Below are 72,089 nucleotides of genomic sequence, written 5' to 3'. Positions count from 1 at the left end.
TGCTTTCTCATTTTATCTCTATTAGGCTCCCTTTGGAGAAAGTGAAAATGCTGGTTCAGTTTTGTTGGTTTTTGGTATGAATGCATTTATGGACTTGAGCTGATCAGTCCATAGTGAGTACCAACCATGGCGCCTGCTGCCAGCTTGATCCAGGGGCTTGTTTGCTTATCCTACTCATTAATTAGATAGCCAAAATCCTTATTTGTTACCTAATTTTATTAATCTTTTACAAATTTCAGCAATTCAAAATTATTTGAGATGAAGCTTATGCTTAACAGTTAGCAGAGGGACCTTCAGGTTCTTTATCTTCTTGGTGTAGTTTACTGATGTTGAAGTTCAAACTTATCAATCTCACATCCATAACACAAAACTTATATGACCTGAATTAACTTTGTTCTTGTTGGTTTAATAAGAAACATATAATCGAACCTGATAGTGGATTCTCTGTATCTTTAGGTGAACTTGTAAGAATTCATAAATTGATTTGGCTAAACGTTCATGAGAGAACCTTCTATGCATAAAAACTCATGTTATTTGTTATCACACTATCTGCCGTGTAATTCAGTACCTAATATTACAAAAAAAAAAAAATGGTGACACAGATAGATCATGAAGTAATAGAAAAGACCTCTATACAGTAAATCATGAAGTAATAAAAAATCAATTACTGCCAATACTTTTAAGACCCCTCCTACTCCAAGTTAGGATTGAATGTAGATGCTGATGTCCAAGTCAGACAAATGGAGAGAGGAGAAGGAGACTTGTTTGAATGGTTCCAAGGAGGGAATGCACGGAACTGGGTACCTTAGCTGAATACTGAGGTCAAGAAAGAAAGATTTGTGCTACAGGTGGCTTGCCACATTAGCAACACAATAGAAGATTGTATTGTTTGAGACTGAGAGTTGGTTATCGGTTCAAGAAAAATTGGTGCAGCATGCAGAGCACATATCCCAATATTGTGTATAATATGGGCAAAATCACCTTGATAAAGTGAATCGAATGAATTCACTCATTCAGACAGGGACAGGGACAGGGTGATCATGCTCACACATTACTCATCAGGGTGGTTATTCTTGGCTCTCAGCCAAGCTGGTGCCTGTAGGTTTGTCTTTCTAGTGATCAATCATATAATTATAATTTATCACTTATCTGACTAGGGCAAAAAGATTTATCGGAAAAGTTTTTATCCACCCTATTCTAGATCAGGATGCTTCTGTTTTGAATATATATACGGAAACTGGGTTTTTGTGTTGATAGGGTTTCACAAAGGAGATTGATTTGGACAAAGAGATGACAAGGGTCTGGTTCTCATGCCAATTTGGTAGAATTTCAAGCTTTATCAAATCATTTGTTTTCTATTTGAATTTACATGTTTCCTATTATTCTTATTATTATTTATAAATTTTCTTTCTTGTAAATTGTTTTATTCAGGTTTGTTTACAATTGCTTTCATCCTTTGTGTAGGACGTACTGGTTTATGCTTAATCCCAATTTCCATTTCCAATAGCAGTAAAAATCCCAATTTCCATTTCCAATCCACAATTAATCTGAAAACAACCCTAAATTGCTTGCAGAAGCACTTATGCCACCATCAATGGTTTGGAACACCGAAAGGAATTAAAACTTGGTCTTACAAACAAGAAAAAAATGAAGAGAAAACGAAACCTTAAGGTTATGTTTGGTTTGAAGGAAAAAATAGGAAAAGGAAGGAAAAAGAGGAGAAACATATATAAATATTGTATAGGCCGGTTTCCTCACTTTTCCTTTCCTTTCCCTATATTTTCCTTCAAATCAAACATAGCCTCAGTGTAAAGTTAGATCAGCGGGTTTAAAACCATTCTCAGTCACCTCAAGGATTAATTTAGATGAGAAAAATGATGAAAAAGAGTGATAATCAGATATTGAACTTTGAAGTTTGAAGTTTGAAGAAAACGGCCATTGACTAACGTAACGATCGTTTCTGCACAGTGTTATAGGTCAGCTGCAGACCCAGTTTTTACTATTTAGTATTAATTTATTTTTATTTAGTGGTGTTTTTATAGTTCTGATTTGAGTACAGAACCCTACGTCTGTCAAGGAGAGAGGAGAGATAAAACGAAAGAAAACAACGGAGAAAGATCCACAGATCTGAAATCATCTCTCTCTGCCTCTCTCTCCCACTGTTTTCTTACGGTTTATGGGGAGTGTTTTATTTGGGTATCTGAAATCATCTCTCTGCAAATCCAGAGAGATAACTTCTGAAGAGTTGCAGGGACCTAGGTGCTAGGTTTGCAAACCCAGAGAGATAACTTCTGGAGCCTCCGGCACGCGGGGTAGACTGTCGGAATACCTTGACCTATTAAAATGGCCGGCATGAACCCTTTTTTGATATTTTTCTAAAAAAAATTATCTTATTTTAGTTATTTTATAAAAACATTATTTCTTATTAATATTTAGGGCAAAATTGCCCTTATCTACTAAATAAACCATGGGAGTGTGGCAGCACCAACATTCTTATAGTTACTCAAGTTACTACAGAACTTATCAAATCTCTGTTACTTATATAACAAAAATCGTGTACTTTCTGCAGTCATTATTGGTCTCTCTCTCTATATATATAATTCTTGATTTCCACAGTAGTAACAAATTTCACATGTGGGTACCAATCTTTCTTACTACTGGTTTGGAGAATTGACGACAGAGTAAAGTTGCACCCTTTATCTTTTCAAAGAGTCCGTTTTTTATAGATGATATCGAAAGAGTACTTGTAGAGAGAGGGAGAGAGACTATAAATTTATTTATGCTATCTGATTATCGCATAGAGTAAAACCCAAAAAATCAGTGTAGCACTCCATCATTATTTTAAACATTATTACTATTGAGGATGGGTTGATAGCGATGAGGAAAGAAAAAAAATGAGAAAAGCTTAATTATCATGGAAATGCCTGATCCTTAAGGGAAGGCGGAGGGCAGATGTTGATACATTCTTGTTTATTGGTCCAACATGGCCCATGGGGAATTGATATGCAGCACCAACATTTTACATTATTAGGTTTACATTGGTATGGAAGACATGGCGGAATGTATAGCTTCACACCACCCTTCATCTCCATAGGATCCATTCTCGAAATTTGCTCCATATTTCCATCTTTTCTACCTGTTTTCCGTTCACCACACAATAAAATTAACAAGAACAGAAATGTAACAATGATGTTGAACATTAATAAGAACTCAACTAAGAAAAAAAAACGAACATATGCAAGAGCTTGGACTTACATTCATAGAGCGCAGAAAGACTAAGGAGAATGAAGAAAATGAAGTACACAGCATTGAACTTGGGAGTTGCCATGGATGAATTTGTAGTGGAAAGTGTGATCTAGGATGCGCTTTATATAGTGAGGCAAGGCCAATTTAACTTAGGCTCAGTTTGGAAGGACTACAATACAAATATGTAGAGTGCAAAACCTTATCCTTAATTTATGTGTGGAATGCAATTAAAACTGAACCTGGAACCAAATTTGTATTTAGTTCAGGTTTGCATTGCAAACCAATTAAACTGGTCTGAACCGATCCAAAATAGCTGGTTTTTAAAGTTTTGGGTTGGTTTCAGTTCATCAATTTGTATAAATCAAATGGTCGATTTGGTTTTCAGTTTGTATATTTATAAACCGAAAATAACCCAACCCGAACCAGTTATGCCTTATTATGTTTAGTTTTTAACATCTCAATGTATTCAGTCATTTTATAGTTTTATTCATTAATTCTTTTTCACTCTTTTCGAGGCTACTAGCTAACTTGTGAAACGCTCAAATGTTATATAATTAATGTTATTTTAGTAACTAATGCTATTTAACAAAATTATAAACCTTTCTCTCTTTTTCTTTTCATTAATTATTTTTCATTTCTTTTGAAAATGCTTACTTTCTAGCTTGATGTGTGAAAGACTCCATTGACAGTTAACCAATGTTATTTTAGGATGTTTTATCTTGACGTTTTCCACTTTTACAATTACATTTAGTTTTCTAGGTTAAAGCTGCATAAATTACACATGTAAAAGCTCTACTTTTTAGGTCAAACATACTTTTTATTGGGACTGAAATGTTATAATCAAGAGTGTCATTAGTTGTTGGACTAAAAACGACTAAACCAAGAAACCGGCTCTCAACTCGAGTGATCAATTTGGTTCAAACTAACCGATCCAAACAGACCCGTGTATAATCTTAATATATAGATTTAGATAACATTTATTATGTATATAAATTAATAAATACAAAACTTAATTTTAAATAAATCAATATAACTTTATTAATTTTTATTATTATAAAAATTTTAATAATCAATTTTAACATTTATTGAGAAACTTCACCAAGAGAAGAAAGGTTACTAAAAAGTCAAAATATATATTATTAAGCCAAGCAATAAAGGTATGGCATATTGTTGGAAATTTCTCACCTTCAATTTATGGTAACAAACTATTTGACTTAATTAGTATTTAATGATGTGTTGAATGCCTTAATTAAAGGTGAATATGAGTATTTAATGAAATAATATTAGCCTTTACTGATATCTCAAATTGGCTTAATTAAAAATGATATAAATGAGGGAGGACAGACAATTTGAATTAAATTTGAATAGTAAAAAGAGAGGGAATTAAATTCATATTGTAACGGCTGATACAATTTCGAAACGGACCGATATATGGCCAGCCAATACAAACCTGTACCAGTCTGATACGAATGAAAAAACACAAAATTGTCTAATTCTATACATTTTGTGTATCATACCCATCCCGAAATGGTATCAACCTATACGTTGTGAAATTTTCAACCTTGGTCTCAAATGATAAATATTGAGGAACCCAAACCATTCACAACAATGGTACAATCCTTCTCCTACTGGCCTTTTTTTTATAATAATCTTTTTACTTGTCAATCGCTTCGGAAATATGAACCCGTCAAAATTAGAATTATACAAAACTAATTAGCATGGTTTTCAAAACTGGATTAGACTGGACTGTCAGACCAGAAAAATCGGGAACCGGTCAGGTCCGTTATCCCATAACCGTTATTTCATCAAAAACCTTTGATTTAGTCAACAAAGTGCTGACCCAGGCAGTTGAACCATTTGAACCGTCTAACGGTTTTGACCATTTTTTATTTTTTATTTTTTGTCAGAATGAGCCATCCGTTCGATTCAAAGATTAGACCATTTGACCCAAAAACCGGACCCCTAACCAGTTCGATTTTAAAAACCTTACTAACTAGTATTAATTAGTTCACTGTTGGGGGTGTTTTTGAAATAAAAATAATGGACATTGCCCTTTTACATTTTTCACTCAGTTCAAAGAGGTCAGGTGATCACTTTTAGACGGAATCGCAGAAGTTGGCTAATGGACGATGAATTAAGTAAAGCAGGTGCAAACTATGAGAGATATCTTAATAACATACAAACGATTGGAGTGTTTGAGAAATTATGTGAAATTATATAGGGTGTTTAATTAAGTAACCCCCAAAATAACTGTCTCTTTTATTCTAACCCCAAAATAACAGTCTGAAAGCCAAAGATACGAAGCCAGATTTCCTGAATTAGGCCCTCTTTGGCAAATCTTTTTGAATGATCTTTTGGGATTTTAGAAGCCCGGTAGATCAAAAATGATCTTTTTTATTTGGCTAATTAAAGCCTGTTAGACTGAAAGTCTGGATCTAAGAATCCCCGAGCCATTAACAATTTTCAAGAGAAACTCTCTACTCGAAGGTTTCTTCTTCTTCTTCTTCTCACAAATACAAATCAAGGCTTGTTATTTCAGGTGGTTGGATTCAAACCAGATGCAGTGTCGAGTTACTACGGCCAGAGTTGTAGATGATTTACAACCGCTGCTGGAGGAAGTGATAAAAACAAAGGGGGAGAGAGAGGGAGAAATAACGAGAGATAGAAGGAGAGAGAGAGGGAGAGAGAACGAAATAAATAGAATGGAGTGGATAGATCACCATTGCTGTGATTTGCAGTGGCTGTTGGAAAAAAATAGAGGTGGTGGAAATCGGTAAAAAAAGAAGAATAAAAAGAAGTAAAAAGAAGGGGAAAGATAGGAAGAGAGAGAGATGGAATCGAATGATGAGAGAGCTCGAATGGAGTCGTCGTTGCTACGTTGTCAGAACTGTGTTCATTGCCGGTGTGAAGAAGATGAAAAGGCATTTCGGGTCATTATTCCTATACTCTCCTATAATCCGTGGAAGAGAGAAAGGAGAGTGGGGATCGATAAAAGAGGGGGAGAGATATAAAAAAAAAATAAAAGAGAAAAACTGGAGAGGAGAGATCGGTGGCACACCATACCACCGATATGTCGAGAGGGAGGGGAAGATGAACAATAGATTAATTGAAATGAAAAAAGGTTGGTTATATTTATATTAAGGCATTGGTAATTTTAGTAAAGTTTAGGGGGTATTAGGAAAGTTGGGTCAAACTGAGTTTCTAATCCAATAGTGGGGTTTAAATTTGTTCAAAGGTCGGGTTTGGGCCAGGCTTTGCCTCTTTATCAATAGTAAATGTCATGGCCCAAGCCCAAGCTTGGCCCGCCCATCGAGCCAAGATCTTGAGCCCGAGCCCAAAGCTCGATTTATAGGAGTGAGCAAAAAAAATCCAAAAACCAAACCAACCAAAACCGAACCAAAAAATTGGTTTTGGTTTGGTTTCGGTTAACCAATATAAAAAACCGGCAATTAACAGAACCGACCAGTATACATATATTTTTGTATTATATATATATGTATGTATATTATATACATTTTATACTTTTATGTATTATAAATTAATAAATATGCATTATATATATATATATATATTTATAATATATTATATATTATTTATTATACAAAATATAATATTTTGTATATATTAATACTTTTTTATCATATGTTTATATATTTTTTTATAATATATATTGTAAAAACTAAAAAATCGATGAACCGAACTGGCGGTTAACCGATTAACCGACTGGTTTTAGTTCGATTCCAGTTACCGGTTTGCCAAAAACCGGTACTACCGGTTTGGTTTAAGAAAATACCCACGGTTCAGTTAACCAAACAGTGAGCACCCCTACCGATCTGCACATAAAATATCATATTTTTTGTGGAATTTTATAAACTAGTATTATATTAATTTATTAATAATTTAATAAATTAATAAACTAATTTGTATTTCCTAAGTAGTATATTAATATTTGATAATAATTTAATAAAAAATATATTACATATATTTATTATATATAACATAAGTATTTTTTATTATATGTAATAGTGTCGACTGGGCTTATTTGAGGAAGCCTGAGATTAGCCCAAAATATAGTCGGGTTTGGTATTTAAATCCCAAGCCTAAGCTCGTGGGCCTAAAATTATGTCCAAGCCCAAAAAATAACGGGTTGGGCCGAACCGGCAAGTATACTTGCCAAATGGTCTTTAGGTCTTTCTAGCTTTTAAGAAGATCTTTGAAAGAAATTGAAACCAAATGGTCTTTGGTTTCGAAGATCTATCTATAAAAACTCATCAGTCTTTTGAGGTCTTGAGCTTTTAGAAAATCTTCCTAAAAAGATTTGCCATACGCCTCCTTGGTATAGTGTGAGATGGGATGCACTCCCATTCAAATTTTAACATGTCATTCATATAGGATCCCGAATATAACATGTAAGAATGAACTAAACGGCATAATTGTACCTCTCCGTTATTTTTTTCATTTTGAAATAAGATAAAAATAAAAGTAGAAAATAAATAACATTTAACCGCTCAATTCGATGGAGAGGAGAAATAAAATAGGAAAAATCATCCAAGAAAAAACCCTTATTCTTCCTAAGTCCAAGCTCATTTTCTTTTTGTATCTCTGATATTTTTTCTTAATTAGTTGGGTTGTTCAACATCATTGTTACCTTAACTTACTGTTCTTCTTGTTACTTTTATTGTGTGGGGAATTGAAACAGGTAAAGAAGATGGCCATAAGGAGCAAATTTCAAGGTTGGATCATCTTATTGAGATTGAGAAGAAGGGTGTAAAGCTACACATTCTGCAATGTGCTCCGCTCACTTGTACCGCTGGTAAATGTTGGTGTTGCTTATCAGATCCCAACGGCAAAGCTCTATGTTTCTACAATAAAGAATATTGTGTTAAAATTTGTTCTGATTTTCCTCCACCTCAGGCCCAGGCATTTCCAGGCTTAATGAGTCTTTCTCATGTCTTTTATCCGTTGAATCATCTTGATGCTTACCAATCCTCTATCTATCTATATCTATCAATACTATTTATAAAAGTGTGAATAGATGTCCTTGGCTTCTAGAATTTTTATTGAACAATAAATGCCCCTTCTAAAGTTTAAATTGAAAAACATGTAAAGATAAAATTGTTATTTTATATCTCCATTTATTATTGTTTATTTGATAAAACACACAAAAGTACTTCTTTTGCTCAACAATTAGAAAACAAATTATAGCAAAAATGTCATTTTATATTTTTCATTTAATGCTTATTTATACTATTATTAAAAGTGTGAATAATTGTGTGGAACTTTTGTTTGACTAAATTACCCTAATTATTGAATTTTATCATTGTCTAATTCAAGGGTGGAAACGTAATTTGAAATGCCACATTTCTCCCCATTTAAATCCTTCTCATTAAGTCTCATATTTAAAGTATTAATTTCCATTAACATTCACTAAATCCTTTTCTTGACTAAAATACCCCTATTTTTGAATTTGTCCCATTCTAATATTGAGGGCATAAAATGTAATTTGAATTATTACATTTCTCCTCATTCAATTCCCTCTCATTAAGTCTTATCTTAGGGTATTAACTCCTGTTCTTTTATTCAATCCTATATTTAAGATATTATTTTCAAAAAATAAAAACAAATAAACTATATCATAGACTCAAATTTACAGCTAATATTTTAATCATATAAGATAGATGTTTTTTAAAATTTACCTAAAAATGGAACCGTTTTCCATCATGGTGGTGAGTAAGCAATTTAACCATCCAGGTCAAGGTCAAGTGGGCTAATCCATGATGTCATAATTAAAAGAAAAGTATTAAAATATAAATAAATAACAAATATAGAAAAAGTAGACACATCTCTAATGTAATATATATATATATATAATGTGTAATAAATAATAATCATTCTTATAATAACACAAAAACATTATATAATTAATACAAAATTTTGTAAATAACATTTATGAACCTATATAATATTTTATATTAATCATATTAAAATAATTAAGTGTGATAAATAATAATTGATTTATTAATGTTGGAAATAAAATATAAAATTTAATATTAACCCAAAAATGAAATTGTTTTCAAGGTGGCAAGTAAACAGTTCAACCTTTCAAGTCATATATGTCAACCATTGATTTCATAATTAAATAATGAAAGTTAAAAAAATAAAAAATATAAAAATATGGAAAAGATAGATAGTAAAAAACATTTGGACACATCTCTAATATTTTATATTAATCATATTAAACAAGAATTGTTTTTAACTTTTTCTTGATGGTATAAATAAAATAAAAAAATCAAAACTAACCTAAAAGTGAAATTGTTTTCCTGTTTGGTAGTAGATGAATTCAAAATTCCAGGCCAAATGTGTCAACTTGTGAAGTTATAATTTAAAAATAAAATGTTAAACAGATAGAAACACAAAATTATACAAGAAATGTATAAATTATGTAAAAAATTTGGGCATATAGACATAAAAATATGAAAAAAATGTAGAGAATTTTGAAAACATTTTATATACAATCATCATCATCAACACAAAATTTGTCACTTGCAAGCACTTACATATATACTAGTTTATCTTAAATTATACTTTGGTTTTCCATTTTTATTTCCTTATAAAATAATGGGGCAAAATCTATGGTTCATATACCTTACCATGCGGCAAAACCCTTGGACCAATGATTTTTTTGATTCATTTCTTATTAAATAGAATAGTATTCTCTGTTAAGTGAACAAGTGAAGAGCAAGATGGCTTTATTGTGATTGGTTTAGATATGGATTTAACATGCATGTGAGTGTATACATCTTAGCTAAAACTCTAACAACTTAATGTAACAAGAAATTAAATAAATGATGTCTGGCAAGTTTGAGATTATACACCCACGCTCTTAGTTTTTTGCAGTCTAATCAAGGGAGGCAATAATAGCTCTAGATGATTGATCCTCCTTTCGACCTCTCCATAGAATACAAACACAACAACTTTTGAAAGAGATTCATGTGAAGTTTCTAAAAGTTTAGGGGTTTCAATTGATTCCCCCGCATCATAAATTTTTATTGGTTTCTACGATTGGGATTAGTGACAAGTGGGAAAACCGAAACATTATGAGGTAGCACAAACCAAGGTTCAGGACCGGGCATAGAAACAGAGGGAGTGGTTCACGGGCCAAAGGTTTAATTGGCATTGAACCGAAGTTCAAACCCTGATTACAAATGACAATGGGGCAGGGATCATATTCCCCATCCCTGACCCCAATTTTAAGATAAATCACCATTCCTGAGCATGATTTTTATTGTGGATAAAAGTTATCCTCCATCTTTGGTCCCCACAGAGGTAGGTTCCCCGCGGGAATCCGACACCCCAAAATTTTTAATTAACAGTACTGTTTGAAAAACAAATTTACTTAAAATAAAGGAAAATTTTAAAAAACAAATAGTATTTCAATATATTTTGATATATAATATAAACAATATCATATATATAATATATTGAATATTAATAATATTTAAAATATAAATAATATGATCAAATAATAATATACAATTGGGATTGGGGCAGGCGGGGGCTACATACCCCATCCCCATCCTTGACCCCAAGTAGGGATCCATGTTAATCCCCATCTCCGTCCCCGACCCGCCAAAGAAATTCCCATCCCCAAACCTATCAGGTCAAGGAGGTTATCTATTCAATGGGGATGGAGAAAATTGTCATTCCTAATAATGATTATGTGGCATATATGTATATACTACTGATTTTCTAAATAATATATAATTATTTTACAACTTTTAATACAATTAAATATAGTTGATGGCTGGCAATTCCTTAATTTTTAAAGCAAATGACTAGGGTTCAAGTCTCTTAATTTACAGATGGGAGAAGTCGTGCCAACTTAGGGACATATAGAACAAATGATAAAGAAAGAGAAGTTATGTCAACATTACCAATACCACAAATGGGAGAAGAGGAACCGTTGGCAAGGGTAACAGTTTGAGATGTGGAAGTTTCAGAGAGGGAAGAAAATACACTTGGAGTCCCGGCCATATGATCAGAGGCTCCAGAGTCAATAATCTAGGGAGAGGGTTTGGATGAGAAACAATCTATACCTGAGTGGGCAAGGGTGGCAGTAGTATGCTGTGAAGTAGTCTAGAGGAACCGCTCATACTCATCACGCAGTACACTCACCATCTCCTTCCTAGAAATAGATGTAGATGTGGAAGGAGTTAGACCTGCCTGTTGGTTATCACTGACATCAACCCCACCAGCTACTGCATGATTGGCCCATGTAGAAGGAGGGCCACAAAGACCATAACAGAAATTCACCAAATGTCCGTCCCTGCCACAATGGGTACACTTCCTTGTAGAGTTACTTTTTCCTTTACCACAGCCTCCCCCTGAGTCACGACCACCACCACGGCCAAATACGGATCCACCACGACCTCCTCGGGAGGCATGTCCTCCCCCTTTAGTACCACATCCACCTCCTCTAGCTATCACAAATGTTGATCTGTCAGACTGTGTGGGATTCTCTATAGGCCCCAAAGAAATCCTACGAACCCGTGCAAACACTTCCTCAAGTGTAGGAAGAGTAGAGCCCCCTAATATTTGGGCCCTAACTGGTTCATATTCTGATTTGAACCCCACTAAGAACCTCATGACATTTAGTTGTTCCCTCTATTGTTGCTGAACCTTAACATCTGGAGTGAGGGGATGATAGACATTGAGTTCATTTATGAGGTTTTTCATACTGGCATAGTACTCTTCTAGGGTTTTATTCCCTTGCTGCAAATCGAAATACTCCTGATAGAGCTGATATACCCTTGTAGTATTATCCTGCCCAGAATAAAGCTTCTTGGCATGTTCCTATATGTCCTTAGCTGTATCAACATAAAGTTGGCACTTATTTTGGGTTCCATACTATTCCATAACCATGTCATGATTTAGGCATCTTCCTATTCCCAATCATCAAACCCTGAAGAGTCAACAGGTGGTTTATCTTCCTTCACATGCTTCACTTTCCTCTTTGCCTTGAGAAAAACTTCCATTGACTTGGCCCATGGTACATAGTTCTCATTATTAATTGAAGTCATTTGCACACCCAGATAGTCAGAGGGAATCACCACACTAGGTTTCTGATCACTACAACCATCTCCAGTTGCTGGCATGATGCTCTTCCAATGCTACTTCTAATCTGAATTCCCGGTAGCCAACAAGTACTATTGTTCGGAGTTTGATGTTCCAAACACTACAGTAGTCCCCAAACACAGTTGATAGGTACACAAACTTTTGTTATTGTTCACACCACTACTGATTTCACAAAATCATGAATCACACTAACATTAATTCAGCAACTCATTGACTACATACAAGTCCTCTTGAAGCTACTCAATAGAGATTGAGCATCACAAGCACCACCACACAACCATAGCTGTCACACATGGTACAGATCTTTTTGACCTTTTCAGAGGGCACTATAAGTCCAAAGAAAACAGCAACTACTGCCACTACAGTAACTTGTCATTCAATTCAGGTCACTTGTGACCAACAAGGGCTTCAAAACAATTACAGACCAATGGAAAAAGGTTCAAAAATACCCTTAAACCATTCGGCCACTGTAAACACAGCCTGTTCTTGGACCTTTTTCCAAGAACCAAGGCTACAAACAACCTAGTTCTCTAGGTTCTGATCAGACCCCGTAGATTTTGAAGGCTTTCAACCCAAAAATACCATCAACACAAAAAAAAAGGAGGTAACCAACCTTCGATGGAGAGCTTCAGTGGACCATCCACTTCTGAAGTTGTTTTCTTGAAAAAAAATAGTCAGGTTCTATGTAGAGAAAGAAGAACTGAGGTGTTCTTAGACCTAGGTCGAATCTGTGTTCTCCATTCTCCAGCCCAGAAAGAAGAAAAAAAATGAGGTCACGAACAGGAAAGGAGCAGGTCACGAATCTGTGAGGAGATTTAGAGAGCAACGTCCTCCTCTGATACCATGTTAGTTCTATAGCTACAGTAGTCCGAACCAGGAGAAGAGAAGAAGAAGAAGAAGAAGAAGAAGAAGAAGATGAAGAGAATAGTCAAACTTGAAAGCTTAAACCCTATCAGTCGACCCTTAATATGGATTAGCCTCTAATTAGTAGTATAAAGATTAAACTGCCCCCACTGAAGTATGGGACAGGAAGTCTCTATAAGACTGCCACATAAGCACATGACTTAATAGAAATAAAATGACTAATCTACCCTTATTCGGCTAGCTCTAACACGTATGTATTATGAAATGAAATGTCATGGATTCAAATTTTTGTAAAACATGTTTGAAAATTCCAATTAATTAATAGCCTGGACAATTTCATGAAATCGGGAGCAATTCATTGGTTTTCTAGTTAAACTAGCCAATCAGCTGATTTTCATTGGATTTTTAGTAAATATAGTTATTGGGCTGTGACCGAATCAGCCAGGATCTCGGGTTACAATTTAATTGGTCTGACCAGTTGGTCCTGTCTGGTTTCCTAAACACACTAATCAAACTATAAATTTCCCAATTATTTATTGCTTTGGCTAACATATTCATGTTTTATTCGATCAGATCTGTTGTAAACTCCTGAGTGCAATCGTTGTAGTATATCCATCCAATTGGGGGAATCTTAAATCATCTTCTCCAATCATGTGTGAATTTCTTCTTGCATGTGAATATTTAAACTTGAGATAAATAGTCCATCCAATTGAGGTAAGAGATGTTATTAAAGTGCTACCTAAATCCAATGCTTTTATGCATAAATCCCAACTTGATGTTGAGGCAAAATGTGATAAAACTAAAGCTCAACTTGTTCCAATGAGTTGAGCAAATTGGGTTCAGCGTAAGAATCCTACCCTTCCTAATTATGGCATTTATTCAAATTTGATAGAATTGTCCCTACCCACCCCTTCTATTTAACTAAGGTTTTATAAACCAACCCAAAAATAGAACCATTTTGATCACCGGTTTCCCAGTTATCAGTTTGATTGTCTAGGTCAAATGACTTAGGCAGTTTGACCTTTAGCATATTAGGGTTCTATATTTATTTTTTCATGAGAAAAGAGAGAGAGAGAGAGAGAGAGAGAGAGATTAATAGAGAGGTGGGTGTCGGCTGAAAAGAGAAGAGAAAAAAAAAGAATAGAAAGGAAAAAAAAGGAAAGGAAGGAAGAAAGGAAAGAAAGAAAGAAAAAAAGAGAGGGATTAAAGAAGGAAGGAAAGGAGGAGGAGGAGGCGATGCTTACCTGTGACAGTGATGGCTACAGCGACAGCGATGATGACATCGGCAATGGAAACCTCTTTCTCTGATCTCATATTTGAGTTCTGAGATCTCATTTCTTTCATTCTCTTCTCTAATCTTGACCTCATATCAGATCTGAGATCTCACCTCTTTCTCTCTAATCTCTCTATCTCTCTCTCTCTGTTTCTCTCTCTCTCAGATCTTATATCTAAGAACGTGTCTCAATGCTTTCCCCATCTCTTATTTTCTTCTTCATTGAGAATAATCTAAAAAAATTAAATAATTTTGGATAAATTTCTTATACTACCCTTATGGTTAAGCTAATTGACTATGTGTACTCTTATTGTTTGAAAATTGACTAACACTACCCCGACTGTTTCTGACAATTGACTAATACTTCCTTTACCATTAGTGCCTGTTAACAGAAAGACAAAAAGACTATTTTACCCTTTATTCTTTTTCAAATTTTTAAAATAAAACAATGAAAAGGGAAAAGAAACGCTAGTTCATCAAAACCCTAACCACATTTATGGAGACACCATTGGTTTTAAATGACAAGAATCCTGAACTCTGTAATAAGAGAAGAGCATGTTTCCCATTTCACCCAATAACAGCTGCTGTCAAGAGAAGAAAATAGTTTGCCTTTGACAACGTTATCCAACGTGAGAAGAAGCTGAAACTGGTGTTAAAAATAAGAAAAATTTTGGTTAGTCAACCTGATAGAATAATGTCGCTTAGAGACTTGGGCAGGTACTAAAGGGAATTGAGCCTCGGTCAGAAACGTCATTTTATTGCTTTATTGAAGCAGTTTCCTGTTGTTTTTGAAATAGTGGAAGAAGGGGCTTATTCTCTTAAGTTCAAATTGACCCCTCAGGCTGAAAGGTTATATTTGGAGGAATTGAAAATGAGGAATGAAATGGTAGATTTGCTCGTTGTCAAGTTAAGGAAATTATTGATGATGTCCTTAGAGAAGCGGATTCTATTAGAGAAGGTTGCTCATTTGAGGACTAACCTTGGGCTTCCTTTAGAATTCAGGGACACAATTTATCATAGATATCCTCAATATTTTAAGGTTGATCGTATTGAGTGGGGCAACATGGTTTTTTACTTTAGGAATATCGCCGCCGCTGAAATGCAATAGGGTTTTTGACGGCGAGAGGAAAGAGGCTGCCAGTGGCGGTCTAACCGGAGTGGTAGACAGGAAAGAGAGAGAGAGAGAGGGAGGGAGAGGAGTTGTAGCGGTGGGGCGGTCATTGCAAGACAAAGAGCTTTAACAATGTTGCAGTGGTCACTGGCGTTTGGAACTTCAGATAGCTTTAGCAAGATGAAGAGCACGGTGAAACCCCTCCTCATATTGGTGAAACCCCTTCTTTCAGCATGAGTTGATTCTCATGTCCTATTACTCTATGCCTGAACCCAATAGGAAAAAGAAGGGGAGAGAGAGAAAGAGGGGGAGGGAGGTGGAGGCTAAAATTGGGTTTTAAAAAAAAGTATATATCACGTGCAAATGAGTTTTGACAGAATATTAATGGACCTTAACAGTAAGGGTAGAGTTAGTCAATTGTTAGAAACAGTAAGGGTAGCGTTAGCCAATTTTCAAACAGTAATGATACACTTAGTCAATTAGCTAAACCACAAGGGTAGTTTAAGAAATTTATCCAATAATTTTTTATTAAACCACAAATCATTGTTTCGGTTGAATGGTTTAGTGATTCAATGTACCGTTTGGGTCAACGGTTCTCTAACCAATTAAACATTTTTTCCACAAAGCGGTCTAATCTAAAAATGGACCCAGATACATGATCGGTTCCTAGGTCAAATGGTTCGACCATCTGGTCTGATTTGGTTTTTAAAATAGTGATTTTAATTAATTTATTACCCAATTTAATTATACACTAGCAGGTACCCTTGCCGTACATGGGAAAATCTAAAAGATTTAATAATTTTATTTATTATTAATTAATATTAAATTAATAATCAAAATTTATTGTTAATTAACTAAAAGTATTCAAAGTTATTGTTAATATATAAAATTTTAATAATTGTAATTTTGATTTAATGCTGATTTACAAAAAATAATTATTGTTAATTCAATATGAATAAATATTTTTTTAATAAATTTAGTTTTATTAATAATTTGTAGTAGTTTTAATAATATTTATTATTTTTATTATTTTAAATGAAATTTTGATTAACTTTAAATAAATAAAAGTAATTGCAAAAGCTAACATTTTTGTTAATTTCACTAATAGTTAACAATTATACAGGAATGACAACGGGGTGGGTTCACGGCAGGGCACCCCATCCCAGTCCCTACTTCATAGTCAAGACACTGTACCCCATCCCCGCCCTATCCCTAATGTCAAGTGGGTTTAGGGCAAGGCAACCACACCTCAATGTCAGGAGAGTTTAGGGACAAGTTACCCCACTCCTCATCAAAGGATAGGGAATCCTCAAATTTCCCTGCCCCGTCCCCAGTATTGGGTGGGTTCAAGTAGAGGTCTAAATCGGGTCATGTTGGGCTAGCACGACACGACCCACATATAGCCCGCACTTTGTGTGAGCCGTGCCTCCCTCCCTTGGGATAATTTGGGGGGGGGGGGGGGGGTCAGTTCGACACGGCCCATGGCCCGAGCCCGCACTGGTTCATGCCAAGCTGTGGGCTAGGCTGATCCATGGGCCAAGCCTAGGGCCAGGCCAGGCCGTGGACCGGGCCAAGCTATGAGAGGTCCATTTAAAAAAATTTGAAAAAGATGTTTAAAATTTTATTTCATATGATTTTTGATGTATACAATTGTTTATATACACAATTAGACCTATTCATGGGTCGGGTAGCCTGATGGCCTGGCTCGACTTGACCTATTATTTTTTAGGCTTGGACAAAATTTTAGGCTTGTCGGCTCAAGCTCGTGCTTTCTCAAATAAGCCCGACCCCGACCCCGACCCAATACTATTACATATACAAAAAAGTACTTATGTTATGTAATATATATATGTATATGCTTCTTAATTTATTAATAAATTTCAATTTACTACATATTATGAAATATAAATTAGTTTAATAATTTATTAAATTATTACTAAGTTAATCTAATATTAGTTTATAAAAGTATATTGAAAATAAGATATTTTGTGTATAGATTGACCTTCGGACTCGGGCTTGAGCTTTGGGCTTGCATATTTTTTGTTGATAAATAGGCCCATGTGAATTATAAAACTATGATTTTTTACAAATTAAAATTTTTATTTAATTCTTGTCTAATATAAAAAAATAAATAACATTTCTATATATATTAATATAAGATTTGTTGTTTAAATATTATATAATAATATATCACTGCAAGAAAACTGACTTTTGGCAACAGTCAAAAATTGTTTCCGATATAGGAAAAACTGTTGTCAAATGTTTTACTTACAATTGAAAGATCTATTACTAGTGAAGCCATTGTTAAAAGTGTTTTGCAACAATCAAATGTTTCAAAAACAGCTGGTCCAATTGATGGCAAAAGTAGTGTTTTGCAACAACCATTTATCCGTCACTAAACAAATTGTTTTAGCAACAATGCATAAAAACTGTTAGCCATATAGTTTTTTAGCAACAACCGATTACTTGTTGCCTAATGGTACCACCCTAACAATCATGTTAGTTGTTGCTAATTGTAAATTTGCAACAGTTGAATAGTTGTATCTAACAATCATCTTATGTAACAACCTGTATAAATTGTTGTTGAATGGGCAATAATCAAACAATTGTTGCCCCAAAGTTTCTTATATAATGATCAAGTTAATTGTTGCCAATTGTAAATTAGCAACAACTGAACAATTGTTTCTTACAAATATTTATGGCAATTATTTCTATACACAACAATCAAGTAAATTGTTGCTAATTGTAAAGTGCCCACAATTGAATAAATGTTTCTCATAAATATTTTAAGCAACAAACCTTGTAAATTGTTTGTAAATCATATCTCAATTGTATTCACATACAAATGTATTAAAAATATATTATAATTTCCAAATTGCTATCATAAATTATACAATTAACACATTGAAATTTGGTCCAATGTATCCACCGATATATCTAAAGTTGTGTCTTGGGCTAAGTAACCATGGTAACGAATTGGTTGAAAATGATGAATAGCTCATGAGAGGTTGATTTCACATCTTGAAGAGTTCCAACTTTGCTTTACATGTAGTTGGCTTGTAATGGAATAATTAGAGCATATCCAATTCCTTCAAAAAATAAAATATAATAAGTTAAAAAACAAAACAAAACGAATCAAGCATCAAGTATAGAAAATTTAAAGTTACATGAATCATGCATCAAGCCTCATCATTGTTTTATATTGTGAAGGTATTTCCATCAAATCTGCTAGAACAAACTCTCTACCTCTTTTTTGTAAGTTTGTATATTCCTCGACATGATTTCTATAAAATTTACAAACTGAATAAGGGAAAGCAATCATCTCCAATCAAATAACTTATAAAACTATTAACTTGAGTATGACAAATTAACAAAGGATAAAAGTTTAAATTCTATAAACCATATGTACCACATCCCTAGAAATTATCAAAGGCCCGAGCAGGGATGTTGTCATCAAATTCCCTCATCATGTTCCAAGGGCCATCTCCAATTCCAATTAGGATAATGAACAAGGGTTATTTGTTGTAAGAAAAAAAAAAGCATAAGGGAATGTAAATTTCCAAAGAATATGACTAAAGGAAATATGCTATTACCTTGCTTCTACAATTGCTTCTAGGGTTTTTTGCTCTTGTGGGCTTAGCTACCCTTCTTCTGTATCAACACTTCTTGTGACCTATGAACAAAAGGACATTGTGGGCTTAGCTGCTTTTCTCCTTTATCGGGCTGAAATATTTGAGACATTTCTTCAACTTTTATGATTAAAACCTTGTTCTCCTTGTTATTAAAATGCAAAATAAAGTTTTTTTCTATAAAAAAGGTAGAAATATAAAAAAAAAGAGATTTATGTCCATTTTACTACAAAAAAGAATACATCCATAAGGGAAAATTTTTCAATCACACATTACTATTTAATTTTTTATTATTCATGTAGGTTGCAAAACTATGGCTGAGTTTGAGCCAGGCAAGCATCCATAGTGTAATGGCTTACTTATTAACAAGGCCATTACCCATTGGTTGTCCTAGCCATCTAGGGTTTTGGGAGGAGTGGACCAGATACAGTCCTAGCCTTCAAAATTTTTCCACAAGTCGCCGCTCTAAGACTCAAACCTGTGTTCTCACACTTAACAAACTGAGATTTTTCCATTACACCAAGTAATGGCTTAGTTGTAGAACATTAAACAGATCATGAGCTACCAAATTAGGTGTTTATCCCATAAGTCATGCAAAATGAGTTTACATTAACAGATTATTGAACCTAAAAAGAATCACTTGTCCATCAGCAATTATCATCAATAAAACATGGTATTGGCTGTAGGTGGAGTAAAGGCTAGGTTGGGGGAGCAGTCTCTTTGAAAGACAGAGAAAGACCGAGAGTTAGAGGGGATTGAGTTTCAAGCTAGGGTGTCAAGCTCGGGTAGTAGAGCTAGGAGTCAAGGGAAAGGGTACTTGATTGCTGAATGAATTCCATTATGAGGAGGTTCTCTATTTATGGGGGAGATCCCGAGATCCTAAAAGGAAGGAGGTAAAGGTGCTCTTCTCCTATTAGGAGAGGGAATATTGGATTCGCTATTAATCATTAAGGGCACCATTGGGGTTTCACCACGTGTCTCTATGGGGATCTTTCTGAGGATCGGCTTTCCTTTCACTCGAGGATCCTCATGATTCGCATGTGCTACTACTACCTCTTGCGTGCCTTACTTAACTGACGTGGCACTAGTGACGTCACCATCAGGCAGATGCTGTCTTGTTAGCCTTACATGGCGCCTTGCCGTGTTTGTACCCATCAACATTACGTGTGTAGGTAGCATCTGGATGCGGTTCCTTAGTAGGCCGTGGCACGGTAGTGGTTGAGGGTTTATCATGGGTCCGGGTGTGTGTGAACCTCATTGCATTTTTAGCCCAGGTTTGCCTTGGCTCGAGCTACGAATGGGCTCATCGAGAGCATGCGATGAATTGCGGGTTTATCGCAGTTTTATGATGCGTGTTGTGGGTTCATCGCAGGCCTGTGATGCATCGCAGAGGGAAAGTTAATTGTAAGCTGATCGCAGGCATCCATGTGGTATCAATATAGTGTTTGTTGTGCTCTGAGGGACTAAATTAGCACTTTTGCTCATCCGTAAGTGGGAGCTTATCGATAAGTACTTTTGCTTTCACATTTATTTTTAGGTCTTGCAATGGATTCATTTCCATGCGAGTGTAGGGTCTGGGAATTTACCCCCTTTTTGTAATTTAGTGTAGATGATGTGCACCTCGCATCTGTGGTGGGGGTTTTTTGCATTCCATGGTTTAGCCCCCCTATCTTTTAGTGATTTCCTTTCTGTCAATGGGTAGTGCTGTGCCTTATTTGTACGGTTCAACCCCCTTGACTGTTGATAGGAAGGGAATTAGCAAATAACATTAGGAATTGTCTTGTATGTTGCCCCTTTCTGGCAATGGGCAAGTTCGTGTTGAGTTTTTTTTTTCTTTTTTGTATTTCAGCCCCCCTGACCATTGGTAGGAAGGGGATTAGCAAAAGGTGGTGTCATTAGTGCTTTAGTGGGGGCGTCACCCCCCTTGTTTGGCAGTTTGAGAGTCTTTGTTTGGTGCATGGTGTAAGTAGGATCAGTGATTCAACGACGTATCATATTCTACTATTGGTGGGAATCAAGAAAGCCACTAGGTGATGGCCGCATGGCGGTTATGATTAATGTTTTTCACTTGTCATTCTGTAATAAGTGTGGCCTGTTCATTCGTGTGGCTTGATTTCAATGCCTAATATTTAGAGTGGCAACTGCTGATGTGGCGCTCCATTTAAATTAATGCACCATTTTGTCCCGCCTATGGGAGGGTATATCGGTAATTTTCTTTTGGTTGCTTTTTCATTAAGCTTCGGTTGGAGTTCCGTGCTCGTGCTCATTCATCTTCCTCGTCGTCGTTTGTCACTCCCGACACACAAAGAGTACTTATAAAAGAATAGTGAGCCATATGAATCCCCACTATCTTCTTTGTCCCACCAGCTTGTTGTTTTGTTTTTACTTTCTATGTTTCCACCTGTTTGGCATTCCTTTCTTTGTTAACTTTCATGGTGTCCTTTGTGCCCCTTTCTGTTCATCATGGCTCCTTGTTAGAAGAAAGGGTGGAAAGGGGTGGAATTTCCTTTCATGGATTTCGTTAGGGAGGTAGACACAGCAGAACTGTTGCTAGAGAGGGAGGTGGCTTTAGCAGTCGAAGGGGAACAGGGTTTTTGGCCTCCGGTACTAGTTTTGAGGGGTGTGGAGGGTATATTTGACCCCATTCGTGGTACGGAGTTGCTATGTTTGTGTAGATGGCCAAATTATAACTCTGCATTTTGATGCCTTAAGGGCATCAATTCAGGGTTATTTTTGGCCTTAGAATAGTCAAGATGTGCCATTTTCCCAGTTAAATGCAATGTAGTGGCCTCTAAGGGTCTCTATGCAAATTTTGGGGAAAACTGAGAAGTTTTCATGGCTGAAATGCAGATTTTGGGAAGTTGGTGTGAAGTCCAACTGAGAGAGGGGGTGTTTTTTTGAAAACTAAAAGCAGGAGGGTGCCTCCTAGCTACTAAACCCAGTTTGGCGCCCCTTCTATTATATTAGCATGCTCCCCACGCCTTAGCAAACCCTAGGGCGCCTTTTAACCCATTCTTTTAACTCTTAACAGGCCCTAGCATGCTCCTCACCTTTCATCCCTTCTAATCTCCACCATCCATTCTAGGGCACTCTCTTTTTGGAATTCTAACCCTAGGATCCACCTAACTTCTAATCTTCACCATTTAGCCTTTGTTAGGTGCCTTTTCCTTTTCTTCTCAGCCTTAAGATCACCCTAGAACCATCCTATACACAGTCCCAACAGTATCATCATCCATCTAACTCCATGGCACAACAATTTCAGAAGCCACAAGTATAGAACAAATTTCAGCAGATGTACCCTAGGAATCAACCAACTCAAGCTTATCAAGCTTACCCACAACCTCCTCAAGCCTATATAGTAGATGACCAATTCATGCAGCTTCAACAACTGATCATAAATCAGTAACAATCCATCGACAAACTAGAAAGCCAAATAGGACAACTAGCGAAAGCCAAGGCGAGGAGAGAAGTAGGGCAACTATCGAGTTAACCGGTTGCAAACCCTAGAAATCAGCCACCGGGTTTTTCTCCACAACAGATTCAACCACCTCCTAGGAATGCTGAGCTTGAAAATACCAAGGCTATTATAACCATAAGGAGTGGAAGGATTTTAGAGGACCCGTGTGAGGAAAAGAGAATTAATGAAGAAGAAAATGAGCAAGAAAACCATAAGTTGGGGGGGAGGGAGAAAAAGGAAAGGAAAATCTAGAGCCTACAGTGAACCAACCCATAGTTCCCTTTCCAACTACACTCACAGTCGGGCCGTTCGAAAGAACAAAGAAACTTACAATGAGGAGAGCAAGGAAGTCCATATTAACTTCCCTCTCCTCGATGCGATCCAACATATCCCGGCCTATGCCAAGTTCTTGAAAGAGCTATGTACTCAAATGATGGAGCCACGACCGGCCCCATAAAAAGTGATGCTCTCAGCAAATATTAGTGCGGCTCTCCTAAACCAACTTCTCCAGAAACTAAAAGACCTTGAATGCTCCTCTCATAAACTTTGTCATCTCTGGAATCACCTTCGAGTGGGCCCTATTGGATCTTGGGGCCAGTATAAATCTTCTTTTGTATATTTATCACAGGTTCAGGATTAGCGAGTTAAAACCTACTTCGGTAATTCTGAAATTCGTTGATTGGTTGATCAAGACTCCTCAAGTTAAAACCTACTTCGGTAATTCTGAAATTCGTTGATTGGTTTATCATCCTAGACATGCCCCCAACTGAGGAACTGAACCATATCCCGATAATCTTAAGATGTCCATTTTTAGCAGCGGCCAATACAAACACCAACTGTAAATCGGGAGAAATAGACATTTCAATTGGGGAGTAGAAAGCCTCGTTAAATGCTTTTAGTGCCTCTAAGAATCCAAACCTAGGGGAAGATGAGTGCAAGATAGATGTAGTTGATGAATTAGTTAATTAGTTAAACCATAAGAGTAGTTTAAGAAATTTGCCCAAATAGATATGACAAACAAGAATTGTTTTTAACCTTTTATTGATGATGAAAATAATAAAAATACAAAATTTAAAACTAATTAAAAATGAAGTTGTTTTCCTATTTGGTGGTAGCTCAACAATTCAGCCTTTCAAGTCGAATGTGTCAACCCATGATGTCACAATTTAATAATAAAAATTAGAAAAACATAGAAGCATAAAATATAAATAAATTATGTAAAAAACATGTGTATATATCTATAATATTTTATATTATTCATATGAAAATAGATATCATAAACGAGAATTGTTTTTAACTTTTTATTGATGATGGAAATAATTAAAATACAAAATTTAAAACTAATTTAAAAATGAAATTGTTTTCCTATTTGGTGGTAGCTCAACATTCAACCTTTCAAGTCAAATGTGGCAACTCATGATGTCGCAATTAAATAATACAAATTAAAAAACATAAAAACATAAAAAATATAAGAATTATGTAGAAAACATTTGATCATGTCTCTAATATTTGATATTAATTAACCATATTAAATAAAAAGAATGTGACAAAAAAGAATTATTTTTATTGATCATGGAAATAAAATAAAAATTTAAAACCAACCAAAAAATGGAGTTGTTTTCTTGCTTGGTGTTGAGTCAAAAATTCAACCTTTTAGGTAAAATGTGTCAACCTTTGATATCATAGTTAAATAATAAAAATTAAAAGAATAAAAACACAAAAAAGTATTAAAAATACAAAAGAATGGTAGAAAATATTTGGGCACATCTTGAATATTTATGTTCTTCATATTAAACAAAAATAAGTGTTACAAATGAGAATAATTTTTGTAGACATAAAAATATAAAATAATTGCATAAAATTTTGGAAGCATATTATTTATTATCATCATCATCAAAAATTGTCACGTATCATCATATTAAAAAAAATAAGTATTACAAATGAGAATAATTTTTGTAGCCATAAAAATATAAAATAATTGTAAAAAATTTTGGAAACATACTATTTATTATCATCATCATCAAAAATTGCCACATGCAAAGCATGTGTGCGCTTACTAGTATTATTACAAAGTGTGAATGAGAGTGAAACTTTTGTTTGACTATAATACCCCAAATTTTGAATTTGGTCTATCTCTAATTGTAAGAATAAAAATGTAGTTTGATCAACTACTTTTCTCCTAATTCAAATACCTCTCATTAGGTCTTATATTTAAGGTATTTACTCTCATCAACATTCATTGAATCCTATTCTTGAATAGAATACCCCTATTTTTAAATTTGATCCCTCTCTAACTGAAGGGCACAAAATGTAATTTGAATTACTATGTTTTTCTTCTTTCAATTCTCTTTAATTAAGTTTTTTATTTAGGGTGTTGACCTCATTCTTTCATAACTCTTATTACTTAACCATATTAAAGAAAAATAAGTGCAACAAAGAATAATTGTTTTTATAGATGATAAGAATAAAATAATTTTTTTTTATCTTTGGTTCATTGAGCTACATCAATTGGTATACAAATTTAAAACCAACCCAAAAATTAGAACTTTGGGTAACTACCCAAAAACAGATTATTTTCCCATTTGGTGGGAATTTCTAACACCCATCACAACTACTAAGTTTACGTAATGTGTGCGAATGTCTCAACACCCCCCTCAAGTGAATCTAAGGCATAAAATGGCTTGGTGAAGATGTCAATAATTTGATCAACTAGAGTAGGGAGGTATTGAACATCTAGTTGCTTTTCATTTAACTTTGTTCCAAAACAAAGTGATAATCGAGTTCTAGTACCTGCTACAAGAATGTCGAATGGGATGTAAAGCAAGACATATGTTTCCGATATTGTCACACCATAAAATGGGGAGGAGGAAAGGGCAATAGGCTAATAAAATTATTAAAATGGGCATTATCCAATAGACTAATAATAAATAAACTAATATTAATCAAACGGTATTGTGATGTAGACTAATAATAAATAAAGTTATTAAAACTATTATTTAAAATAAGATAATGTAATTAATAAATGTTCAATCTAATTTTCTGTCCTATACTTATACAACAATAAGCGTTATGAAGTCTGATTTCTCTTTTCTTATGAAATGCCTATTCCTTTGTGCTTAGAAGATATGACTGAAGCTATAGCATTCTTTGAAGTTTGTGTTTTGCAAACAACTTTCAGCTTTCGTCTTGTATCATGCAAGGTGATGGTAAAATCATTGCTGGGTTTAATATAGCCTTGTAGGGATGGCAATTTTTCTTTTTCCCATTGGGTATATATCCAACCTTCCCCATCTGATAGAGTTGGAGATGGTGAGTACTCTAGAAGGGATCAAGGCACTAGGAATAATTGGAATATCAATTCATAGACAAGTACTAGGAATAATTGGAATATCAAAATCCCCATCCAGCCCCAACCCCGCATATATAAATTTCAATTTCTATGATATATATCTTAGTGATTCATGATGTTAACAAATTGCTAAACAATTTAGAGTAATGATTTTTTTTCTTTTTTTCAAGTAAATATTTTCTCAGAGAGCTTTTAGTTAAAAAACGGAAGTCAAGCATTAGGGTCCCTAATGGGGAACCTATCTTCGTCAAGATAAACAAGAGACTGAGTCGAACTTCAATGATTTCATTAGATCCAATTGTACTATATATATATATATAGTGTTTGACAGTATAAATTACAAGATTAATCTAATCTCCAAGAGGAGATAACAACAATAGGTGGTTATTGAGATTATCGTATCACTTGAGATGCGCATGTTGGTTGTTGGATGTGTATTAGTTATGTCACTAACACCCCTCACAAGCGACTTTTGTACTTTCTCATGAACAAAATAGAAGTCCAACTCAATGTGCTTTGTGCAGATGTGTTGAATGGGATTAGATGAAGATAAGTTGCTCCTATGTTATCACACCACAATATAGAAGGTGAGAGAGGAAGATAAATTTCACGAAGGAGCATTTCACTACAAGAAAAAAGATTTCTAGCGGCAGTTTTCGACCTGGTTGTTTGACGACTGCCGCAAGAAAGATTGATTTAGCGGCAATCATTTAAAACTGCTACCTCCCGCCCTCTTTCTCTCTCTCTCAGCCTCTCTTGCGACTCGCGCTCTCTCTATCTCTTACTCAGTCGCCTGCTTCTCCCTCTCTCAGTCGTCTTTCTGCCTCTCTCTCTCTCACTCAATCCTCCCTCTCTCTCTCAGCCTCTCTCACGACTCGCGCGCGTTCTCTCTATTACTCAGCGTTTGCTTCTCTCTCAGTCGTCTCTCTGCCTCTCTCTCTCTCACTCAGTCCGCCCTCTCTCTCTCTCAGCCTCTCTCGCGACTCGCACTCTTTCTCTCTCTCTTACTCAGTCATTCGTCTCTCTGCCTCTCTCTTTCGCTCAGTCCGCCCTCTCTCTCTCTCTCAGCCTCTCTCGCGACTCGCGTTCTCTCTCTTTCTCTCACTCAGTTGTCGATCTGCTTCTCTCTCTCTCAGTCGTCTCTCTGCCTCTCTCTCACTCAGCCGTCCCTCTCTTGATCTCCCTTTCTCTTAGTCATCCCTCTCTCGCTCTGCCTCGCTCTCTCTCTGATCTGATCTCTCCACCAGCTTTGATTTGATCTCTCTCTGATTTGATCCCTCCACCAACTTAGAGTGCAGTAAGAAGTGGGAGATGGATCTGAAGCTCGAGTTAATTTCTTGAGGCAGCATTGTTCGTTCATCACCGGTAGAAGGTAAGATTGAAAGCCTACATGACCTAGGATAGCTATCCTCCTTTCGTTGGTTTAGTTTAATACTAAAATTGTGTTAGTATTAATTTTAGTATTGTGTTCGCTCTTTCTCAGTCATCTCTTTCGCTCTCTCTCTCTCTCTCTATTTGATTTAAAAAAGAGGAAAAAACTGAAACTCTAACTGTAAAGGAAGATCGATAGGTAAATCTCTCTCTCTCTCTCACATTGGCATTTGATCCTAATATAGTTCGTAAATATTTTTAAATGTTTAAATTTTGCTGAAATCTCATCAATAAATAGAAAACCTAGGTTATAACTTGGTAAAATTGCTTGGAATCATTAAGAGTTTGACACTATACTTGCTGGCTGAGATGATGATGAGCTTGACTAATTAGATGGCTAGTTCTGTTGTTTACTTGGTTGTTAATATTTGGATTTTGGTATTTGGGTTTGGATATGATGATGAGCTTGACTTAGATGCTCTTATAGTGAATTTGATGAGTTTGCAAACTATGAGTTCACCATTTGGAGATCAGCCTTCTAATATCTAATTATGTATTGGTTCAATTTATAGTGCTACAATCTAATGCAACCTTGTCGTTTTAGTATTATCCAAACACCTGTTTCTGTTTGTATTTTGTATTTTGCCTTTAATTTGTTGCTCATCAGAATCTCTTTAACCGTTACTGATCAAAAACATTAGAATCTATTTCTAAGACATTCAAAAACCCATCAGAAGTTAATTTCAAGCTTTAGTTTTCAAAACAAATTTGCATCATAATCATGGAATATGGTAAATAATGCAAACAAGAACTCTGCACAATGCCATACATTCGCATGGTGACCATCAGAGCATTTCATGATGCAAGCAACAGGACAAGTTCTAGAAAGAAATGCCACCATGTAAAAATTAGTTCAAAGCCCAAATAAGTCCTTTTATTGGGGATGGACATTTTTTATGAATAAAGAATAAGAATGTGATTTGAATCTAGAATCAGGATGCAGGATCCAAAAACTCCTTTCTCCTGCCATTACTGCCTAGCCATGGAGTTTCTTTTTGATGTATATTAGGCTCCTCAGCATTTGAATAGGCATCCAAGGCTTGCCTCATGGTGAGGGGCAAGAAAAATGTCACAAGGTGCACCATTAGAAATTCATGCCCCTTGTGTGAAGTTTGGTGAAGTGCACATGAAAGAGGCCTTCATGTCAGGATTTTCTTTTCTGACATTTATTTCTCTAGTATTTTTCCTTGATAGACAATGTACTTCTATTACATAATGAAATAAGATCGACGAAAATCCCATTTACAAGGCCTACATGGACCACACAGCCCATAGAGTATCTTTAGATTGGAACTTAATACCTTGTCAATCCTTATAAAGGTTTGAGAGACATCTTCAAAGAGACAAAGACCTGGTTTGGAACTTAAAACTTTTCTTGAGTAATCCAGGACTTTCAAGAGTAGGTGGTGTTTTCAGGACTATGAAGAAAGGTTTTACAGGTTTATCTTGGTCCTGCTGGTAATGGTGATTCCATTAAAGTTGAGTGGATGTCAATTTTAGTGGTTCACATCTCCATTTTCTTGGGTTTTATAGTGTCTAGGGGGAGGGAGAGAGATCTACAAGTGGTTGCAAGTTGGTTGAGGAGTACAATTGGCTGGTGGGAACACCTCATTCTGCTTGATCTTGAGATCAGCCAATCAGCTAGCTGATGGTCTGTTAGCTAGGAAGGAGCACATTGGGACTCATCCTTATTGCAGTTTTTTTTTTTTTTTTTTTTATCAATACCATCCATATTGCAGTTTGGGGGCTAAGTATTTCAGTGAAGAGTTTTTCTTTCTTTTCGTGAGTATTTTCTATTCAAATTTTTCCTCTCTTTTTCTTACTTGTTTGAATTACTTGAATTGTCATGAATAAAAACAAAAAGTTTGACTCTTTTAGACTGCGTTTTACCTTATTTCAAGGCCTTGAAGCTGAAGAGTTACTGATCTGCTATATGGTTTTCTATGGCTTTTCCACAGCAATTTGTTTATAATTTATATTTTCTTTTGTAAAAGGTAATGTAACTTTATTCAAACAAATGTAAATTTGTTTATAATTCTTCAAAATTTTCTACAATGTCCTTTTTAAATAAATATTTACATTGGAAAACAAGGAAGAAATGCATCGCCTTGATGCATTTCTTCAAGCATGTACAAAGAAATATATGTAATAGAATATTTCAGTAACTTCTTCAAGCTTTCTCTATGCCTTTTTAGCTTATCCCATTGGAATAAAATGTTTATTATGATAATTGATATATGAGGAAATGATGCATCCAGTTTTATTCTTGATGTTGGTTCTAATGCCTTTGCCTTTTAATACACTAGTAGGAGTGTTTATATCGTACCTTCGAACGGCTGAACATTGCAGCTGAGTTGCTCCATGTACCATCTATAAGCACAAAGTTTAAAGGCTCATCTTCTTTCATCTGTGCTTGGAACCAACATGAAAGTTACTACGCCATGGAACTGAAAGAAGTAAGAGATTTCAAAGTAAGAAAAGGCAAAGGCACTTGCACAAAGAGATTTCATGATTTCAAAACAAAGGTTCATTTCACTTTTTATTTATGTTGTTAAGGTGACCTAATAAAGTTAACTCTGTTACAGACACTATTGCTTTATGTTCCTTCAGATCCTGGCAGGAACAACAAATCATTGTATCCTAGGCCAAGGACCCATTGTCGGCCCTATTAATTTATGTCCATATCAACCAAAGCAGAAAGAATTTTATGCAGGACGAAGGGTCTAAAAGAGATAGAGGCATGCCCAAAGAACATGGGTTGAGGTTGTAAGAAATGATTTCAGGGCTGACAATTTAACAACAGATATGGCCCTAGAAAAAGTGTGATGGTAAAACAGGATCAATGTCGCTAACCCCATATGGTTGGGATTAGGTTTTATTTAGTTAAGTTGAGCATCAGAAGAAATGCCATCATACATTACTTCCCAAACACCTTCTGTTAAGATAAAATGTGCATATTCAAGCAATCACATCAAAGAGTCAAGTTTCTAATTACTTAATCAATGGCTTTGAAATTTTGGGTACAATTAAACTAATATAATAATAGATAAAGTTCAAACTGAGAGAGACCAATACAATAATGCATAAAGTTCCAACTAATAGGCTGAAATCCACATTACTATGTAAAATAACTGAAATAGCCCTAATATCAAAAGACTCCATATCTGAATTCTTAGCACCTGTGTGTGTCTCTCTTTCTCCTCATTTTTAGATGATCCACTAATTATGTGGTTATACTGCTAAACATTTTATTGTGATATTTTTAATAGTTGGGAATAAATGTCTAATCTTATATACTATATGCTTAGCTTGATATTATGAAATCTACATAGTTAAAGTGCTCATAGACTTCTTCTCACAAAGCCCCACGTAATCTGTACCAGAAAATTGAGTTGGTTTCAACTTTCAATTATTGAACCTGGTCCTTGGTTTCTGCTTTCCATAGCAGATGACCTCCCTCTATTTTAGTACCCTTATTAGAACAGGGATACTTACCAAGTACCAACGTTCTGGTGCCTCTCTCTCTCCCTCTCTCTCTCTCTCTCATGTGTGCATGTAAAAAACTGGAGATAGGTTTAGCATAACCCATTCCCCCTAACAATCCTTTACCCCTGTTTGTGAGATGGTTTTATTAGCTAACTATTTCATAAAATCTTGGGGTTTTTACTGTTCAGTCAACCTCAGAAATCCTAGCTCCACCGTACAGTTGGAGATAGATGCCAGCTCGTATGAATGTTATAGGTGGAGGTGTTTCTAAATTTGAATTGTTGTAGGTGTATAGTTTAAATCAGAATTCTGAGGTGGAGTACAATCTAAAAATCCCTAAAATCTTTAGTCTTTCTAGGCTTTTTTAATGGTGAAGTCAATAGAAAAGAATTGATGGATTTGATTCCCAAATCTTGCTTGGTGATAGCCTTGTCCATTGAATGATATTTTTATATACTAACAGAGGTTAATGATTTGAATTTTCTTGGGATAATCAAGATATTGCTTAAATTTAACAAAAGAAAAGTGATAGTGATTCATTTTCAAATTTATATTTTATGCTTTTTAAATTTTTCCACATATTTATCAATTAAATGGCATTTGGGACATGACTTCCTGAGTCCACTACCTGACTCCCGGAGTCCTGGGTTGACTTCACTTTCAGGCTTTCTGAATTAAATGTAAGAGCCAGCCTGTTAGTGAGTGGTACTTTAACTACTTTAGTTTAGTAAGTGCTTATAGGTCAGTGATATTTGAAGCTTTTGTTTGGGTGCAAAATTCTGAGTTGAGCTACTCCCTTGTCCTATGATTTTCCAGGAGGAGAAAAGGACACTAGAGAGGGAACTAGCAAGAATTAAAGTTTCAGCTAATCGAGTTGCAGCTGTGGTGGCTAACGAGTGGAAAGATGATAATGACAAAGTCATGCCCATTAAGCAATGGCTGGAGGAGTAGATGTTCTTTCAGGTACTTCTTTCCTGCTTAAATCCCAGAAAATGTAGTTCATATTTTGTAAACCCAGCTGTTCCTCATTCTGGATCATGAGGCATTTGTGGTGTTCCTCTAGAACATCAATAAATACATATATTTAAAATAAAAACACAGGATGGATACCTCTAATTGATACTAAAATGAAAAGAACTGAGTTCCCAAAATAGGCAGTAACATATACAACTGCTCTATTCCAGAAGATCCACATCCAGAAGAATAATTCCTGTTGACCCAATGGAGTTTGGTTGGAGTATGGTCAAAACGCGAGTTTGTTCAATCAGCTCCAATAGAGCAGCAAACCCGTATCCTTTCCCATTCTTTTCTTCCAATGTGTTGTTTTCTTCAGAGACATATCTAGCATGGAAAATGAATAATATAACTTTTGATTTCTCATGAGAGATCGTATTATATCTGACAACAAATGTAATCTCTATTCATCTGTAAAATAGTTTCACGAGCTAATGATATTTGAGACTATGCTTTATTTTTCATAACATTTCATGCTTTCCAAATTTTGTTGCTCCTTGAGGAAAGGTTCAGTAAGCTGTAGGGTTCTTTTCTTTCTGTATCTGGTACAGTATTTTACCGCCTGAGCAGATGTTGTTTTACTCATTATCTTATCCTAACTTCTGGCAGGTAGGCTGGAGAGTCCTATGCATTTAGTAAGGAGAATGGCTAGCTCTGTTGCATTGGTGTTCTCTAAAGTGGTTGACCCAAAAAATCCTCTATACCTTGATGATAGTTTCAATGGAGAAACTATTGACTGGGAATTTGGGTTTTCTACCCAATCCAAGGGGATTTCATCCAGTTTGAATGGAAAAAAAGAGATTCATGGTGATGTGAAAATATCTTCTATTACTGGGTCAAACAAGGAAGTAGACAATGCTGATGCCAGAATAAATACCAAAACGAAGCGTAAAAATAAGAAGTTATCTGAGTTAAAGATGATTGATCCAGATGAGATTATTGATCCATCAATGCTAAATAATATGACTATATCTGATGAAGAAGACAAAGAAGATGATGATGATGCAAGTGTGAACTCTGAATCCTTAAGCGACTCATCTTTGCAACCATATGATTTGACAGATGATGATGCAGACTTAAAAAGAAAATTCTCACAGCTGGTTTCTAATTGGAGCATTACGGAAACCTGATGACCGAGATGGTGCAAGTTGTTAGTTTCTTGAGTTGTCTACTTTCTCAGAGTGATTTTTCTATAAATGAATCCTAATCTGTGTTGGAAAGACAGCAAAGATGATTTATCAATACAACACGAGTACATTGTGTTGATGAAATCCATCACTTTATGTGACCAGCATGGGTATGTTAAAGGTGGAAATTGATCAAATCATGTGATCTTAACCATCCCATCCATTATCTGATGATTGTAAGGGGAAAATCAGATGGGTACGCAATTAATGGAAAAGAAGATAGAATATTAGGCACAAAATAGCGGGTTTTTTGTTTTTAACATGGTGGTCTTTTTGGTCCAAAGGTCCACCAAATGTAGCCCCTGCTTGGTTATCCTAAAATGTGTACCTATATGGCTATATCCATGATGCAATGCACCCTGCCCTTGTCTGCCTATTAAAGAATAGGGATATCTTGGATTTGGGACTTGTTAGAAGCCTTTGATGTAAGGGTGACAACTGCAGGATATTTTAGTCTTTACCTGTATTTAAGTGTGGGTAATGTGTGGTTTGTTTTATTATATAATTTAAGGGGGGGGGGAACAGTACTTTTGCCATGTGATAAGAAGAGTTTATATATTAGCTGACTACGGTTGTGATCAGGTCAGATTGAGATCCGATCTAGCCACATCCAAATCTTATCCAAAATCCAATCAGATCTAGGGATGTTGATCAGATTTTAATCTGAGTCCACTTTATTGTCTTTAAAATAAAGAAAAAATTAAAAAAAGTTAATTATTTTTAGTTTTTATATACATATATAATAAATTTATATAAATATGAACTATTAAATTCATTGGTTATAAATTTTATATGATTATTTATTATCTATGCATATACATAATACGTATGTAAGGGCCATTGCCCAATATTGGTCCCAGCTATCTAGGGTCTTGGGAGGGTTAGATTGGATATGGTCCCACAAAGTGGCTGCTCTCAAACTCAAACCCACATTCTCATGTTTGACAGCCTGAAATTTTACCATCACTCCAAGTAATGGCCCCCACATAATTATGTGTGTATCATAAAACTAGAAAGGAATCCTAGAGTAGATGCTGATCAAAAAAAAAAAAAACCCTAGAGTAGCTCCAATAGGAAATAAAATGATAGAAAGTATACTTTGATGGTTTGGTCATGTGCATGGAAGAGCTCCTACAACACCCATATGAAGAAGCCACCTATTGCAAGTTGAAGGGGTCAGAAGGGCTAGGGACAGACCAAGAAGAAAATGGGTTTAAGTAGTAAGAAATGATTTAATTACTCGTAGTTTAATAATGAATATATCATTAAACAGAATGAAATGGTGAAATAGGATTCATGTAGTTCACCCTATATAGTTGGAACAAGGCTTCGGTGGTGATGATGAAGAATTGGCCTCAGATTTTAATCGGATCAGATGGGGTTGAATCCACATTCAATCCAATTACATAAATGGATTAGATGCCAGATTAGTTTTGTGATTATGGAGTCCATTGACAGCATTACCGTTTACCACTAGGCGAATTGGTAGAATAGACAGCTTTTCTCCACCCATTGAAATTTTTTGCTCTCATTTCTTCTCTTTTCTCTTTGGTTTTCTCTTATCAAATGATTAATCTGGACTATTATGACAGGACTAATTTGACTAGGTGATAAAGGAATCCTTCCTGATTATTTATCTGTTTCTTATTCTATCAGGTGGAAAGAACACTCGATGTTGCATTGCTTGTCACATGTCCATTTGAATCTATGGATGTCCTCAACAAACTATTATACTCTCCTAATGTGGATTTTAGTCAACGTATGCTGATACTTGATGTAATGACTGATGCAGCTGAGGAGCTTGCAGATGCTAAAATCATCAGATCAGAACGAAATAAGAAGATACTTATATCATCAATGTTAGAGAGCCAGTCATGGTTTTTGCCTAGTAATAGAGGACCTCGTAGAGCAGGTTCCTGGAAAGAGGTCTCAGACACAGGACCTTTAAGTTGGTCATATCGCTATGAGAGAGATCTTCCCTTGAAACCAAATCAGATCAAAGTGGGGAAGTCATGAAGATGGAGCATACGATCAACAAAGATACAAGAAAGCCAACTGGACTTGTCAAAAAATAAATCCCCTGTATATGCAGTAGCATTTATGCTCCCAGCTATGCAAGGATATGATAAGAAGAGGCAGAGGAAGAATTTGGGTTCAAGCATCCCATGGGTGGTCTTATAATTGTAGGGAAGAGAGATCCATCATATGGATGACCAAACCCTGCAGGAAAGTTGGGCGAAATTTCAAGAATTTCTCTCTCCCATATATGAATCGCATTCCCTATTTTCGGAAATTGTCTTTTCAATGATCAATCTTGAACCAAACTGGACCATATCTGAATCCAAAAGGGAGAGGGATATACTTGATACGGAGTAACAGTAACTTCCAATGAAGGTGTTCATGCCCAAGGAGAAAACCAAAAGCTGCTCCTACTGAAAATGACACAGTGTGAGGTGAAATAGAATCAGCAGGATGACTCTTCAACAAGAACCAAAATTTTCAGCAAGAACCCAATTCTTCAACAAAAATGTAGTGGAGGGCTGGTGAGCACAATTTCAAATTGCTTCTTCTAGCAAGAATCAATATCAAGAACGATTCTTGATCACTACCACAGGTGGAGATCAAATTGGGTAGGGGCGGCAAGAGCAGGGGAGAAAAGAGTAGAAGACAAAAGTAGTTAAACTGTGAAGTCTTCTCTCTATATTCAGCGAACTGTGAATGTGTCTCTAGAGGTCCACCCTGCTCTCCTATTTATAGCATTAAAGAGAGAATCACCCAATCCCATTAGGAGTTTCCTAATCCAAATCTTTTATTTGGATCTGAACTCTTTTTATGAGATAAGGATAATCCCATATCTTATCTGCAGATAAAGATCAGCCTTCTGAATCAAATTAGGAGTTTCTTTGATCCAAATCTTTATTTGGATTTGGGCTCTTTAAGTGGATAAGGATAATCCCTTATCTTATTTGCTGATTCGAATCTCAGATCTACCCCTATTTAATTAATCTTATTAACCCAGTTCGAATTAGGCTTTAGGATCATTAAGTTTATATGCTCACTTAACCTCTTAACCTACTGCACAGTTGGTTCTCCTTGTATGGCGTGGGATGCAAACATTGATTTACACATCAACCACATGGGTTCAGCCTAGCCTTTGTTATAAGGCCTAGCCGAATTCACTATAGAAGACAGTGAACCCCTAAGTCCATCACCATGTGCTCTTAATGGGCCCAACATTTACACTAAATGGTCCTTGGGTACAGATACCTTATGAAAACCCATGAACTGTGGGCAGATGCAAGATTAGCCCATCAGGTATTACCCTCAATGGTCCTATACTTAACCTCTCAGCCCATAATGATTAAACACTGCCCGACAAGAGAGAACCTCTCCCTCGGCTCAAGGTATAGTGCTGCACTCTCTACTCACATGGATATCGGGAATTAAAACCATTTACAAACATTTTGAAACCATAGTATAAATGTATATTTTTATATAAATATATTGTTCAAAAACAAATTTCAACGGTTGAAATCAACTACCGGTAGTTTAGGTTTTCATCAGAGAGAATGCACCCCCGATCATTCACTTTGTCCGGCAAAGGGGCTGATCCTGTCACTATGATCACCCACTCAGATGAATTCTTGGACTATTCCAACATACCCAGGTTTTGACCCCTTCTAAGGATCTCACTGATTGGCATATAAAAGACTGCCCAATTGGACACCCAATGCAGTACCATAATCAAATCTAGGGGTCAGGTGTAACATTCCAGTTTTGCCCATCTATCTCCAAGATCCAAGGCAATATTGGAATTTTTGTCCCGTTCAGGGTTTCAAGAAAACCCACACTACATGTACCTCAAGTCTCACCCTAGCAGTTGAGATAAGCCACACCAACCAACTTGGCAGCACATTAGTGTTAGCCTTGGTAGGATAAATCTTCCCAGATCTATCCAACGACTGTGAAGATTCTAAACTAACATGAGTCTCTTAAATGTCCAGTTTAAGGGTATTACACAAAAACACACCACAAAAACATGAATCAATTATGCACTTTATTCATTTACAATAAATGTCAAAAGGTACATCAATCTGATTGGAGCTAAGGGTAGAATTGTCTAACAACAATTCCTTACAATGAAGATCAATTTCTCGACCTTACTTCTCGTTTGAGTGGCTAGTGGTCATGGGAGGAGAGGAATGCAGGAGCCTCAAGTCAATTGAAGAGGTCAATCAAGAGATCGAATTAAAAGATCTGCAACTTAGTTGACATTCTTTGCTGCAACATTGCCAGATCCCAAGTCTAAATTAAATCACATTGCTGGTTAGTGGTTACAGAGAAGTGGGAAGGCAAAATATATTTCAAAGCCGTTGAATGGAGAAAGGACTAGTATTCAAGCTTAAAATCTTTGGTTTTCAAAGCAGCCTACAGGGAAAGCACATTGACATTGAACCAATCTCTTCAACTCGATCAATTTGCAAATTAAGCATCTACTTTTCCACTCCAATTCATATATAAATTTACTTTTGTACATGACCAAGGAGAAAATCTCCCCAATACAAACATCAATCAATAAATTCTTTTTCATATTTATTAATGAAAAATTTTTGGGGTGAAATCTGATCTTGATCAAACTATCTTGTAATTGATGTTTTTTTTTTTTTGTATTTTATTTAAGTATAAATGAATATAAAGAAAACAGGTAGTTTGAAAAAATTAGAAAAAAATTGGTTATTTGAAAAAAAAATACTTGTCGTCGCAGTGAAGCTCAAGGCTGCCCCTAAAAGGATACTTTTAGTGGTAGCCAAATTAGAATTAATGGAAGTCGCGACTACCGCTTATAGCCTTTTTAGCGGTAGTTGAGCATTTATACCGGCAGCCATTATAACTACCGCTAGAACGTTTTAGTGACGAACCTTTTAGCAGCAGTTTGCCAACAAGAGATTGATATTCTAGCGGCAGTCCTTAAAACTGCATGAATGGCAAGAGATTGATACTCAGCTTCGGTGCTAGACCGAGAGATGATAGAGTGCTTCTTTGATGACCAAGAGATAAGAATGTTCCCAAGAAACACACAAAACCACTATGAGACTATCTATCTTCATGGAAATCACCCAATCCAAATCATTGAAGCCATACAATTGCATGGAGGATGACTTGGTGAATGTAATGCCAAGAGAGGTCATATGTTTAACAATGTAAGATACACTTAACAACTGCCAAGTGAACATTAGAGGGATTGGCCATGAATTGGAAGACCTTGTTAAAAGAGAATGAGAGGTCTAGGCGTGTCACAGTGAGATATTGAAGTGCTCCAACCATTTGTCTGCATACAGAAGGATCGACAAAAGGATCAGTGGAGTCTAAGACCAATTTAGTATTGGCAGCCATTTGTGGAGTCCACGAGCATAATTTTGTTGAGATAAGTGAAGACCATCAATAGTAGGAAGGCATTCAATCCCCAAGAAGTAACAAAGAGAACCAAGGTCCCGGAGAGAACATTAGAAGAGAGATGAGATATAATATTAGCAACCACATCAAATGAAAAACTGATGATGATAATGTCATCAACATATACCAAAACAAGAACAACTGCAGAATGAGTGTGTAAAATAAATAATGAAGCATCCGCCTTAGACTCCATGAAACCAAATTGAATGAGACAATTGCATAGCCCTTGAAACCTAGCACTCAGGGCTTGCATACATGTAAGGGTCATGATGGATCAACAAAGCCTGGAGGTTGGGTTATGTAAACCTCTTTAGAGAGATTACCATGAAGAAATTCATTATTGATATCTATTTGTCAAATGGGCCAAGAGTATGAGACGGCAAGAGAAAGAACCACTCGTATAGTGGCTGGTTTAATAACCAAGCTAAAGGTCTCTTCAAAATCAACACCTTCTTGCTAGTGGAAATTCTTGGCCACTAGACGGGCCATGAAACGCTCCACTGAACCATCACTCTTTCTTTTAATTTTAAATACCCATTTGCAAGGATTAACATTATGACCATGGGGAGGAAGAACCAAAGACCATGTGCCATTTCGCAAGAGAGCATGAAACTCATCACTCATTGCATCACGCCATCGGCTATCACGTGAGGCAATGAAGTAAGAACGAGGTTCCTCTTCAAGAAGAAAAGTAACACTAAGTGCATAACGGGGTTAGGCTTGTAGGCATCAGATATAGAGTGGGTTTGCATGCCATGAGTGGACATAGTAGATGAGATTGTAGTGGTGTCACGAGGCTCATTAGAAGTAGTGGAAGACTCATTTGAGGGAAAAATGGTGGTAGGTGCAGTGGGGGCAGTGCAAATGACAGGATGAACAACGGCATCATCAATGTTGGTATTCAAAGAGGTATGTGAGGCACATGTTGGGGATGGTGGATGCAATAGAGGTGTAGCAGCTTCTGTAGTGGGCAAAAAGGGAAACACACATGGGTGTGGTCCTAAGATAGAAGTGGTGTCCATTAAGAATGATATGGTGGAGGAGTCTTTCATGTCCTTATAAGAGAAAGAGAATTCATTAAAAACCACATCACGTGATACATAAACACGACTAGTAGGAATATAAAGGCAATAATAAACCTAAACCGAACCAGATCTGAAACCAAAAGGGAGGAGGGGGATATACCTGATATGGAATAGTAGTAACCTCCAACAAAGGAGTTCACACCCAAGGAGAATACCGAAGACTACTCCCACTGAAGATGACACAGCATAGGGTGGAGCAGAGTCAACAAGATGGTTCTTCAGCAAGAACTTGATTCTTCAGCAAGAATCTGATGGTGGACGAGTGAGTACGACTTCAGATCACCTTTTCTGCCAAAAGATGATATCAAGAACCTTTCTTGATCGCTCCCACTGTGGAGATCGAACTGGTTATGACAGCAATAGCAGGAGAGACCAAGAGGAGAAGATAGAGGCAATCCAACTATATGCTATCTTTTCTCTTGAATCAATAAACTGAATGATGAATTGGAGCTTCGCCCTGTTCCTCTATTCATAGCCTTAAAGAGAGGTTCTCCTAATCCTATTATGAGTTTCCTAATCCAAATCTTGTATTTGGATATAGACTCTCTTTAAGAGATAAGGATAATCCCTTATCTTATCTACAGATAAAGATCAGCCCTCATAATCTAATTAGGAGTTTCCTTATCCAAATCTTTATTTGGATCTGGACTCTCTGAGTGGATGGGGACAATCCCTTATCCTATCTACTGATCTAAATCCTAGAATCACCCCACTTTAATTAATCTAATTAAGCTAGTTCGAATTGGGCTTTACGCCCATTAAGTCTATGTGCTCACTTATCCTCCAAATTGCTGCCTAGTTGGATGTCCTTGTATTGCGTGTGACCCAAACATTGATCTACACATCAACCACATGGGTTCAGCCCAACCTCTATTACAAGGCCTGGCCGAATTCACTATAGGGGACAGTGAACCCTTGAGTCCATCACTAAGGGCTCTTAATGGACCCAACATTTACACTAAATGGTCATTGGGTCAAGCCACCTTATAAAAACCCAAGAACTGTGGGCAGATGCAAGATTAGCCCATAAGGTATTACCTTCAATGGTCTTACACTTAACCTCTCAGCCCATAATGATCAAACACTGCCCAATAAGAGAGGACCTCTCCCTCAGCTGCAAGGTACAGTGCTGTACTCTCTACTCACATGGATCCTGTGAATTAAAAACTTTTGCAAACATTTTGAAACCATAATATATATGTATATCTCTTTATAAATATATTTTGCAAAACAAATTTCAATGGTTGAAATTGACTACCGACAGTTTTGGTTTCCATCAGAGAGAGTGCATCCGCGATCATTCACTTTGTCCGACAAAGGGGCAGATCCTATCACTATGATCACCCACTCAGATGAATTCTCGGACTGTCCTAACATACCCAGGTTTTAATCCTCTCTAAGGATCTCACTGATTGGCATATCAAAGACAGTCCAATCCGACACTTAGTGCAGTATCATAATTGAGTATAGGGGTGATGTGTAACATTCCAATTTTTCCCATCTATCTCCAAGGTCTAGGGCAATATTGGAATTCTGGTCCATTTCACGGTTTCTAGAAAACCCACACTGCATGTACATCAGGTCTCACCCTGGCAACTGAGATAAGCCACCCCAACCAACTTGGCGGCACATCAGTGTCAGCCTTGGCAGGATAAATCTCCCCAGATCTATCCAACGACTGTGAAGATTCTAAACTAACACGAGTCTCATATGTGTCTAGTTTAAGGGTATTACACAGAAACACACCATAATAACATGAATCAAATATGTACTTTATTCATTTACATTAAATGCCATAATATACATCTTTCTGATTGAAGTTAAAGGGCATACATTGTCTAACATGTAAATATATCAAGAAATGACATATTTAGGCCTATGATCATAATAAATAATATGACCCCAATATTTTGATTTTTTTTAGATCCAACTAGTGGTTGATTTGACTATTGTGGTCGTAGGGTTGTAGCACACCCCTTGGAGAACAGTTTTGCTCCTACCATGGTCAAGCAAACAACCTCTTTATTTTTATATGAAATTCTAAATGTTAAACCTTAAACTCTAAACTTATAAATTCTAACCTAAAACCTAAATTTGGCTCAGTTTGGAAGGAGTACAAATATAAATTTAGAGTATAAAACCTTGTATTTTGTTTGTATTTGCACTGTACATATTTGTATCTATACTCCTTCAATTCCAAACTGAGCATTAAAGGTGCAAGTTGAAAACTCTCCACTACAGTGGGCCTGGACTGTATCAAACTTTAATAAGCGCTCTACCTATCCTAATCCGAGTTCAGATCAGCCACCAACACATAGTCTCGATAATGTCTCAATTATTCATTTTAACCGTAGATTGGGAACATCTTCACAAAAATGATAAAGAATATATTTTCAATGTGCAGCTGCAATGGCTTATTTGGACAGTATTAGGAGAGTTATGGTTTGTAGCAAATGTCAATTATGTATAGAAACATCTCCCAATGACAAGTGTGGAAGATGATGTCTTCAATGCACATGAGGTGCCTGCTGTGGGACACGCAAATGTGAACTCCACCCTCGTAAGTATGGTTGGTTGTAGAATGGAATGAAGAAAATATGTGATAAATTAAAATAGTAAAAGATTATGTGCGAATATACAAGTAAACGGCTGATGTGGAGAAAGTTGGACCGAGTCTATGAACTGTTTGAATCTACCAATATTGGGTTGGATTTGGACCGAATCCGATCACATTTCACATGAAACTTCAAAACCAAATCTCATTCGAAATCCGAATCCACTTTATTTTTCTTTAAAATAAATTAAAATAAAGAATTTTACAAATTTAAGTATTTTTTTAATTTATACATATAATAAATTCATATAAATATAAAGAATAAATTTGAATCAAAATCAGATTTCAATTGGATTAGATGGATCCAAATCCAAATATGGTTATTAAATTGCTGTAGGTTCCAGGATCTGATTCCAAAATAATCGGATTGGGTATCAGATTTTCAAAGTCCATTTACAGTCCTATCTAGATAACAAAACAACGTACACTAGGCATGACTATGGGTGTAACCGAGTCAAGTCGAGTCGATTATTAAGCTGTTCAAACTCGAATTCGACTAAAAAACATAAAGCTTGAAACTCGACTATAAGGCCTTCGTTGTTCTTAAGGAAGTGGGAGCAGGTAAGTTAATAAATCACACATACAAAAAGAAATGAACCTACATTTGTTTTCTAGTATTAATGGGTCTTATAAAAAAGAACGATTTCCCAGTGATTCATTTATATGGAAAGTAATACTTTTTAGGCTTGGATAAATTATTTACCCGTGCATACCAAAAATTGCTAATATATGATGGGACAACATTGTTCCTTTAATAATTTTACTTTTTAAGATAAATTGGTCATTTATACACCTTTACTTGATGAATGAAAGAACACTGGTACCAACTGATGGTGGTTGATCAACTAGTAGGATCACTGACTCGTCAAGTAGAGACCTAGGATCAAATCCCGTTGCCACCAGGTCTACCCCCATTTTTATAGCCCCATAAACAAAAGAAAAAGAAAAAAGAACATTGGTAAGTACTCTTATCCAAATAAGTGTTTTCCAAGAATCACTTTCCCAGACAAATGCATTTACTCAGGTAACTCATTTAAAACAAAACAAATGACGTCAAAATAAAAATATATTATGAAAATCAATTACAAATGTATTTATTTATATTATGAATAAATAAATGGCAAAAAAATTATTGTTTAATTATTTATATTATAAAAACAAATATATTAACAAAATTGTATTTTATTATGATCTCGATTAATCTCATGAGCCACTTGAATCGGATAATGCAGAGCTCAAATTCGACTCGACCACCTATACTTAATTTGAGTCGAACTTGACTCGATTTCAATTACTTCAAGCCGAATTCGAGTATTTAGCGAATTAAACTCGAATAGCTCGTGAATAGGCTCGACTTGCTTGCGCCCCTAGGCACATGACCATTCAACATGATTAATTGCAGAATGTTTAGTCAGATTGGAAATAAATGCTAGTCACCCATTGGATTGACTTTTGGTCAAGAACGCCCATCCATGAAAGAGAGATGGGTCACATAGCAAATCCACAAAGAAACACTGTATTTGTGGGTGAATCTGATTAGGGATACCAATTGGATTGGATTTGGTCCAATTTGATTTAGTCCAATGTGAGTCCATTATAAATGGACCTGGTCCAATCCAGGCCAATGAATATTTTGAACCATTTTGGATCGGTCTAAAGATTGTCCAATTTGTTCAAATTCATGTTAATTTAGATTGGTTTCAACTCAATCCTGGTCCATTGACACCTATGTTCTTATCTTCTATCAATGGACCAGATATTGACTCATTCCAATATAAATTCATTATGGAAGGACCAGGTCCAATCCAATATGTCATACTGGTCTGTCCAATCTATCCAAATTCAATGTCTTATTGGTCCATCCAGTCCATCCAAATTGATTTTGATTTGGACGGAGTCCAACCCAAAACCAGTCTATTGGCACCCCTAAATCCAATGATGGAATGGGCTCAATGCGGTTTAGATCTGAGAGTAAGAGGAAACTATGGGGTTTCGTTCTGGTTTCACCCAAAAAAGAAGCTATTCTTTCATTTATGCTTCTACCTTATCTTGCCTTTGACCTGGAAATAAACGATGGGGCTCCGTGACTGGTTCTTGCCCTTGTTGGTGAGATGATGACCATGTTAAAATTTTATACTTTTATTTGAGAGTGATATTGAGACAGAGTAGTTGTAATTGTAATTCAGATAATCCACAAAGAAACACTTAAAATGGACTTAAAATGGAGTTGACCTATTAGCTAGTATTGTAATTGTTATGGTTGTTACTAGAAGTTTCCTCTTTTTTCTCCCCTCTCTCTTATTTTTTTCTTTTTAAGTGATTTGTCTCTGTATTGTTTAACCTAACAAAAAGATCTAACCTCCCTTTTTCCAATTCCTTATTCACCTTTGGTGTACAACAACAACTTTACTTATTTTTTCATCCATATACTTCATCTCCAATCCCCCACAGCCCCTCGTTCACAATACAAAATTCACTACCAAATCGTAATTAATTAGTAGGACCTTTACCCATATCCTACATTAATTGTTGATGAGTTGAAAAGTCTAGGTAGGTCAAGCTCTCTGTCTGTTTTCATATACATTTATAGGTTGTGAAGACTTTGCAAGTCTAAGCCAAGCTCTCTTGTCCTTCTTAATTACTCTTTTTCCATGACTGGATAATTTCTTTCAATTGCTATAATCCAAATATATAATTTAACCAAGTTTATCATGAGAAGTTAAGTGAGACCAAGTGTGGTTATTGGGGTTCATGAAAACATTGGGATAATTTTTCATAAAGACACACTTGGTTAAACTTTCAATTGTTATAGTCGAAATATATAGTTTAACCAAGTCATTGCATGAAAGAAAAGAGTTAGCTTGACCTAAACTTCATATGTCTAGGTCAACCTCATTGTCTTTTTTGCCGTACAAGTGTAGGTTTTTGTGTCTGTTTTCTTGATGGAAGTTAGCTATCTAGATTTTACAAGTCTATGTCAACATCTCTATTATAAATTAAGAGATGTGTGGTTGCAATTTCGGGTGGATAGGGACTGGACAGAAAAAGTGAGTAGAAAATCTGAGCTCAATCTTTATTATCAATTTTGGATTCTCCTACAATGTTTTTGGGTTGTCCTACAATTAATTACATCTCTTCATATTATTCATATCAACACGTAGGTCAGGATAAACAATTTCTAGATATAGACTGACCTTAATTATTCTCTAAAATTGTTATAATAATATTTAATTATTGGATACCCGGCCCATATTTGAACTGTTATTTATATGCGTGGTTGGGTATGAATGAGTTGGGTGGGTCATATGGGTTGGGTCAAAAATTGCCACTCCTATATCAAAGGCAAATTCGCCCGACCTGTGAACACCCCCTGATTCAATAGGGTATACCAAATCAACGGCTTTTTGTATAGTGGAGGGTTTTTGCATGAACTTGGCCATATTGCCTCTAAGGCTCAGTTTGGAAGGAGTATAAATACAAATATGTAGAGTGCAAATCCTTGTATTTTGTATGTATTTGTAGTGTATATATTTGTATTTGTTCTCTTTCCAAATACTGAGCTGACAAGTCTCAAAAGGGAAGACTAAATCAACGGATTTTTGTATAGTGGGGGATTATGGCATGAACTTGAACATCTTACCTCCAAGGGGATGTTCTTTTTCTGGATTTTGAGAGGGGAAAAATGTTCTTTTATCAGATTTGTGTGGGAACGAAGGAAAATTTATTTTCTTGGGTACCCATCTCTTAGGTGGGGTGGGAAAGTTACCAACATTTAAAATAGACAAAAATGCCCCTTGTAATAATGGATTTCTATGGATAAAATGATGATTGCCTTATTTACACAAAAAATAAAAGAATATAGGTATGTACACTTACCCAAGTAAATCTTTCCTGAAAAGCAATTACCTCGATAAGTGCATTTACCCGAATAAATAACTTACCGAAATGCAAATGAAGTCTAAGTGACGACAAGTCTCAATAGCGAAGACAATGGGTTGAATCTCAGTCTACCATGAAACTATAATACTACTATAATACTATCTTTATCATGACAAAAGATCTACTTTACCCAAATAAAAAAAAAGAAAAAAAAAATGAAAAAGATGAGCTAGAGAAACCGATCTTATATGTACTTGTATGATTTATGTATTGTATTGGTTTGATAATTGATAGGTATGTGATTGCATGTGCGTGAACCAGACTTTCTTGAAAAGAAGTCAACACGAAAAATTATAAAATAAATGTGAGATGGCCAAATTGGTGAGTTTTCATTGGTTAGTTTATGCTATTTAAGTTTGTGGAAACTAATAGCCTTCATTCAGTCCAAAGTTCCAAACCATCTCTCTCTGGTCTCAGTAATTAGACAATGGACATCCAGCAGGAGAACACACCCCAACAGCCAGATAAATGGTTTGAGTTCTATAGGTTCCAGCCGGGTAGAGACCTACCAGGCGATGCACGGAACACTATGTTGGTGGTAGCCACACTGATCGCTACGGTGACTTTTCAAGCCGGAATCAACCCTCCCGGCGGTGTGTGGCAGGACAACAAAGGACATGAAGCTGGAAAATCCATTTTAGGTGACAAGCATGCTGTATACAATATATTCATTCTTGCTAACACGTTGGGGTTTTCAGCTGCTTGTAACATCATTGGTTACTTCGTTACGGGCTGCCCCATGTTTATGGAGGTGTATATTGCCATCCTATCCATGTCCGCCACTTATGGAGCTGCAGTTGTTGATATTACGCCTAATGGGACGTTAAATTTCGGCTTATTCGCGTTTGCCTTGTTTCTGCCTTGTTTACTACGGTGGCTGGTGAATTGTTCCAAGAAGTAGAACAAGAGTACTGAACCAAGCAAAATTGGTGTTACTTACGTTCTCACCCAAAATGGCGAAACCAATGTTCCCTGTGTTTCATTAAACTTGATTCTTCTGTTTTTTTTTTTTATTTTTCTTTCTTTGTTTCTTTTCTTTTTTATGTTTGTGCCTGTTATCTGCTAAGATAAACGTAGTGATAAATATGACAGTACTCCGGGATTTCTTCTTCTTTTTCTTTTTTTTTTTCTAAATAACTTCTTCAAATCTGTAGGCTATATATTTTTCGTTCAACTTGAATTTCATATCTGAACCCTCAACATTCAACCCTAAAATTAATGTGTAAAATGCAATGGGCAATCTGTAAAGGTCTTAGTCCCGTTGGGCTGGTTTTGGCCTTTTCAAGCTTGGGCCTTTCGTTGGCTTTCCCATCCTCATTGCAAGGCCAGCAGCTATCCATATGATGGATAGCCAAACTGTGTTAGACGGTTGGGCGAAATTTCAAAAAATTTTTTCTCCCTTGTGGGAATCATATTCTCAATTTTAGAAAAATTGCATTTTACAAGAATTGTTCTTGCACTAAACCGGACCAAATCTGAAACCAAAAGAAAGAGAGATGAATACCTGATACGAGAGCTACATGTGTAGTTCCCAAATTAGGTGTTCACGCCCAAAGAAGGTACCAAAACCCGCTTCCGTTGAAGATGGCGTAGCTTGAGATGAAGCAGGTTCAGCAATGCAGTCCTTTAGCAAGAACTGCAATCCAACAGCTTTAATCGAGCAAGGGAGGTGAGCACGAGTTCGATATGATATTTTCCTGCAAAAATCAGAATCAAAACTGATCTCTACTAACTCAAGAATGGAGGTCAGATCAGGTTTAGGGCAGTAAGAGCAGAAGGAGAGAGAGAACTGAGAGCAATGTGTAAACCTGGAGTAGTTCGCCCTCCTTTATTTATATAGCTTAAAGAGCTGCTCTCCTAATTCAATTAGGAACTTCCTGATCCATATCTTTATTTGGATCTGGACTCTTTAAGTGGATAAGAATTATCCTTTTATCCTTATCTTCTGATCCAAACCCATATCCAAATAAAAATTTGCCCATGTCACATGACTGCTTAGGCTGTCATGTGACATGTTGATTAATTCAATTAATCTTTGGGCTTTAGGCCCATTAAGCAAGTAGCCTCACATCCCTTATTTATTGCTAGCTAACTTGGCTCTCTTTGTGTGGCATGGGATCCTAACAATGACCTCACAAAAGTCTATACGGGTTCAACCTAACTTCTATAACAAAGTCTGACCGAATTCACTGTTGACAGAGAAAACCCCTGAGTCCATCACTATGGTCTCTTAATGGGTCCAACATTTACACTAAATGTTCATTGGGTCCAGCCATCCTATGAAGGTCCAAGGACAATGGACTTAAGTGAGATATAGCCCATCAGGTATAAAAGCCCTAAACGGTCTTACACTTAACTTATCAGCCCTTAATGATCAAACACTACCCGATAAGAGAGGACCTCTTCCTTGACTACAAGGTGCAGCGTTGCACTCTCTACTCGGATGGATTCTGGAAATTAAAATCTTTTGCAAAATGTTTCTTAAAAACATAATATATATATATATATATATTTTCATAAAAATATATTTTTGCAAAACAAATCTAAAACACGGTTGAAATCGACTAGCGACAGTTTTGGTTTCCATTAGAAAGAGTGCAGTCCCAATCATTCACTTTGTCCGATAAAGGGGCTGATCCTGTCACTATGATCATACCATTCGACTGAATTCTCAGACTATCCCAACATTCCCAAGTTTTGACCCCCGAAGGATCTCACTGATTGACACATCAAAGGCAGCTTAGTCCAACAACCAATGTAGCACTATAATCGAGTCTAGGGGTCAGGTGTAACTTTTCAATTTTTCCCATCAATCTCCAAGGTCCAAGACATAACTTGAAATTGGTTCGGGTTCAGTGTTTTAAATAAATACACACTACATGTGCTTTGGGACTAACCCTGGCAACTGAGACAAGCCACCCCAACCGACTTGGCAGCACATTAGTGTCAACCTTAGTAGGATAAACTTCTCCAAGTCTATCCAACAGCTGAGAACATTCTAAACTAACATGAGTCTCATAAGTGTCCAATTTAAGGGTAATTACATAAAAAACACAATATATAACATGAATCAATTATGTACTTTATTCATTTACAATAAATGTTTAGTGTACATCAATTTGATTGGAGCTAAGGGCATACACTATCAAACAGCTCTCACATGCACTTAGGTCCAATCGGGTACAAGTTGGAGTCCCATAATATCCATGTGTTTTTCAAACACTTTCTGTGTTAATGGCTTTGTCACCGGGTCTACCACATTTTTTGCTGATGCTACTTTCTGAATCTGGACGTCCCCTCTACCAAGAATCTCCTGCAGTACATGATTCTTCCTCTCGATGTGCTATGATTTTGAGTGGGCTTTTAGCTCCTTTGCTGAGCAATAGCTCTAGTATTGTCACACAACAGTGGAATGAGTGATGTGTTAGATGGAACTACTCCTAATTCTTGAATGAACTTCTTCATCCATACTGCTTCCTTGGCAGCTTCACTTACGGCAATGTACTCGGTTTCTGTCGTGGAATCTGTTGTGGACTCTTGTTTGCTGCTTTTACAACTAACTACACAGGACCCCATTGTGGAGATATAACCAGACGTAAACTTTCTATCATCTGGATCTGATTGAAAGTCGACATCAATATACCCTAGGATCTGTAGTGAACTACCATCGAATAATAAACAAAATTCTTGTCCTCCGAAGGTATTTAAGTATGTTCTTTACAATAGTCCAGTGCTCCTGTCTTGGGTTTGATTGGTATATACTTACCATACTCACAGATTAAGCTATGTCTGGCCAAGTGCACAACATGGCATACATGATGCTCCATACAACGGCATAGGGAATTTCCTTCATTCTCTCAATCTCCTTAGGAGTCTTGGGAGACATACCTTTAGAGAGAGTGTTTCCATGTCTGAAAGGGACAGATCCCTTCTTGGAGTTCTCAATTTTGTATCTTTTGACAATTCTGTCAATGTAAGTAGACTGGGATTATCCTATTATCCTCTTTAATCTATCTCTATAGAGTTATAGTTCCAAGATTTAGGATGCCTCTCCAAGATCTTTCATGGAGAATTGCTATTCCAACATCATTTCTAATGAGTAGAATGTCATCTACATATAGAACCAAGAACGTAACCTTATCTCCCACTGCTTTCCTGTAAACGCAGGGGTCATCTGGATTCTGCTTAAAGTCAAATTGTTTGATGGTAGAGGCAAATCAGATGTTCCAACTTCTTGAAGCTTGATTAAGTCCATAGATGAATCGATTAAGTTTACACACCATATGTTCCTGACCCATAATAATGAAACCTTGTGGTTGCTGCATATAAATATCTTCAGTAAGATCTCCATTCAGGAAAACAGTTTTGACATCCATTTGCCAAATCTCATAGTCATAGTGTGCTGCTATAATTAGCAGGATCCGTATGGATTTAAACATGGCCACTGGCGAAAAGGTTTCCTCATAATCGATTCCTTCTTTTTGAGTGTACCCCTTCACTACAAGATGAGTTTTGTAGTCTCAACCTTTCCATTAGGGCCATTCTTCTCTTGTATATCTATTTACAACCAATTGCATTCATCCTAGAGGGTAGTGAAGGGGATGAGAGATCCATCCTATGGACGCCCAAAAGATTGCAGAATAAGGGGCGAATTTAAAAAATTTTTCTCTCCCTTCAACTGGGAATCGTATTCTCCATTTAGAAAATCATATTTTCAATGATCAATTCTGAACCATAAACTGAACCAGATCTGAACCAAAAAGGAGTGGGAAGGATTATACCTGATACGGAGAAGTAATATCTCCCAACGAAGGTGTTCACGCCCAAGGAAGGATCCAAAGACTGCTCCCACTGAAGATGGCGCAGTGCAGGTGGAGTAGAATCAGCAGTGTTCTTCTCCAAGAACTCTGTCCTTCGCAAGAATCAGCAAGATGGTACGTGAGCACAGCTTCCTTTCAATCCTTTCTCAAATGACTGATGTCAAGATCCAATCTTGACTTCTCCCACAAGTGGAGATCGAACTGGCAAATAGGGCGGCAAGAACAGGGAGGCGGCAAGAGAGTATTTGCAGGGAGCAGAATTCTCTCTTCTTGATTTCAACACTAAAGAAAACCTGATGATCTGTGTGTTGTGTGTCTAAAGGCTGCCGCCCCCTTCTTCTTTTATAATCTTAAAGGGATCAGCTCCTAATCAGATTAGGAGTTGCTAATCCAAATCACATTTGGGTTAGGAGTCCCTTTAAGTGATAAGGGATAAACCTTATCTTATCTGGAGATCAGATCAGCCATCTCCTAATCTGATTAGGAGGTTTACAGATCTAAATCTTATTTAGATCTTGGACTCTCTAAGTGGATAGGGTCTAAGCCCAATCCTATTAGCTGATCCACTTCAGATTTCGCCCCTTTATTAACTAAATAAACAGCCCAGTTCGAAATGGGCTTTAGGCCCATTAAGCTCATGTGCTCACTTAACCCTCTTAACTGCTGCCCAGTTGGGCTTCCTTGTATGGCGTGGGACCCAAGCATTGATCTACACATCAGCCACATGGGTTCGGCCCAGCCTTTGTTACAAGGCCTAGCCGAATACACTGTTAAAGACAGTGCACCCCCTGAAACCCATCAAATGGGCTCTACGGGCCCAACACTTACCCTAAGAGGTCCCTGGGCCAAGCCACCTTGTAACACCTAGGGACTGTGGGCAGATGCAAGATTAGCCCATCAAGTATTATCCTCAATGGTCTTACACTTAACCTCTCAGCTCATAATGATCATACACTGCCCGACAAGAGAGGACCTCTCCCTCGGCTGCAAGGAACAATGTTGCACTCTCCACTCATATGGATCCCGGGAATTAAAACCTTCTTGCAAACATTTTAGAAACCATATATATACTTTTATATCTTATATAAAATATATTTTGCAAAACAAATCTCAATGGTTGAAATCGGCTGCCGGCAGTCTTGGTTTCCATCAGTGAGAGTGCATCCCCGATCATTACCTTTGTCTGACAAAGGGGCTGATCCTGTCACTATGATCACCCACTCAGATGAATTCTCGGACTGTCCCAACATACCCAGGTTTTGACCCCCGCTAAGGATCTCACTGATTGGTACATCAAAGATAGCCCAATCCGACACCTAGTGCAGTATCATAATCGAGTCTAGAGGTCGGGTATAACTTTCCAGTTTTGCCCATCAATCTCCAAGGTCCAGGGCAATACTGGAAATCTGGTCCAGTTCAAAGATTCAATTAATCCTACACTGTATGTGCCTAGGGTCTCACCCTAGCAGCTGAGACAGGCCACCCCAACCGACTTGGTGGCACTACAGTGTCAGCCTTGTCAGGATAGGTCTCCCCAGACCGACCCACTGGCTGTGAACAATCTAAACTAACACGAGTCTCATTAAGTGTTCAGTTTAAGGGTATAACACAGAAACATACCAAGGGGACATGAATCAAATATGTATCTTTATTCATTGACAATAAACTCACAAAGAACATCATTCTGATTGAAGCTAAGGGCATACAAAACTGTCTAACAGGTAGGTATATGAGAGTCTAGACCTTGTTGGTTTCCATTGAGTCCATCTCGGCTTTCATGGCATCTACCCACTTCAAGGAATTTATGTCCAATATAGCTTTCATATAAGTCATGTGATCTTCCTCATCAATTGTGGCTTCCATCAAATAACTTTCTTTATCATAGTCATAACGAATTGGAGGTCTAGAAACCCGGGTAGATCTTCTAGGTTGGGTATTATCTGGAACCTGTGGGACATCTCCCACTACTCCTAGGCTATCTTCATCAAGAACAATTTTTTGACAATGTTTGTCCAAAATGTAATCTTGTTCCAAGTAGGCATTTTGACTACAAAACACCTTTTTTCTCTCTTGGGTCATAGAATAAGTATCCTATAGAGCTTTTCGGGTAGCCTACAATAGGCAACGGCTGGTATTGGATTCCAATTTGTCAGCACTTGTTCTTTTAACATGTGCCAGACAACCCCAGATCTTCAAGTGTCTTACACTTGGTTTCTTACCGGTCTAGAGTTTATAGGGAGTCATAGGAATGGATTTGGTTGGAACCCAATTCAGCATGTATATTGTAGTCTCCAATGCATATCCAAAAAGGATATAGGTAGTTCTGGGTGGACAAGAAGTGAATGGCCCATATCTAATAGAGTCCGGTTTCTCCTCTCCAACACACTATTTAATTGTGGTGTAACGAGAGGAGAAAATTATGATACAATCCCATTATCCTTCAAGTAGCCCCTGAATTCGTCGGAGAGATATTTGCCTCCTCGATCTGATCGAAGGGCTTTGATTTATCTCCCTAATTGTTTCTCGACCTCTTGTCTAAACTCCTTGAACTTTTTAAAGGATTCAAACTTATGTCTCATTAGGTATACATAACCATGTTGAGAATAATTATCAGTGAAAGATATAAAATAGACATGCTGGTTACATGTCCTAATATTCATAGGACTACATACATCAATATGTATCAGGTCAAGTATGCCCGTAGATCTTTCAGGCTTTCCCGCAAATGGCCATTTTGTCATCTTACCCTAAAGGCAAGGTTTACAAATTGGAAGATCTTCTATAGTTAGAAAATCCAAAGGACCATCCTTTACCAACCTTGTGATACGATCTATATTGATGTGGCCAAGTCGGTAATGCCACAGGCACATGGGATTTCTCATATCACATGATCTTTTCTTGGGGATTATTTTCGATATAGTTTCAATTATGTTTATTTCCAAAGGACGAAGGACATAGAGACCATTCTTAGGTTTTCCATGTGTAAGAAATTTGTTATTTAGTTTAATAGTAATCGTATCACCAAACAAAATAAAATAACCATCCTTGCACAATTTTGAAACAGAAATTAAATTTATTCTCAAAGAGGGTACATAAAGACAATCTTTAAGTTTAACAATTCCTTCTCTGAAAACTAGATCTATAGTTCCTATAGCTATAGCTATTGTGGCTTTCCAACCCGAAAAGAGGGACTGTTTGTGGATATGGAGTCTGGAGTCGCCACCTAAATTTTTGGAATTGGAATTTTAGGAAAACCCGGGATTTTTCAAGAAAAACATTTTGTTTTCTTGGTGACTCGTTACCCAATGGGGATGAGATTCTTTGGGTCTAAGGGCTAAGGTACGGTGCGGGAAGGTGTTAGGCACCCCACACATGCCCGGTTAAACTGGCCTCTACTTCACCAAAGTTCCAAGGAAAATTTAACAATTTTGGGCTTGAATTATTTGTTGAAATGAACACGCATTCACTAAACATAATAAGAAGAACAAAAAATTAAATGAAACATTATGACAAAGTAACATGAAAAGAAATCTAGAGAAGTAATGGACTAGCTAAGGGATAAGCTGAATTGCAAAAAAAAATAATAATAATTATGTAAACAAGTCATGAGCTGAACTACATTAAAAGAGTCAAGAATCCAATTGACCACTAAACAACCAACAAACTAAAAAACGATGATTAAAATGAGATACTCTATTAAGAGATGGATAACTAACAAAAACAAACATGTAAAGAAAATATCTTCTACAACTACATATAAAACAACAAATTAATGGAGGTTGTAAGTCAAACTAATACACCTAAAAAAAGTAGATGGACCTATTAATGGAGGATTGTTGTAACGTGAAGGATGCTTGACTTAAAAAAAAAAGGAAAAAACTAGTTTATCTAAAAAAAGAAATTGGATGACAACTTCTCTAATTTACCTTTTAAAACAATGCTGCACATTCCCTAAACATGTAACACTCTCAATGACTTTAATGCATGAAAAAGAAGTTAATTTTAAAATGAAGTACCAAATGATTGTTTTTGGATAAATTAAATGAATAGAAACTAGGAATGCTCATGCTAGGTAAAAGTAAGCACTTAAGATCTAAAAATGATATTCATCGTCAGATGGCTATTGGGCCAATCCTAAAAGCATTTCTGATTTTAAAAATATGAACTAAATAAAGATATATTAATTGGTAAAAAAAACACAACAAACATACCTCAAGAATGTTTTCCACCCACCAAAGATAGATGTTGTTCCTTTAGCCATATGTTCAGCAATTCATGAATTTTGAAGCAACGATTTCAACAAGGGAAATCTCTTCGAATGCACCCATTTGAGCACCTCTTGCACCATGAAGAACACATTGACTTCAAGATCATTTTAAAAGGACAAAGATGAGGAGTATATGGCCCAAATGACTTAAGAAGATTTCTGTAAAAGCAAATCCTAAGCTTCTCTCCTCTTTAAATGAACTCATGACCAATCTTCAACTTTTGACTTGTTATCAAAAGGATTTAGAGTGCTTTTGGAGTGTTGGAATGTGGTCCAATATGGGAAAAATACTGTTGTCTATCTGTTACAATGTTGTTGCTTCAAGAATGCTTTCAGCTTCGTCTCTTTGGTGTACACACGACTTGGGGAGCTCTTAGAATGAAACACTAATATGGGGAGTCTTTAGGGACATGAGAGATGGTGGAGAAAGAGTGTAGGACATGGGTTAGGGAAGCTTGGATCTGCTTGGGACGTGAAGGAGTATTCTCTACACTAGTGAGTGTAGGATCTCTAGGCTTTCTTGTGTCTCTTGGATGTGAGAAAGGAGTGGTATTTATTGATTTTTTGAGAGGGGAATGGAGGGCTGATATGGCTGATAAGGGAGATCAGTGGCTGATGCTTAAATGGTTTTTGGAAGGAGATTGATTGAGAGAATCGGCTGTCAAAACAGTTTTGTGAGAGATTCTCTCAATCAATCAAGACAAAGAGTGAATGATTTCACCAATTTATCTAACTTGGACATTCCAAGTTTAAGTGATTGCCTTGATCGATTGAAGGCTATAGCTGGTCAAATCTTATATTTTTAAGATGTTTCTAGAGGCTGAGGGGAGGTTTGGATCGTCGAATGCCCTAGGTTCAAAGTTATTGTAAAGAGGATTCAAAATGGAGGGGTCGGGTCGAGTTTAGCTTTGGATCTCAAGATGGTGGGGCTAACGGTGTTGGAATTGAACGATCTTGGTACTGTTGGACTTAGAATTTCGACATCTATCCTTCTATAAGGTTGGATTACAGATCTTATGGGATTAGGATTTAGGATTAGATATGATCCCGATTGGATGATCGGAATCGGTTCTAGTTTCAAGTCTTAAGATGAAGGGTAAGTGGTGTTAGATTTGGGAGATCTTGGTGTCTTTGGATTCAGATCTTTGGACTCTACGTACCTTTGGCCTTAGATTTTGGATTTGATTTGAAATGATGATTAGGTTTAAAGGGACTCCGATTAGACGATCGGAATCGATTTCGGCTTCGAGTCTCAAGATGAAGGGGTAAATGGTCTCAAGATGATTTGAAATCCTGTTCAAAAGAATGCTGCTTGAAAAAATTTTTTCATGACAAAAGTGTTGATGATTGAAAGAAGATAATTGTTTTTGATTGAAAATGATGCCCCTAGAATCTCCTCCTATGGCATGCTCTCATAGCTGTCTAGCACTCGTTCGACTGTTGACAAAAGGATTGTCGTATGCAGGCCAATCTCTAGATCTTCCCAAAGGGGTTTCTGAAATGAAATCTCTCACCCACAACGTTTTTGTGGCTGTCTAGGACTATGGTTGCCCCTGCAACAGAGGAATTGCAAAATCTCTCGCTGGCCAATTCTCTGAGATTTTTTGGGATGCATGATTTGATAAATAGATGATGAAAAAGGAAAGAATAACTTTGTCAATGAGAAAATATTTTTTGCAGAAAATTGTTGAGGGTAAGAAAGTCATTCCAATGTATTTCCTTGTTAAGCATAAATGAAAGACATCCAACAGGTTCTCACACCTGAGCCATGCACGTTTGACCTGGGCAAGTCAATATACATGGCTGTTTGGGCATTTGGCTATGAAGTCCAAAATATGCTTTGATGTTGGGTGTTGGGTCAGCCACCTAATATAAAGATTAGGGGCGTATGGGACTTAGGACTCCCGTAATGGATGCAAAGAAATGATTGTAGTGCTATTGATGCTGATATGAAGACGAAATAATACAAGTGAGAAGATGCTTGAGTTGATGATTGCATACCTGGCTTACCTGTGTTGACGCTCGATGGTTGATGTTGTTGGTTGTAGATGATATGCCTTGGGAGATGTATGATGGAGTAAATGGTGGTGATGAACTATATGAGATGCTAAGAACTCTTCTTTTTTTGTTTTAATAAATGTGAATACATGTCTTGGTGGAAAAACTTTTTTTTGTTGTTGGGACCTTCTTGCCTTATAAACATTTCTTGAGTTATTGAATTGTTATTAGCACGTTGCACATAAAGAATTGATTTGAACCACTACCTTAGAAGCTTAGCCATTTCCTCAAGATATACATGTTACCTAGATCTGCCTAGGTCTAGACCTTGTCGCAAGATTAGTCATTCACGACTTCTCCGATTTTGGATCACGTATTCTTTGTAAGCTCATCTTGGAGGGATACGGACCTCATTGCTCATGTCATTTATTATTTTGTGCCTCATGCCCTTTCAAGTTTTCATCTAGTAGGCTTATTTCTTCTTTTTTCTTCTTTTTTTTCGCTTCTTTTTTTGTGTGCCCTATCTTTTGCCTAAGTTTCCCTTCCAGGTTTTTAGCTCAGCAGGCTAGGGAGATGTCCTTCCTTTGGAATGGCTACATCTAAAACAAGGGTCTAGACTGCCTACGTACTTGATGTGGGATCAAGCAACGTAGTTCTGGGAGAAGTTGATTCTGATAATAGGTGCTTGGCAGCTTTTTATGATTCAAAGAGGACTTTGTTTGAGACAAAATGTGGTTTTGCATTTAGGTTAGAAAAGGGAGGGATAAAAAAGCTCATATATGGAGGATATAAGGTTGCTCTGATGGTTTATAGGCTGGTGAAAAGAACAATAGGGTGTAAGTGTTCAATGGTCACCTTCTTGCTGAGAGTTGTAGGGCAATTTTTTTCTTTGAGCAAGGGTGTCTCAGAGTTATACCACCTATCTCCTTTGACTTGAGGCTTTCATTGCCTAGGGGACCGAGGAGGTTATGAATGCACTGATAAATTGCAAGTGGCACCTAGGGGCCTATTGAGGGGTTATTAATGCACTGTATCACCTCACTTAGGTAACTAGATAGTTGGGGACATGATAAATTGCATATTTGGCTTAACTTGTCCTAGGATTTCACTTCTCTTTCTTTGAAATTTTGTTTTTTTTTTCTCTTTTTTTGTGCTTTTGTACAGAACACTTGTCAAGACTTTGGATTTTTCTTCATTACCATGTATCCCCAATTTTGGATGGAAGTGGGTGAATATTCTTCAAAAGGACCCTAGGGAAGGTGAAAGGGTGTAAAAAGGAAAATATTTTTGGGTTTTTCCCTTTTTTATGTTTTGAGAAAGGTTGAGGTTTTCGAAAGGAAAGGCTAGGTCCAAAGTGGCTTACAAGGGATTATGATGTGATCATGGATGGCTAGGGTAAGTGTTTGGCCAAAGATATAGGGGGTTAATTCAAAGAATCCTTGCCTTACATGAAGTTTTTCCTTTTTTTCCATTCTGCTTAAAGAGATTGAGAAGATGAACTATCCACTTCAGAAAAGGGTTTAGGGGTCAAATTTCATGGTTCAAGAAGGAAGGGCTTAGGTCAATTCATCAGTCGCATGTGGTGAATGTCTAAACATAGATGGCTTAGTGGGGTGACAATCGGCTAAAGGTGGCCTCTCTTTTGGTGAACCTTAATAAGCTACTTTGCTCCTAGTCTCAAAAGAGTCGGGAAGGGATGGAAAGGACATATTCCAATTTTTTTGCTTTTTTCTTTTTTTTCTTTCTTTTTTTTTTTCATTTTTTCTAGGCACTTTGAGCTCAGGAAGTCCATTCATAGCTAAATTGATGACATGTTTGGTACTTGCTGGATATGACTATCTTGATATGTCATGTTGAGGAGTTGCACTGAGAGTTGATAGGCTGACTTATCACGTTAAGGATCTCATGATGTTGACCTGTCATTCTGATCAAATGTCTTGGCATGATGTGGATCATGGTGCCTTGTCATGCTATTAGACTAATGATTGATGATATGCAAAGTGTTGATGAGTGTACTAGCAATGAGTGTGTTGACGATGACCAATGATGTTGCGCTTTTGTTCTTGCTATGATTCCAACACTTGGCCAACATTGCTTGGTAGGTAGTCATAGACTTCAATAGTTCTTGAATCCATTTGATATTGAGTATGCAATTTAGCTTTGCATGTCAGTCGATCAAATCCTTCTCAATGTGCTTCAATGCTAATGAATTCCTTTACTCAAACCTTGTTTCTAGAGACAAAGAAATCGCAACTTCTTTTTTGGAAATAGATGAATGAAAACTCTTTTTTGGATTTTTGAAGTTTTTAATTTTTTTGGGTTTAGTGGATTATTTTTTGGATTTTAAAATTTTTTGATTTTTTTAGTATTATAAAACTTTTGGATTTTTTTTTTGTTTTTAAGAAAATATTTGATTTTTTTGTTTTCTTTTTGAAAAATGATGCTAAAAAAATCTATCTCCTTTTAAAAGATGGCAACCGCCCGGATCAAAGATTAAGATAAAGAACCCCAAAGAGGGATGTTTCAAGAAATTCATGCACCTTAAATCCAAAAATGGATCTCTAAGGTTGAAGATGAATGCACTTGGAGGAATAGTTGACTCATTATATCTAATGGGGGATCCTGGTTGAATTAAGTACATAGGGGATGGGGAAAAGCAGTGAAGAAATGCAAAAATAATTTGAATATGAAAGTTGTTGACCAAACCACATAAAGGGATGAAAGTAAAGATGAAAAACAACTACCAGAAAAAGGGGATCATGCATGACTTGGTATTTTGCTTGATTGAGAGTGTTGATGTATTGGGTGACACTGATCTAATTGGGTCATGATGTTTTCTTTCACTGGTAGTGTTTTCATCCTGCAAAACATGTAAAGGCTCCAGACATGAGTCAAAGTCAATAACGGGTCCTTGGTCGGACCGCTTCATGCTTGAACAAGGGGAGTTTTGCTTAAAGTTCAAATGTAGCTGGAATCTGTGGCCCTAGATTTGGGCCTATGCCTGAGATGGGTAGAAGGTTAGCCCATGGAGGTTCAAGTAGTTTTGAAAAATTGTGCAACCCTTCGATTAAGCCAAGGGCAAATGTAGGCTTAAGTCTAGCCCATAATGAATCTAGTGAATCAAATTGTTGTGATAAATTGTGAGGGATTTGGCTCAAGCCAAAGTCAAATGTGGGCCTAAGACTAGCCTAAGGTGCATCAATGTTCAAATTGCCCATATTTGGGTTAGAAAGCAGGCAACCTTGCTCAGGTAGTTGTAGGGAGTCTTGAGGCCTAATACTCAGGCCTTGATCAAAGATGGACTTGGGTGTCATCCATGGTGGGTCAGGAGGTTTGAGAGGCATACCTTTTTAGTGATCCAAGAGTTCTACCTTGATGTCCAGGTTAATGACCAGATCTGAATCAGTCCAACATAGGAGAATCTTGATTTGCTTAATTTCTTGTAGGAGATTGAGGGCCATTTCTTCTGTATTTGAGTCATAAATGGGCTCAAGATTAGACTGATCCAGGTCATGTCTAGCCCATTCTACATGATGGGTTCCATGTTGCCTCTCTAGACTCAAGTTGTCAGTTACTCCCAAGTTAGGCTGATTAGGGTCATGGTTGACCCACTCTTGATGTTTACTGCCTTTTGGTTCTCTACCAATGGTGGGGCCTTGGTCAACCTAGTTTTGGCTTCTCTTTCCTTGCCTTTTTCCTTGCCAATCTTTTACTTCTATGATGAGACTAGGCTCTAGATTGTTCTGTTGAGGCTCTTGATTTATTTGCCCTGTGTCATGCAAGTCTTCTGTATCAGTGTTTGAGATGGGCTCTAGGTCAGCTTGCTTCAATTCTAGCTTTTCTTTCCATGTACCATGCTGACCTTCTGATTCAATGATGAGGTCTTGATCGACCCAATTTGTGTCTTGTTCCAATTTCCATGTACCATGCCATATGTCTATGTCTTGCTTCATACCATGTTGATCTCCTATACCAAATTTAGAGGTGGCCTGCTGAGATTCTAGGGCAAAACTTTGCCCCCAGTCTAGACCTGTACTAAGATTTTCTTGCCTCCGGCTTGTGGGAATCACTTGAATTGAGGCAATAGAAATTGTTTTAAGTATAGTTGGTCAGATTACATATTATGTTCTTATTTTTGAACAGGCTCATTGATGTCTATCTGCTTTATGGGCTTGATGAATTGAGTTGGATCGAACGATTGATCTTCTTTAGTTTTTTGTTGCATCACAGTGATAATGTGCGTTACCATTTTGGGAGGTTCTTCTCTTGACCTTTGGATCGACTTGATGAGTTTTGTCGAATCAAAAGCCTCATCTTCCTTGGCTATTGATAGCACCTTCATAGACTGGATAGGCCTAATGTACTTGGTGGGATCAAATAGTTGACTCTTTTGTTGCAAGGTGCTGACCTGATGACTTGGTAGGGCTTGATGCTCCTTTGTTGGGCCTTGAGGATTGACTTGATGCTCGTCTTCTAGGGCTTGGGTCGACTTATCCTCATAGATTGTTTGTTGAGGATTACTGTTTGAAGGTGATGTACTAAACATCGCTACTTGAGTTTAAAGCTCACTTCCTAGTTGGTCCACCTCGATTTTTAACGACTCGACCTCTGTGATTTGAATCGGCTTGATGAATTGGGTTGGATCAAAAGCCTTTTCTTCTTTAGCCTTTTATACAACTTCCACTAATTGGATGGGATTGATGTACTTGGTGGGATCAAATTGTTGGCTCTTTTATTGCATGGTGCTGACCTGATAACTTGGTAGGGCTTGATGCAACTTTGTTGGGCCTTGAGGATCAATTTGATGTTGGTCTTCTAGAGCTTGGATCAGCTTATTCTCACAGATTGCTTGTTAATGTTGACTATTAGAAGGTGATGCACTATAGGTTGCTGCTTGAGTTCGAAGCTCACTCCCTAGTTGGTCCACTTCGATTAATGACTTGACATCTATGATCTGTTCATTGTCAGATGAGATATCAATTGCTGGTGATACCTCAATGGTGGATGCATTACCGGCTATCAACAAGTCTTCCACTTGGCAACCTGCACAAACTAGGGCTTGAAAAGTAGGACGATAAGTCAAAGATAACCTGCTAGCATATTCTTTATTCAATCTCTTTAAGACCATTGAAATTTGGTTCTCCTCACTAGGCCTCTTAAGGACTGGGGCTGCCTAGGCCCTCTACCTAGCTATGAAGCCTATGAATGATTCTTCTGGTCCTTGCTAGACCAATTCTAGTTTGCGCCATGACAATAGGTGTTAGAAAGTGTATGCCCTTAGCTCCAATCGGTTTGATGTACTTATGACATTTATTGTAAATGAATAAAGTACATATTTGATTCATGTTATGTGGTGTGTTTCCGTGTAATACCCTTAAACTGGACACATAATGAGACTCGTGTTAGTTTAGAATGTTCACAGGCAGTGGGTCGGTCTGGGGTGATCTATCCTGATAAGGCTGACACTGATGTACCGCCAAGTTGGTTTGGGTGGCCTGTCTCAACCGTCAGGGTGAGACCCGAGGTACATGCAGTGTGGGTTCAGCTTGAAACCTTGAACTGGACCAGAATTCCAGTATTGCCTTGGACCTTGGTGATGAGTGGGCAAAACTAGAATGTTACACCTGACCCCTAGAATCGATTATGATACTATACTAGGTGCCGGATTGGGCTATCTTTGATATGCCAATCAATGAGATCCTTAGCGGGGGTCAAAACCTGGGTATGTTGGGACAATCCATGAATTCATCTGAGTGAGTGATCATAGTGACAGGATCAACCCCTTTGTCGAACAAAGGTAATGATCGGGGATGCACTCTCTCTGATGGAAACCAAGATTGCCGGCAGCCGATTTCAATCGTTGAAATTTTGTTTTGCAAAATATATTTATATATTGATATACATATATATTATGGTTTCGAAAATGTTTGCAAAAGGTTTTAATTCCCAGGATCCATGTGAGCAGAAAGTGCAACACTGTTCCTTGCAGCTGAAGGAGAGGTCCTCCCTTGTCGGGCAGTGTTTGATCATTATGGGCTGAGAGGTTAAGTGTAAGACCATTTAGGGTTATACCTGATGGGCTATTCTTGCATCTGCCCACAGTCCCTGGGTGTTACAAGGTGGCTTGGCTTAGGGACCACTTAGTGTAAGTGTTGGTTCTATAGAGTCCATGTGATGGGCTCAAGGGGTTCACTAGGCTTTCTAGTGAATTCGACTAGGCCTTGTAACAAAGGCAGGGCCGAACCCTTGTGGTTGATGTGTAGATCAATGCTTGGGTCCCACGCCATACAAGGAAGCCCAACTGGGCAGCAGTTTGGAAGGCTAAGTGAGCACATATTCTTATTGGGCCTAAAGCCAATTTCGAACTAGGCTAATTAGATCAGTTAATGAAAGGGGTGTTTATGATATTAGATTAGCAGATAGGATAGGGTCTTATCCCTATCCACTTAGAGATTCCAGATCCAAATAAAGATTTGAATCTGGAAACCTCCTAATAAGATCAGGAAGGGCTGATCTAATCTGCAGATAAGATAATGACTCATCCTTATCACTTAAAGGGGATTTAGATCCAAATAAAATTTGGATCAGCAACTCCTAATAGGATTAGGTGCTGATCCCTTTAAGGTTATAAAAGGAGGAGGGGGTGGCAGCCTCTAAGAGACATTCTCACTTACAGAGAAAGGATTACAAAAGAGAGAAAATAGCATCCAGTAAGGCTGCGCTGATATCTCCCTGCCGCCTCCTTCCTGCCACCGCCGCCATTGCCAGTACATCTCCATGACAGTAGGAGTGATCAAGAATGGTTCTTGATATCAGTCCTTTGTGAAAGGCTGATTGGAAGTCATGCTCATGTGCCATCCAGCTGATTCTTGCAAACGATCTGGTTCTTGCGAAGAACACTGTTGATTCTGCTCCATCCTCCTACTTTGCACCATCTTCAGTGAGAACAATCTTTGGTTCCTTCCTTAGGCGTGAACACCTCCATTGGGAGATATTGTTTCTCTGTATTAGGTATTTCCCTTTCCTACTGAATTTGTTCAAATCTAGTTCGGTTCTTGGTTCAATATTGATCATTGAAAAATAAGATTTTTCTAAAATAGGGAATACGATTCCCAATAGGAAGGAGAGAAATTTTTGAAATTTGCCCATTCTATTCCACAAGCTTCAAGTGTTCATACAATGGATCTCTCATCCCTTCAGTGGTATCAGAGGCATGGTTCAAATCTTGAACCAAATTAAATCAGATCTGAACCTGTGCAAATGGGCAAAAGGCGTTCTACCCGATTTGCGCAGATTTGAGTTTTTTCTGGAAAATTTATTTCCAGATAAAGGGCAAATGATTTGAAATTAAATCTTTATAAATCTGAATTTTATTTAGAATTGTTCTTTATAATTTACTTGATTTATGGGCTGTTCGTACAAGTGGAGATCGAAATCTTTATTGGCGCAGAAAATTGCATTTTTGCAGTTTCTATTTATTACTTTTGGTCTATAAAATATATATTTTTTTACATTTTAGACTGAATGTATAGGATTCGATCTGATGTAGTATTAATTGAAAAATCTAGGATTTAAATTTTATTATTTTTGGATTGAAGATGGCAGCGCAGGAAGGAAATTTCGTAGATGGGAAAATCGCTATCTACGATTTGCAGTTTATGAAATTACAAACTGTGATCTAACCTCTGTTTTGCAGGATGGAATGTGCGAACAGCCCTCTTTGATTGATTCTTGATTTTTTTTAATCAGTATTTAATCACAAATCATTTTCATGAATTGATTCTTGAATTAAAAATCAAACCCAGACCAGTTCGAACCAGATTTGGACCAAATCTGTGGTTTGATGGCGGCTGATTTCGGCCCTATTTTCTCCCACTCTTGTGTTGGACAGTTTTGTATGCCCTTAGCTTCAATCCGATTTGATGTACTTTTGATATTTAGTGTAAATAAATGAAGTGCATGTTTGATTCATGTTGTTTGGTATAATTCTGTGTAAGACCCTAAAACTGGACACTTATTGAGACTTGCGTTAGTTTTAAATGTTCACAACCATTGGATAAGTTTGGGGAGATTTATCCCACCAAGGCTAATACTGGTGTGCCGCCAAGTGTTGGGATGACCTGTCTCGGCCACCAAGGTAAGACCCAAGGCACATGCAGTATGGGATTACTCGGATCTTTGAACCGGACCAGATTTCCAGTATTTCCCTGGACCTTGGAGACAGATGGGCAAAACTAGTAAGTTACACTAGACCCCTAGACTCGATTATGATACATCACTAGGTGTTGGATTTGGCTGTCTTTGATATGCCAATCAGTGAAATCCTTAGGGGGGTCAAAACCTGGGCATGTTGGGGCAGTCTGAGAATTCATCTGAGTTGGTGATCATAGTGACAGGATCAGTCCCTTTGTTGGACAAAGGTAATGATCAGGAATGCACTCTCTCTGATGGAAAAAGAAATTGCTAGTAATTGATTTCAATCGTTGGAATTTTGTTTTGCAAAATTTATATATAAAATATATATATATATATATATATATATATGTACGGTTTCAAAACGTTTGCAAATGGTTTTAATTCCCGGGATCCATGTGAGTGGAGAGTGCAGCATTGTTCCTTGTAGCCGAGGGAGAGGTCCTCTCTTGTCGGGCAGTGCTTAATCATTATGGGCTAAGAGGTTAAGTGTGAGGCCATTTAGGATAATACCTGATGGGTTAATCTTGCACCTGCCCACAGTCCTTGGGTTTTTATAAGATGGCTTGACCTAGGGACCACTTAGTGTAAGTGTTGGGCCCAAGGGTCCATGTGATGGGCTCAAGGGGTTCACTAGGACTTCTAGTGAATTTGGCGAGGCCTTGTAATAAAGGCTGAGCCGAACCCATGTGGCTGGTGTGTAGATCAATGCTTGGGTCCCACGCCATACAAAGAACCCCAACTGGGCAGCAGATTGGAAACTAGTTAAGCACTGATCACTTAATGGCCAAAAGCCCATTTTGAACTGGGCTGATATGATCACCCACTTATGGGGCGGATCTTGGATTAAAGTTAGCAAAAGGATTGGGCCTTTAACCTAATCCACTCTAGGAGACTAAATTCAAATCAGATTTGAATCTGGTAAAGTCCTGATAAGATCAGGAGTAAGCTAACCTAATTTGCAGATAGGATTAAGATCTTCCCCTATCCAGATACTGATTTGGATAGGGATAACTCCTAATTGGATTAGGAGGTTTATTAATCAAGAGAAAAGAGGAGAAACCCTAAGAGAGAAAAAAACATCAACAGAATTCGAACCTAGGGTTTGGTGTGCAAGAAATCATCCTGCGAATTGAGATTGGATCTCATACACACTCCAGAGAGAAGAGAAGCAAAATCAGCCATCTTCATCTCAGGAGTTCTCCTCCAGCCACCGCCATTTTTCTGATAAGATTCGATCTTTGAAGAAAAGAAATCAAGAAATCAGTTCTTGATATCAGTTTTGCAGAAAGAACTGAAAAGATTCGGTGCTCAGTGTTTCCAGAGGATTCTTGCGAAGGATTCAATGTGTAGGACGCACTCTGCTGGTTTCGTTCCATACATTGCTGTGTCATCTTCAGTAGGAGCGGTTCTTGGTGTCCTCTTTAGGTGTGAACACCAACTTTGGGAGATACTGCTTCTCTGGATCAGGTATAATTCCTCCCTTGTCTTTTGGTTCACATCTGGTTAGATTATGGTTAAAGTAGGATCCTTGAATATTGTATTCTAAATTTAGGGAATATGATTCCCAGTTGGAAGAAGGTAGGAAATTTTTGAAATTCGCCCACCCATTCCACAACCTTTTTGGCATCCATACGATGGATCCTACCATTCTTTCAGTGGTATCAGAGCCACAGGTTCGAATCTTGAACCAAAAGAAAATCAGATCTGAACCTGCGCAGATGGACAGAAGTTGTTCTGCTAAAAGTTGCGCGGATTATTTTCTTTATTTCAAGAAATTGTTTCTTGTTAAGGGCGATTGATCTGAAATTAATTTTTGTTAAATCCAAAATTTATTTAGAACTGTTCTTTATTTATTTTGATTCAATGGACTGTTCAAACCTAGAGATCGCAGTGCAGATTTGGCGCAGATCATCTGTGCACCCTTTTTTATTTATTATTCATTCAAATCGGTCTGTAAATAAATTTTTTTTCTAGACTGAATGTATAGGATTTGATCAAGAATGTAATTAATTAATAGAAATAGGATTTCTATAATTTTTTTTTCTTGATTGAAGAAGAAGGCGGCGCTGGAGATTTGCAGATGAAGAGATCGCTTTCTGCGATTTGCAGTTTGTGAAATTGCAACCCTTGTGATTAACCTCTGTTTTCCAGGTGGTGTGAATAGTCCATATTTGATTTGTGATTGTCTAAAATCAAATTTATTAATTTCAGATCTTTCATGAATTGAAAATCAGTTTCGGACAATTTCGGACTAGATTGGACCAAAACCGTTTGGACCGAATCCAGGGTTCGAAAGGGTGGATCCTACCATGGACCATAGGCACTTGGCCCATGATGACTCGTTAGTGGCTCTTGCACACACCATGGCTGAATGCACGTCATTGCCATGGTGTCCCATAAGGTGATTGGATGACCCCTCCTTACTTGGTGGGCCCCACAACCTTGAAAAGAGACATGTGCGGAAACCCTAGCCGATTAAGGCCCACTAGAAATTTGACTTTATGAAAGTCAGTGGGAGCTACTCTGGTTTGACCTAAATTAGAATTAGGGCGTAATTTTGTTCCCTCTAGCAAATATGAGTGCATGTGATAGGGAAATCCATATGATGGACTCTCTAAAGGCCTTCCGTCATTAGCACAATGATGGGTCCTTTAGTAATGAGGAAACACACCATAAAATTGGGCTATCCATTTGCTGTTGGATCTGTTAGAGTGTTTCATAAGATGATAGGGGTGTCATAGACCGATGTGGGAGGGGCTTCACCAGAAAATGGGAACTCTCTCACGGTACCTTAGCGTAACTTGAATATGATGGGTGAGCACTCACTGGACAGAAAGGTTTACCTGAAAGCGGCTCTGAACCTTGTCTGACTGAGGCCAAAAGGAAACTCATACGATGAGTGGATATGATCCGTCACAAAAAGGTGGTGGGGTTTTGGCACACAAGTAGATGAGTGGATATGATCCCACATTTCTAGAGACATTTCGCCGTCTCTGTCACTAAGAAAGGAGGAAAATCTCAGAGGTGAACAAATAGGAATGGAACATAGATTAAAAACCATATCTATGTAGGTAACATGAATCAAACTAAGGTTGTGGACTAACGTCTTTGTTGTTTTATCAGAAAATGGCAAGCGGTCAATTCGCAAAGCTCCTAGATGATAACAAGCTTAAGGGCCCAAACTACTCCGACTGGTACAGAAATCTTATGCTGGTCCAAACTTCCGAAGAGTTAGATAAGGTGGTGAAAAATCCTGCCCCGGAGTGTCCAGGTGATAGGGCTTCTGTGGTCCTTAGGAGGGAGTACCAAGATTGGGAGGATAAGAACTCCCTAGCCCACTGCTTTGTCATTGCCTCACTAGACAACTCAATACAGAAGTAGTTCGATCAGATTGAACTAGCCAAGGACATATTGGACAGTCTAAAGACAATGTATGAAGAGCAGAATCGTTCTACTCGACAAAAGGTCCTGAAACTGTTCATGACCGCGCAGATGTCCAAAGGGCAGAAAGTTCATGACCATTGTCTTTGGATGTTGGGCTACATTAATGAACTCGAAGCCCTTAGATCCGGGCTAGATCTTGGCACACAAGTAGATGCCATCCTAAATTCTTTGCCCTCTTCCTTCAATGCGTTCACAATGAACTATAATATGGATAAGCTAAATGTCAGCGTCTAGGAACTCAGCAATATGTTGCAGAGGGCCGAGGACTTACGTAAGAAGGATGAGCCTGTGGTTATGCTTGCTGAAGCTAACAAATCAGGCAAGAAAAAGAGAAAGGCAAAGAAGCCCCAGAAGAAAGCTGCCAAGCCCAAGAAGCAGAAGAAGAACAAGGCATCTGATGCCTGTCACTTCTGTAAGCAGACCGACCACTAGAAGAGGAACTGTCCTGCCTACCTGCCTACCTAGAATCTAAGAAAGGTAACTTCGAAACTTGTCTCATAGAAACTAATATGTTAGTTACTTCTGTGTTCTGGTGTGTTGACTCTGGGGCTTCAACTCATGCGTGTAACTTACTGCAGGGGTTCAAAGTTAGCAGAAGACTAAGTGAAGGAGAAGTGACACTATTCTTGGGAACAACTGCAAGTGTTGCAGCTGCGGCAATAGGAACTGTAGAATTAGTATTTAGAGAAGGAGTGCTTGTACTTAAAGATTGTCTTTATGTACAGAACTTGAGAAGAAATTTAATTTCTATTTCTAAACTGTGTGCTGATGGATATATTGTTTATTTTAGTAATATGATTACTATTAAACGGAATAACAAATTCATTGCATGCAGGGAACTAGAGAACGGTCTCTATGTTCTACATCCTTCTCTAGAAAGTAACTTAACTGAAACTACGTCGGTCAAAAATCCCAAGAAGAGAACTCGTGATACAGTAAATCCCACGTGCCTCTGGCATTACCGACTTGGCCATATCGGTGTTGACCGAATCACAAGGCTGGTAAAGGATGGTCCTTTGGATTTTCTAACTGTAGAAAATCTTCCCACTTATGAGCCTTGCCTCCATGGTAAGATGACTAAGCGGCCATTTGACGGTAAGCCTGAAAGATGTGTAGGCACACTTGACCTAATACATACTGATGTATGTGGTCCCCTGAGTGTTAGGACACGGAATCAACACGTGTATTTCATCACCTTTACAGATGATTTTTCACAATATGGTTATGTGTACATAATGAGACACAAGTCTAAATCCTTTGAAAAGTTCAAAGAGTTTAGACAGGAAGTTGAGAAACAGTTAGGGAGATAAATTAAGGCCCTTCGATCGGATCAAGGTGGTGAGTATCTCTCTGACGAATTAAGGGACTACTTGAAGGTCAACGGGATAGTGTTACAATTAGCTCTTCTTGCTACACCTCAACTCATCGATGTTTTAGAGAGGAGGAATAGGACCTCGTTGGACATGGTCCAGTCACTTCTTGTACGCTCGGAATTACCCACATCCTTTTGGGGATATGCATTAGAGACTGCTATGTACGTGCTGAATTGGGTTCCAACCAAATCGTTTCCGAAAACTCCATATGAACTTTGGACTAGAAGGAAGCCAAGTGTGAGACACTTGAAGATTTGGGGTTGTCCTCACACCTTAAAAGAACGAGTGCGGACAAGTTGGAATCCAAAACCAGTTGTTGCCTATTTATAGGCTACCCAAAAGATTTGGTGGGTTATCTATTCTATGACCCAAGTGAGCAGAAAGTGTTCTACAGTCGAAACACCCAATTCTTAAGAGACCGAATACATCCTGGACACCCATCGTCAGGAAATAGTTCTTGATGAGGAGAGCTCAAGAGCAGTGGGAGATGTCCCACAAGTTCTAGGTAGTAACCAACCTAGATGATCCACTCGGGTATCCAGGCCACCAGTTCGATATGGTTATGACCAGGATAGTTACCTGGTGGAAGCCTTGACTAGTGAGGAGGATCCCGTAACTTACGCGGAAGCTATGTTAGACATAGATTCCCAGAAGTGGGTGGAGGCCATGACAGCTGAGATGGACTCGATGGAGGCCAATGGAGTTTGGACTCTAGTAGATCCGCTCTCTGGGGTAAAAGCAATTGGTTGCAAATGGATCTTCAAGAGGAAGACGGGCCCCGATGGAAGGATTGAGACCGACAAAGCTCGTTTGGTGGCGAAAGGGTATCCTCGGAAAGAAGGCATCGATTATGAGGAAACCTTTTCGCCCGTGGCCATGCTTAAATCCATTAGGATCCTGCTAGCAGTAGCAGCATACCATGACTACGAAATTTGGTAGATGGATGTCAAAACCGCGTTCCTGAATGGAGATCTTAGTGAAGATATCTACATGCAGCAGCCGCAAGGCTTCATTGCTACTGGTCAGGAACACGTGGTATGTAAACTTATTAGATCCATATATGGACTTAAGTAGGCTTCTAGGAGTTGGAACATCCGTTTTGATTCTGCCGTCAAAAAGTTTGACTTTGAGCAGAATCTGGATGAGCCATGTGTTTACAAAAAGTCCCGTGGGGATAAGATCACCTTTTTGGTGTTGTACATGGACGATATCCTACTCATTGGGAATGATGTAGGAATGTTGACTTCGGTCAAGGTATGGCTTTCACAGCAGTTCTCCATGAAAGATCTTGGAGAAGATTCCTATATACTAGGTTTTCGACTCTATAGAGATAGATCGAAGCGGATAATTGGATTATCCCAGGCTGCTTACATTGACAAAATTGTCAAAATATACAACATGGAGAACTCCAAGAAAGGAAACATTCTTTTCAGGCACGGAGTCACTCTCTCAAAAAAAGGAAACGTTCCTTTTAGGCTGAGGAGATTGAGGGCATGAGAGACGTTTCCTATGCCTCAGCCGTAGGAAGCATCATGTATGCCATGCTATACACTCGCCCGGACATTGCTCAGGCAGTGAGTGTGGTAAGCACATTCCAGGCCAACCCAGGGTAGGAGCATTGGACTACTGTGAAAACATACTCAAATACCTTCAAAGGACAAAAGAGTTTTGTTTGGAATTCGATGGTAGTTCACTAGAAGTTCTAGGGTATATTGAT

The 72,089-nt window shown here is 37.3% G+C and overlaps 1 protein-coding gene, 2 long non-coding RNA genes and 2 pseudogenes across 4 annotated transcripts; 4 read left to right on the top strand and 1 right to left on the bottom strand.

Moving 5' to 3' along the window:
* The first annotated feature begins 822 nt into the window (after positions 1-822).
* Positions 823-1,528, top strand: LOC148790493 (uncharacterized). Its single transcript, XR_016078749.1, has 2 exons — positions 823-1,102; positions 1,258-1,528. It is a non-coding gene; the product is annotated as an uncharacterized LOC148790493 (long non-coding RNA).
* A 1,235-nt stretch (positions 1,529-2,763) lies between these two features.
* Positions 2,764-4,430, bottom strand: LOC148790492 (uncharacterized). The gene is made up of 2 exons (XR_016078748.1): positions 3,256-4,430; positions 2,764-3,136 (listed from the first exon to the last, which is right to left on the bottom strand). It is a non-coding gene; the product is annotated as an uncharacterized LOC148790492 (long non-coding RNA).
* A 22,128-nt stretch (positions 4,431-26,558) lies between these two features.
* On the top strand, positions 26,559-33,568 carry LOC148790491 (uncharacterized; annotated as a pseudogene). Its single transcript, XR_016078438.1, has 3 exons — positions 26,559-27,436; positions 31,798-31,944; positions 32,605-33,568. The product of XR_016078438.1 is annotated as an uncharacterized LOC148790491 (transcript).
* A 1,055-nt stretch (positions 33,569-34,623) lies between these two features.
* LOC148790490 (uncharacterized) lies at positions 34,624-35,363 on the top strand (annotated as a pseudogene).
* Positions 35,364-46,701: 11,338 nt separating this feature from the next.
* LOC104590881 (uncharacterized) lies at positions 46,702-47,175 on the top strand. Its single transcript, XM_010249641.1, has one exon. It carries the CDS (start codon positions 46,702-46,704, stop codon positions 47,173-47,175), a length of 474 nt encoding a protein of 157 aa, XP_010247943.1.
* The last annotated feature ends 24,914 nt before the right edge of the window (positions 47,176-72,089 follow it).

The sequence above is a fragment of the Nelumbo nucifera genome, chromosome 7 (genome assembly GCF_055504915.1).
Source record: "Nelumbo nucifera cultivar China Antique chromosome 7, China Antique-T2T, whole genome shotgun sequence".
Classification (NCBI taxonomy): domain Eukaryota; kingdom Viridiplantae; phylum Streptophyta; class Magnoliopsida; order Proteales; family Nelumbonaceae; genus Nelumbo; species Nelumbo nucifera.
This window is presented reverse-complemented; position numbering and strand designations above follow the sequence as displayed.

Excerpts from the sequence above, each read along its gene's own strand:
- LOC104590881 (XM_010249641.1), top strand. The coding sequence starts at position 46,702 with ATGGACATCCAGCAGGAGAACACACCCCAACAGCCAGATAAATGGTTT.